A 72,089-nucleotide genomic window follows, 5' to 3' on the forward strand; every position below is an offset into this window, starting at 1 on the left:
CTAAGCAGATTTAAACTTACAGTGCGGTCCCCCGACGATACTGAACAGCAGTTTGGGCACCGGCTTGGGGAGCATGCCTCTCTGCCCTGCGGATCAGGCTGCCCCATGCTCCTCTGTTGGCGGCTTATCTTCCAGAGAACAAAAAGGCCAGCCCTTGAAATTCCAATGTGCTGGATCCTTCTCTTCCCCGACATCTTCTGTCTTGGAAGAGTTGGAGGCCACCATACTCATTAGACACCAAAGTTTGAAGTTCCTAATACACATTACGCTAAAGTCATACGAAGCCCTCAAGTTTATTCTAATCTGTATGAGAGTCTTCAGAGTTTCTTACAATTACAACTTGGATTACAATAAGATCACATTTTATTAGCAATCAGTGTAATGCATATACTTTTTCCTGCTACTCTACTTTACAGATGGTTCCCAAGGATCTCCAATGTTACATTGGAAAATGCAAACAGGGCACTAAAAGTTCAACCATTTTGGCTTAAAGTGCGACAAACTATTTTTAATATGAATAAATAAAATGTAACAGCTCAGCTGCAGAATGAAATGTGATTCCCCCTGGAACTGACATCCTCAGAGATTATTTTCAATAACTTTTATTACATCTGCGTACAAGATATCTGTCTAGTTATATAAATATTACCATATCATATTTGAAGTATTGAAGTATAGATCATATCTTCATGTTAGCATTTTTTCTATCATAGGATATTCTAAATGCATGAAACATCCCAAAGGTGAAGTAAAGCATAAATAAAATAATTATTTCTATTACTCTATAAATGGCAACTTCCTCTCCACCTTAATCACATTTCCTGGGTGATATTCATAGATCAGGTAGTGTCAAGCATTGTGATTGTTAACCCTTACCTACTGACTGTGATGGCCACAACAGTTTTAGGACTTTTTTATTCTGTTTGCATTCCAAGTAAATAAAGTTTGCCCTGGTTTTCTTCAGGGCAAACAGCTTGCTTATTTGATGACATATTTTGACATATACTGTATATATTTATATTGCGGTGATACCAAATTTGCAATTTTGCAGTTTATTTTAGCAGTAAAAAGTACAATTAACTTGATTTGTATAGCCTTTTTTCAACCCTGAAACTTTTATTATTCTATTAACCCCTTCATGACCTTGGGATTCTCCATGTTCGTTTTTTGCTCCCCTTCTTCCCAGAGCCATACATTTTTTATTTTTCCGTCAATATGGCCATGTGAGGGCTTATTTTTTGCGAAACAAGTTGTACTTTTGAACGACATCATTGGTACATGTTGTGTAGTAGAAAACGGGAAAAAAAATCCTAGTGCGGTGAAATTGCAAAAAAAGTGCAATCCCACACTTGTTTTTTGATTGGCTTTTTTACTAGTTTCACTAAATGCTAAAACTGACCTGATATTATAATTCTCCAGGTCATTACAAGTTCATAGACACCAAACATGTCTAGGTTCTCTTTTATCTAAGTGGTGAAAACAAATTCCAAACTTTGCTAAAAAAAAAAAAAAAAAAGGCCCCATTTTCCAATATCCGTAGCTTCTCCATTTTTCATGATCTCGGGTCAGTTGAGGGCTTATTTTTTGTGTGCCAAGCTGATGTTTTCAATGATAGCATTTTGGTGCAGATACGTTCTTTTGATCGCTCGTTATTGCATTTTAATGCAATGTCACGGCGACCAAAAAAAACGTTATTCTGGCGTTTTGAATTTTTTTCTCGCTACACCGTTTAGCAATCAGGTTAATCCTTTCTTTTTATTGATAGATCGGGCGATTCTGAACTCAGCGATACCAAATATGTGGAGGTTTGATTTTTTTTATTATTGATTTATTTTTAATGGGGCGAAAGAGGGGTGATTTCAACTTTTATATTTTTTTTATTTTTTTAACTTTTTTTTTAACTTTTGCCATGCTTCAATAGCCTCCATCGGAGGCTAGAAGCTGGCACCACTCGATCGGCTCTGCTACATAGCAGCGATCATCAGATTGCTGCTATGCAATAGAAATGCAGGTGTGCTATGAGCGCCGACCACAGGGGGGCGCTCACAGCAGGCCGGCATCAGTAACCATCGAGGTCTCAAGGACCTCTATGGTTACCATTCTGATGCATCGCTGACCCCCAATCATGTGACGGGGTCGGCGATGCGCTCATTTCCGGAAGCGCCGGTAAAATGCCGCTGTCAACTAGTTAATAGCGGCGGGTGAATAACGATTTCACCCGCTGCTATTGCAGGCACATGTCAGCTGTTCAAAACAGCTGACATGTCCCGGCTTTGATTCGGGCTCACCGCTGGAGCCCTGCATCAAAGCTGGGTATCTGACCTTGGACGTACTGTCCCGTCCGAGGTCAGAAAGAGGAGCTGTCTGAGGGCTCTTTTTCTTAATAACAAGCTGGCACATTTTATTGATACAGTTTTGGTATGTAAATGATATATTGATACAGTTTTGGTATATATGATGTTTTTATAGCTATTTATTGCATTTTTCGGGGGACATACGGCGATTGAAAAATGACAATTCTTACTTATGTTTTTTTTTTGCTTCACGGAGTTTACCATACACAATTAATAATTTTAGATGTCGAAAGGAGGAAAAGGTGGTTATTTGAATTTTTTATTTATTTTTTGAACACTTTTTCAATTTTCACTCTTCTTTTAGACCTATTAAAAAATAGATTATGAAGAGAATCTGTCAGTAGGATCAACCTTCCTAAGCTATGTATATGAGCGCACAGGGCATATAAAGTTGAATAAAATGATACCTTGATATCTGCTATCCGAGGTTTTATTCCAACCTTCCACTCAGTAAGTTGAGGGTTCTCACAGCCCCACTCAGCATAAGGGTCTGCACAGTCTCCCACTCAGTCTGATGCCCCTACGGCCCCCCAGTCAGTATGACGCCTAAATAGCCCCCATTCAGTATGATGGTGCAAAATTCTCACCCTCAGGATGAGAGTCACCACAGTCTTCCACTCAATATGATGGTGCCACAGTCCCCAATCATGATGAGGGTTCACACAGTCCCCCACTCACTATGTTAGTCTCCACAGCCCATAATCAGGATGAAGGTCCCACAGATCCCCACTCATATGATGCCCGAACAGCCCCCACTTATGATGGTGCTCACAGCCCCAATTCAGAATGAGGGTTAATGTAGCCCCCCACTCAGTATAATACCCCCACAACTCCACATTCAGTATGATGACTTCCCAATCTCCCACTAAGTATGAGGATCCCCATAGTCCCTCACTTACTATGATGCCCCCACAGCTCCCACTCAATATGAGACACCCCATAGACCCTCAACTACTATGATGACCTACAGCCCCCCACACAATGAGAGGCCTACAGTTTCCATTCCCCACAGCTACTAACATTATAAAAAAATAAATAAACATTACCTAACCACGCATTCTCACATGCTGCTCTTGTCTCTACAATGTTAGTACTGACACTCCACTCTATAAACATGATGCATTGACGTCATTGCGCCTGCAGTGAGGATGTGGTTACCGTTGTGGATGTGTGAACCTGAGGTTGTGGATATCGCTGATATTGTGATGACACATGGTGTGCTGCTAAGAGAAGAACACCCCTGGTGTATGGGGGCCTCTAGATGGTTATGAGAAGCTACAACTATCAATATATACATATCCACTGATCGTTCACCCAAGTAGCTGCAGATGCCGCCGGAATCGCAGAAGGCGACTTCCAAAGATAGCCAACCAGAGTGTAAAGTGTAGTGGGAAAAAACCTTTTCATAAAAACATGAGTACTAGTGCTTATAGTATAAATATATCTAAGTGTTTAAGTATATATACAGTGGGGAAAATAAGTATTTGATACACTGCTATTTTTGCAAGTTTTCCCACAAAGAATGGAGAGGTCTGTAATTTTTATCGTAGGTACACTTCACCTGGGAGAGACAGAATCTTAAAAAAAATCCATAAAATCACATTGTGAGATTTTTACATAATTAGTTTGCATTTTATTGCTTGAAATATATATAAATAGTATTTGATACAATAGAAAAACAGAACTTAATATTTTGTACAGAAACACTAGCAATTACAGAGGTCAGACATTTCCTGTAGCTCTTGACCAAGTTTGCACACACTGCAGCAGGGGTTTTGACCCACTCCTCCACAGATTTTCTCCAGATCTTTCAGGTTTTGGTGCTGTTGCTGGGCAACATTGAGTTTCAGCTCCCTCTAAAGATTTTCTAATGAGTCCAGGTCAGGAGACTGGCTAGGCCACTCCAAGACCTTGAAATGCTTCTTACAGAGCCACTCCTTAGTGGTGTATGGACCATGTGGGGATGCATTATGCTGTATGGACCATGTGGGGATTAATTATGCTGTATAGACCATGTAGAGATGCATTATGCTGTATGGACCATGTGTGTTAGGTGTCGAGTTCCCGCCACTGCACAGGGGGAATCTCAAACCATGTCCACTGTGGTCTCCCATTCTCTTCCAGCCGCAGTGGAGCCTGCTCAGCAGAGACGTCGATCCCAGCGTCTGGCTCAAGCTGATACTGCGCAGTTAGTTACTGCTGCCTTTCCATGCTCTGCCTTTGTAGTCAGCACTGATCAGCAGCGAGCAGGCGTTTTTGGGACTAAGTCCTGCTTTCCCCATACTGAGCATGCCCACGGAACGACCTCCCATTGGAGGTCGGGGGTCACATGCTCAGGTCCTGTTGCGACTCCTATTGGACCACCTGGAAGGTCCCAGAGCACTACTACTATAAAATGTTTTCATGGCCGCTCGGCCACGTGCTAGTGTAAACCAGTTACTGTGTGTGTGGATGTATGCCTGTTCTGGTGAAAGCTCTGAATTATTCCCATCCCTGGAGTTGTTGAATGCTCGCGAATGTTGGAGTCTCCTAGCGCCAGTTAGTGCCATCCAGCACAAGGCACAATCTCACAGCATCCATTAGCAGCGTTAGCCAGTGCGGCACAGTGCGCAACCAGTGCACTTTCCAGTCCCTAGTTATGGAGGTTAGTGGTGTCCGCCAGAGCGGCGCTGCTCGCACCCAATGCGCTAAATCTATTTAGTTTAGTTTTTTCCCTGACACCACTGTAGCGGTGTCGAGAGCAAGAGGTCTAGAGGGACTCTTACCGAGTCTTGGGGCAGAGTTCTGTGACTCCTTGCTTGCGCTCTCTGTGCAGTATCGCGGCCCTGTGACGCAACAGGGTTCGCTTCCTTCATACCGGGTGAAGCTAACCCATGTGTGTCTTCTCTTAATACCGCCATATAGTCCGTCATTACGGAGCAGCAGGTGTCTTTTCTGCACGGTGGACCCAGGACTGCGAGCGCATCTTATATCACCTCTAATTAATATTTGGTGCGTTACGCCAGTCTTAACTTTACACTAGCGCCAGGGTCTGGCTTGTAATGTCGGACGAACAGTGTTTACACCGGTACATCCAGCAGCTGGAGGGTAGGTTGGCGGCTTTTGAGCATACAACCTCGACTGTGGAGGTTACCGCAGTCACTGTTCAGGCTGCTAGCGTAGCTGCAGCCAGTTTGTCCACTGCTACCCCTGCTCCGACCTTATCCCGTCTCCTGCTACCTGATAAGTTTACTGGTGACAGTAAGTTGTGTCGGGGAGTCGTGAGTCAGTGTGCCATACACATTGAGCTCCTGGCTGCAAATTTTCCTACGGAGCAGGCGAAGGTGGAATTTATAGTATCCCTGTTGTCGGGCAGGGCGTTGAAGTGGGCAACACCGCTGTGGGAGCGTGACGATCATGTGGTGCAGAGTGCTCCAAGGTTCCTGGACTCTCTGAAACAGGTCTTTCTGGGACCTCGTGTCACTCATGATTCTGCGCTCCAACTGCTGGCATTAACACAGGGTTTGCCCATGGTCAGTCATTTGCCATCCACTTCCGGACCTTGGCATCTGAGCTGGAGTGGCCGGATAAAGTCCTTATTCCGGTGTTCTGGAGAGGACTGGCTGACCATGTGAAGGATGCCTTGGCCACAAGGGAGATTCCCGCCACACTGGAGGAGCTAATAGCTATATCCACTCGCATTGACCTCCGTTTTCATGAGCGAGGATTGGAGCAAGCCCAGTGTAGGCAGAGGTTTTGGTTGGCATCTACTTTTGCCAGGCCTCTGGAGTCTCCCGTTCAGGCGTCCGAGCCCTATGAGGCCATGGAGGTTTCTCGAGCGGGTCCTAAGTCTCAGGCTGCTCGAATATCCATGGTCTGTAATGTATGCCAGCAGTCAGGACATTATACCAAGAAATGTCCACAGTGGCAGGGAAATCACCCCATCTAGTGACTGTTGGAGGAGGTTCACTAGACACAGCGGCATTTTCCTCCAAATTGTCCTTCAAAGGGACAATTACTTTTGGCCCTTCCACTTTTATGGTCGAACTTTGTGTGGATTCAGGGGCGGAGGGAAATTTCATGTCCTCTGCCTTCGCCCAATGGCACGCCATACCCCTGGTTATGTTAGCCAAACCAGTGACCGTAAGAGTGGTGAATGGGTCGACGCTGCCCTCACAGATTACTCAACAGACTATCCCGTTTACGTTATCTGGGTCTCTATCCCATCAAATCATCTCCCTTCTTGTCATTCCTGAGGGAATAGACGAGATTCTGCTAGGGATACTTTGGTTGCCTTACCACTCCCCACATATAGAGTGGTTCTCTGGGAGAATTCTGGGATGGAGTAAATCTTGTGAGGGCAGATGTCTGAGGAAGTGCGTTCAGGTTGCCACTACGGAGGTACCCGCAGATCTTACCTCTCTCCCCAAATACTATTGGTCTTATGCTGATGTATTCTCCAAGAGAGCTTCGGAGACTCTTCTGCCTCACCGCCCCTATGACTGTTCTATTGATCTCTTGCCAGGGGCAGAGCCTCCCTGGGGGTGCGTCTATCCCCTGTCTCTCCCGGAGATGGAGGCAATGTCACAATACATCCAGGAGAATCTGGCAAGAGGATTCATTAGTAAGTCAGTGTCACCTGCGGGGGCGGGGTTCTTCTTTGTACAAAAGAAGAAAGGAGAATTGCGTCCATGCATTGACTTCAGGGGTCTTAACGCCATCACCGTTAAGAATAAGTTCCCTCTGCTCTTGATATCTGAGCTTTTTGATAGACTACGAGGGGCTGGGTTATTTACTAAGCTAGATCTGTGGGATGCTTACAACCTGATTTGCATCCGTGAGAGGGACGAATGGAAGACGGCTTTAAATACCAGGGATGGGCACTATGAATATCTGGTGATGCCCTTTGGGCTTTGTAATGCCCCAGCCGTCTTCCAAGACTTTGTAAATGATATCTTCCGGGATATGCTCTCCACCTCAGTGGTAGTCTATCTGGATGATATTCTCATCTACTCTCCAGATATAGATTCTCACTGGAGAGATGTTTGCAGAGTCTTCGACCTCCTATGGGCAAACTTCCTCTATGCCAAGTTGGAGAAGTGTGTGTTTGAGCATGAGCCTTGCCTTTCCTGGGCTATATCATCTCAGCCCGAGGATTAGCTATGGATCCTGTCAAGCTACAAGCAGTGATGGACTGGCAGGAACCTCATTCTCTCAAAGCGGTGCAGCGCTTTATGGGTTCATTAATTATTATCACCAGTTCATTCCCCACTTCTCAGCCTTGGTAGCTCCCTTGGTAGCCCTCACCAAGAAGGGTGCAAATCCCAAATTGTGGTCGGAGGAGGTCTCCAAGGCCTCCGTTAAGTCACATTTTGCTAGCGCTCCCATTTTGCATCATCCCGATGTAGATAAGCCCTTCATTATAGAGGTAGATGCCTCATCCGTCGGTGCTGGAGCGGTCCGCTTTCAAAAGGACGCTCAGGGTCAGAAGCATCCTTGCTTCTTTTTCTCCAAGACCTTCACTCCGGCGGAGAGGAATTATTCCTTCGGGGACAGGGAGTTGCTAGCAATGAAGTTGGCCTTTTCAGAGTGGAGACACCTCCTGGAGGGGGCTCGCTTTCCCTTCCAAGTTGACACTGACCACAAGAATTTGGTGTATTTGCAAACAGCCCATCTGCTAAATTCTCACCAGGCTAGATGGTCCCTGTTCTTTTCCCAGTTCCACTTCTCCCTTCATTTCCTATTCAGGGAGAAGAACATTTGTGCCAACGCTCTCTCCCGCTCTGTGGTGTCGTCAGAGGAGGAGGAGCCTCGGCTAATTGTCCCCTCTGAGAGTCTGAGAACTGTGGCTCCAGTGTTGCTAGTGTCTGTGCCCCCGGGCAAGGCTTTCATGCCAACTAATTTGTGACCAGAGGTTCTTTCTTGGGCCCACTCGTCCAGGGTGGGTGGACATTTCGGGATCAAAAGGACATCAGAACTTCTGGTGAGGACGTACTGGTGGCCGCATATGGCCCGTGACGTCGGAGACTATATTTGGGCGTGGGTTTCTTGTGCCAAGAATAGGTCTCCTCGACAATGGCCTGCTGGGTTACTTTACCCCCTACCGGTGGCAGATAGGCTCTGGGAGATGGTCGGGATGGATTTTGTGGTAGGCTTACCCAAGTCCCGTGGCTGCACTGTTATTTGGGTAGTTACCGATTATTTCTCCAAGATGGTGCATTTGGTGCCTCTCCCACAATTACCTTCTGCATGGGTCTTGGCGGTGTTGTTTGTTAAACATGTATTCCGCTTAAACGGTATGCCTGACAAGATGGCCAGTTACCGGGGTCCCCAGTTTGCGTCTCGGTTCTGGAGAGAGCTTTGTTTCCTACTTAGCATTGAGCTGAATCTCTCTTCAGCATGCCATCCTGAGACGAATGGGTTGGTAGAGAGGGCCAACCAGATCCTGGTCACATACCTATGACATTTTGTATCGGCCAGGTAGGATTACGGGGCATCCTTGCTACCGTGGGCGGAGTTTGCCTTGAACAACGCTGTAGCCGACTCCACTGGGCAGACCCCATTCCTTCTTAATTACGGCCAGCATCTGTGAGTTCCTGTGCCCATGCCCGTGTCTTCTGCCAACTCTAGGGTGGCAGACTGAGCAGTGGAAGCATGGGACATCTGAGACCGCACACAGGATGCCATCCAGGCCTCCAAGGAGAGAATGAGGATCTCTGCCGATGCACATCGGCGCCCCGCTCTGCTCCGACCTTTGCTCCTGGAGACTTAGTGTGGCTCTCCGCCCGCAATATCAGGCTGCGAGTTGAGTCCACTAAGTTTGCACCTCACTACTTAGGTCCCATCAAGGTTCTGGAACAGGTTAATCCTGTGGTCTACCGTCTGCCTCTTCCTCCACGCCTGGGTATCACTGACACCTTTCATGTGTCCCTCTTAAAGGCCGTTTACGTGTCCTGGTTTTCCGAGTCATCTGCCAGGACATCGGGTTCGAGGTGAATTCTATCTTGGAAGGGTCACTGCCCAGAGGACAGAACCTGGGAACCTGTGGAGTACATTCGTGCTCCACTGCTCATTGCAGCCTTTGAACGTAGCAATGCCAAAGGAGGGGGGCCCTAGGAGGGGGTAATGTTAGGTGTCGAGTTCCCGCCGCTGCATAGGGGGAATCTCGAACCATGTCCTGTTGTGAATTCCGTTCTCGGACTCCCTCCTGTGGTCATGAATGGTACTTTGGTTAGTTCTGCTCTTGGACTCCCTCTGGTGGCTTTGAGCGGAACTGCTGGTCACTGAGGTTGGCTTTGTCAGCTGCTCTCGTTTATTGATATGCTGGCTTCCCTATTTAACTCCACTCAGATCGTTACTGCATGCCAGCTGTCAATGTTCAGTATTGGTTCAGATCTCTCTTGGACTTCTCTGAGGACCTGTCTACTCCAGCAGAAGCTAAGTCTTTGCTAGTTCATTTTTTGTTACTGCTTCCTGAATATATTTCTTAGTACTGCTATTTCTAGTCCAGCTTGCTATCATGATATTCCCTTGCTAGCTGGAAGCTCTGGGGTGCAGAGTGGCACCTCCACACCGTGAGTCGGTGTGGGGAGTCTTTTTGCTTACTCTGCGTGGTTTTTTGTAGTCATTTGTGCTGACCGCATAGTTCACTTATCTATCCTCTGATTAAATTAGTGAAGTCTGGCCTCCTTTGCTAAAACCTGTTTCATTCCTGTGTTTGTGACTTTCCTCTTAACTCACAGTCAATATATGTGGGGGGCTGCCTTTACCTTTGGGGAATTTCTCTGAGGCAAGGTTAGGCTTCTATTTCTATCTTTAGGGGTAGTTAGCTCTTAGGCTGTGAAGAGGCGTCTAGGGAGAGTTAGGTACGCTCCACGGCTATTTCTAGTGTGTGTGATAGGAGTAGTGTTTGCGGTCAGCAGAGTTCCCACTTTCCCAGAGCTTGTGCCGATTTCTAGTTTACTCATCAGGTCATTCCGGGTGCTCCTAACCACCAGGTCCATAACAATGTCTGCTGCGGTCTCCCATTCTCCTCCAGCCACAGTGGAGCTTGCTCAGTAAAGACGTCGATCCCAGCGTCTGGCTCAAGCTGATACTGTGCGCTTAGTTACTGCTGCCTTTCCAGGCTCTGCCTTTGTAGCCAGCACTGATCAGCCGCGAGCAGGCGTTTTTGGGACTAAGTCCTGCTTTCCCCATACTGAGCATGCCCATGGAACGACCTCCCATTAGAGGTCGGGGGTCACATGCTCAGGTCCTGTTGCGACTCCTATTGGACTATCTGGAAGGTCCCGGAGCACTACTACTATAAAAGGTTTGCATGGCCGCTCGGCCATACGCTAGTGTAAACCAGTTATTGTGTGTGTGTGGATGTATGCCTGTTCTGGTGAAAACTCCGAACCATTCCCATCCCTAGAGTTGTTGAATGCTAGTGAATGTTGGTGTCGCCTAGCGCCAGTTAGTGCCATCCAGCTCAAGGCACAATCTCACAGCATCCATTAGCAGCCTTAGCCAGTGAGGCACAGTGCGCAACCAGTGCACTTTCCAGTCCCTAGGTAGGGCGGTTAGTGGTATCCGCCAGAGCGGCGCTGCGCGCACCCAGTGAGCTAAATCTGTTTAGTTTTTTTCCCTGACACCACTGTAGCGGTGTCGAGAGCAAGAGGTCTAGAGGGACTCTTACCCTGAGTCTTGGGGCAGAGTTCTGTGACTCCTTGCTTGCGCTCTCTGTGCGGTATCGCGGCCCTGTGACGCAACAGGGTTCACTTCCTTCATACCGGGTGAAGCTAACCCGTGTGTGTCTTCTCTTAATACCGCCATATAGTCCATCATTACTGAGCAGCAGGTGTCTTTTCTGCACGGTGGACCCCGGACTGCGAACGCATCTTATATCGCCTCTAATTAATATTTGGTGCGTTCCGCCAGTCCTAACATTGCAGGGATGCATTATGCATTATGCTGTATGGACTATGAGGTGATGCATAATGCTGTGAGGACCAGGGGGGATGCATTATGCTGCATGGACCATGCGGGGATTCATTATGCTGTATGGACCATGTAGGGATGCATTATGCTGTATGGACCATGGGGGGATGCATTATGCTGTGAGGACCAGGGGGATGCATTATGCTGTATGGACCATGGGGGGATGCATTATGCTGTGAGGACCAGGAGGGATACATTTATTGTATGGACCATGTGGGGATGTATTATGCTGTATGGAACATGTGGGGATGCATTATAGTGTATGGACCATGCGGGGATGCATTATGCTGTGAGGACTAGGGGGGATACTTTATATTATATGGACCATGGGGGGATGCATTATACTGTATGGACCATGGGGGGATGCATTATACTATATGGGCCATGGGGGATGCATTGTACTATATGGGACATGCGGTGCATTAGAGGATATAGAGGACTATGTAGTGCTATTAAAATATTTGGAGGCTTATGTGGGAGACATTAAACTGTATGCAAGCTATTATAAAGTGTGAAAATTTGTGCAGGGTTCATCATACTGTGTGGGGGCAGTATACAGTGTGGAGAGCTGTGGGGCCATTATACTACATGGAGGGCTATGTGTGGGTCACAGTTGGGGAATCATACCGTGTTGAGGTCACCATACTTTTCCAGGACAGTTGCGGGGGGGGGGGGGGGGGTTACAGTAGGGTCATCATACTGTGCGTGTAGAAGGTTCTGTGGAGGAATTCACTATGGGGGTATCTTAGTGTTTGTGGGGCACTTTTGTTGACATCATACTTTACAAGTGCAATGAAAGGGAAATCTAGGGCTTCAGTAGGATGAAAATTATAAGGCACATAGTACCACACAGTAGGTGCAGTAACAAGGACACATACGGCAGCAGCACCTGCTCAGTATTGGGGTATCAGCAGATCAAGGAGGTTGTGGATAGATGAAGACAGTGCAGGAAATGTGAGAAGTCAGATGTGTCTTTGTTGTTATCTCTGCAGACGAGTCCTGGCTGAAGAATTCATCATGTCAATCTGGGCCAGAGGGAAAAAACGGGAAAAGTGAACGACTAGATCAGAAAGATCGTCAGCTGTAAGTCACCATCTATAACTGTGCTGTAGTCTTATATGTACTGCAGGGCTGGCATCTACCATTGTCACCATATGGCAGTAATATCGATGTTTGTCTTTGAATGGAGATTTTTTTCAGTAACAGCCCAGTGATCTGCTTAGGTTCCCTTTCATCCACTATTAGGGTGTGCCACCATAGTTGTAAGCAGGGTTACGTGGCTAGGGGCCAACTCAGAAGTTTTGCCCTCCTGAAACGAACCCCTAGCTATGCCTCTGTGTTTTCCCCATGATGCCTCACGGTCGGGAGGGTGTTCTTGTTGTTGTACTCATCATTCTTCTTCCTCCAAACATGGTGAGTGGAGTTGATACCAAAAAGTTTTATTTTAGTCTCATCTGACCACAAGATCTTTTCCTATGCCTCCTCAGGATCATCCAGATGGTCATTGATGAACTTCAAATGGGCCAGGACATGTGCTGGCATCAGCAGCGGGACCTTGCGTGACCTGCTGGATTTTAATCAATGATGGTGTAGTGTGTTACTAACCATAATGTTTGAGACTGAGGTCCCAGCTCTCCTCAGAGACTGCCCATGTAGTTCTGGGCTGATTCCTGACCTTTCTCAGAATCATCCTTACCCCACGAGGCGAGATTTTCCATGGAGCCCCAGACTGAGGAAGATTGACAGTTAGCATGTGTTTCTTCCATTTTGTAATAATTGTGCCAACAGTTGTTCCCTTCTCACCAAGCTGCTTGCCTACTGTTCTGTAACCCATCCAGCCTTCTGTAGGTCTACAATTTTGTCCCTGGTGTCCTTAGACAGCTCTTTGGTCTTGACTATGATGGACAGGTTGGAGTGTAATTGATTTAGTGAGTGAACAGGTGTCTTTTATACAGGTAATGAGTTCAAACAGGTGAACTTAATACAAGTAATGAGTGCAGAGTAGGAGGGCTTCTTAAAGAAAAAGTAACAGGTTTGTGAGAGTCAGAATTCTTGCTGATTGGTTGGTGATTAAATACTTACAGTTGCGTGAAAAGAGTTTGTCACCTTCCTGATTTCCTTTTCTTTTGCATGTTTGCCACTCTTAAATGCTTCAGATCACCAAACAAATTTAAATATTATTAGAAGAAGATAGCACAAGTAAACACAAAATTAAGTTTTTAAATTAAGGTCTTTATTATTATGGGAAAAATAACTCCAAACCTTCAGGGCCCTGTGTGAAAACGTGATTACCCCCTAAAGTGAATAACTGGTTGGGCCACCCTTAGCAGCAATAACTGCAATTAAGCATTTGAGATAACTGGCAACGAGCCTTTTACAATGCTCTGGAGGAATTTTGGCCCAGTTATCTTTGCAGAATTGTTGTAATTCAGCCACATTGGTGGCTTTCCGAACATGATCCACCTTTTTAAGGTCATGCCACCGCATCTCAACCAGATTAAGGTCAGGACTTTGGCTAGGTCATTCCAAAGTCTTAATTTTGTTTTTCTTAAGCCATTCAGTGGTGTTCTTGCTAGTGTGTTTTGGATCATTGTCTTGCTGCATAACCAAATTGCTCTTCAGCTTAAGGTCATGAACAGATGGCCAGACATTCCCCTTCAGGAATTTTTGGTAGACAGCAGAATTCATGGTTACATTTACCACAGCAAGTTTTCAAGGTTCTGAAGCAGAAAAACAGCCCCAGACCATCACTCTACTAGTATTATTTTACTGTTGGTATGATGTTCCTTTTTCTGAAATGCTGTGTTACTTCTACGCCTGATGTAATGGGACATACACCTTCCAAAAAGTTCAACTTTTGTCTCGTCACTCCACAGTGTATTATGAAGATGTTTTATGTCAAAACTGAGATGAGCCTTTATGTTCTTACTGCTCAGCAGTGGTTTTCATCCATTTTTGCCCAGTCTCTTTCTTATGGTGGAGTCATGAACACTGACCTTCGCTGAGGCAAGTAAGGCCTGCAGTTCTTTGAATGTCTTTTGTGACCTATTGGATGAGTTGTCGCTGCACTCTTGAGGTAACTTTGGTCAGCAGGCCATTTTTGGGAAGGCTCACCACTGTTCCATGCTTTTGCCATTTGTGGAAATGGCAATCACTGTGATTTGGTGGAGTTTGAAAGCTTTAGAAATGGCTTTATAACTAGTGATGATCGAATAGTGAAATATTCAGATTCGGGAAAATCGTCACAAATAATTCCTAATATCCATGTATTCATACCGAATAACAAATCCAATGCAAGTTAATGGGAAAGCCGAATATTTTTCTGCTTGACCCAACAAACAGGTCTGGGAGCATGAGAAAAAGGCTGAAATGGATGGGAAAGAGCTGAAACTAAATGGGAACAGCATGGAGAAGAAGCCTGCATGCCTTTCTGACTCTCATATGGTATCTGGGAATAATGTTGTCAGACTATTGTGCCAGTTTTATGGATTATTAAGACCTACCAAGCCAAACCAAAAGTTTTTTTTAAAGGGAAAAATGCTAAGAAACATTATTTCTGTCATAGCTAAATGTATATAATGTAAAAAAAATATATATACTTCCCCTTTAGCATATGTTCACAGTTAGCGTTTTGGCTTTATTTTTTACTGTAACAATTGTGAGGGCTCTCACTCCTACATTTGGGGGGACCCTCCCTTGTGCCAAATAGATAGCCAGATAGTGGAATACATATTCCCCATCACTTTGCAATGCCAGCTAAAACATGCTCATTTGGGCTTTGTCCGCCACCTCCACCATGTTCACCGCCATGTCATTATGCGGCCCTCGCTAACAATTAGCAGAGTGCCAGCAGGTGCCGTGAAACTTGAGTTTGGTAAGGGCCCTCAGGTGGCCCTGTATCATACATTTGTGAGGACTCTCACTCCTATATTCGGGAGGTCCCTTGCTCATGCCAAATAGTTAGCAAGAGAGTGGAATACTTAGTCCCCATCCTTTCACAATGCCATTTCAATCATGCCCGCCTGCCACCAACACAATGTCCACAGCTATGTCATTATGTGGCCCTCACTGACAATTAGCAGAGGGCCATCAGGTGCTGTGAAACCTGCATTTTGTAAGCTCCGCAATTAATTTTTTCCACCGGATCTCAATGGAGCAACTATCATAGCGCGTGAAGCCGCTGTAAGGTGAATATAATACAGGAGTTAGGGGAGCTGTATGACCAATGTCAGTAAATTGGATTCTACTAGACAACAAAAGCATTAGAATTAAATTCTGAATACAGTGTATGCAAGCGAGGTCCTGTATTGTGGTAAGTCTGTCAGACCAGAAACCCATGTCATGAACATGTACAAGCCTCATTTTACTTGGAAGCAGCCCCCTCAAGGGAGACAGGAGTGCCACTGACCAATCTGCACAAGCCTATGCATTTTCTATTGGTTTAAAAAACAGCTTATCTTTATCTAGCAGTTGTGCGACTGACGCAATGCCTGCAGAAATAAGCAAACGTTACGTGACTACTTATTTCTAATTTTCGTAAGTCTGCTGTTGCCATGTCTATTAAAGCTGATATCTTTAAAAAATTGCCATACATTGGTAGATATATTGAATTTGTACATGACACCTCTGTGACGGTACTTGTCAAAAATAAAGCCTAGAAATTTTTTTTCACAAGCATAAAGCATTCAATATGAGAAAGGGTGATGTTAAGGGACATGGATGTGGTGGTGCCTGCCAAGGCCGTGTTACAGATCTTCTTGTCAAAATGTGGTGAGTGCGGTACACCACTGATGAACCCAGACAATTGCCAGGATGTTGTAGGTTGGATGGCAGACAAAGACTCCAGTGTGTTGATGAGCAGCACAACGAAGTCTTCCACACTGTCCAGTCTCAGTAGCCAAGAGTCTGAGCCTCTGAATACTCAATCTTGTCCTCCTTCCTCCCACCAAGAGTCCCAGGAGACATATGACCCTAACGCTGGTCTCTCTAAGGAACAGTTTAATTTCCCTTGTAATTTGTCAGGCCTCTCAATGTGCACCATTAAAGAGGGTCATGAGGAGGTGGAGTGCAGTGATGCCCAAACATTTCAGCACCCACGGCAAGGAGAAAGCCATGTTGGGGAAGGTCAATTCATGAAGTGGTGGAGGATAATCAGCCTAAAATTGCAACTCAGAAGGAGGATCAGATTGAGGAATTGGAAGATGACATGGTCAATGATGAGGCCACTGATCCAACCTGGCATGGTGGCACACCTAGCAAGCACAGCAGTGCAGACAGGGATTGGTCCATAGCACAAAAATGGGCAAGAAGAGGTAGTGGTTTGACCAGAGGCAGAACTCAGTCAACTGTTGTTATTATTATTATCTATTTATATAGCATCATTGATTCCATGGTGCTGTACATGAGAACAGGTTACATGCAAATTACAGATATCACTTACAGTAAACAAACTAACAATGATTGACTGATACAGAGGGGAGAGGACCCTGCCTGTTGTGAATTCCGTTCTCGGGCTCCCTCCTGTGGTCATGAGTGGTATTGTGTGAGTTCTGTTCTTGGGCTCCCTCTGGTGGCCTTTAGTGCTTACTGCGGGTCTGTAGCTGGAATCCAGCTGCCTCGTTTTCTGCTAGTCTGGCCTCTATTTAACTCCACCTGGACCTTCACTTTTTGCCTGCTGTCGTTGTATTCAGTACTGGTTCTGATCTCTCTGGACTTTCCTTGTGACCTGTCTCCTCCTGAGAAGCTAAGTCTTGCTAGTTTGTTTGCTCATTATTTCCTTGAAAATGTTTCTCTGTATATGATGAGTTCTGTCCAGCTTGCTTATATGTAATATTCTCGCTTGCTGGAAGTTCTGGGGTGCAGAGTTGCGCCCCCCACATCGTGAGTCGGTGTGGGGGTTCTTGTAATCTCTGCGTGGATTATTTTTGATAGCATTTTATACTGACCGCACAGATCCCTTGCTGTCTTCTGAGTATTTAGTGTTAGCGGGCCTCATTTGCTAAAAACCTGTTTTCATTTCTACATTTGTGTTTTCCCCTTAACTCACCGTTATTATTTGTGGGGGGCTGTCTAAAACTTTGGGGTGATTTCTCTGAGGCAAGTGAGGCTTTGCTTTCTCTCTAGGGATAGCTAGTTTCTCAGGCTGTGACGAGGCATCTAGGATTTTAGGTAACGCTCCACGGCTGCCTATAGTGTGTATTGATAGAATCAGGGTTGCGGTCAGTATAGCTCCCACATCCCCAGAGCTTGTCCTAAGGATTTCTGTTACTTAGCAGGTCAGTTTGCGATCCTTGCCACCAGGATCATAACAGTAAAAGCACAACCCATTCTGACGTCTGTGATTCTGCCGTTCAATTCTGGTCAGAATCCTGTCACATTGCATAGACTCAGGCTTCTGCTCAGAAAATACCGCCAGATGGTGCACAAGTTTGCGCTCCCGCAAACGCCGATCAATCTGAATGGCCAACGACATAGACTCATTCAGACCCGCAGGCGTGGGGAACCCCACCATAACATCCTTAACGGCTTCAGAAAGACCTTTTCTGAAAATTGCTGCCAGGGCACACTCATTCCACTGAGTGAGCACAGACCATTTCCTAAACTTCTGACAGTAAACCTCTGCTTCATCCAGACCCTGAGAGAGAGCCAGCAAAACCTTTTCTGCCTGGTCTATTAGATTAGGTTCCTCATAAAGCAATCCAAGCGCCAGAAAAAACGCATCCACATTTAGTAATGCAGGATCTCCTGGTGGCAGAGAGAATGCCCAATCTTGAGGGTCACCACGTAACAAAGAAATAATAATTGTAACTTGCTGAACAGGGTCACCAGAGGAACGAGGTCTCAGAGAAAGGAATAATTTGCAATTATTTTTGAAATTCAAAAACCTAGATCTATCTCCAGAGAATAACTCAGGAATTGGTATTTTAGGCTCTGACATAGGACTGTGAACTACATAATCCTGGATACCTTGTACCCTTGCAGTGAGATGATCCAGACTAGAGGACAGACTCTGAATGTCCATGTCTGCAGCTGAATTCTGAACCACCCAGAGATTAAGGGGAGGAGAGAGGCTAGACACACTGCAGAGGAAAAAAAAAATGAACTCAGGATCTCTCTTATCCCTCTTTTGCGATGCATTAACTCTTTTAAGGCCTGCTGTACTGTTATGATCCTGGTGGCAAGGATCGCAAACTGACCTGCTAAGTAACAGAAATCCTTAGGACAAGCTCTGGGGATGTGGGAGCTATACTGACCGCAACCCTGATTCTATCAATACACACTATAGGCAGCCGTGGAGCGTTACCTAAAATCCTAGACGCCTCGTCACAGCCTGAGAAACTAGCTACCCCTAGAGAGAAAGCAAAGCCTCACTTGCCTCAGAGAAATCACCCCAAAGTTTTAGACAGCCCCCCACAAATAATAACGGTGAGTTAAGGGGAAAACACAAACGTAGAAATGAAAACAGGTTTTTAGCAAATGAGGCCCGCTAACACTAAATACTCAGAAGACAGCAAGGGATCTGTGCGGTCAGTATAAAATGCTATCAAAAATAATCCACGCAGAGATTACAAGAACCCCCACACCGACTCACGATGTGAGGGGCGCAACTCTGCACTCCAGAACTTCCAGCAAGCAAGAATATTACATATAAGCAAGCTGGACAGAACTCATCATATACAGAGAAACATTTTCAAGGAAATAATGAGCAAACATGAACTAGCAAGACTTAGCTTCTCAGGAGGAGACAGGTCACAAGGAAAGTCCAGAGAGATCAGAACCAGTACGGAATACAACGACAGCAGGCAAAAAGTGAAGGTCCAGGTGGAGTTAAATAGAGGCCAGACTAGCAGAAAACGAGGCAGCTGGATTCCAGCTACAGACCCGCAGTAAGCACTAAAAGCCACCAGAGGGAGCCCAAGAACAGAACTCACACAATACCACTCATGACCACAGGAGGGAGCCCGAGAACGGAATTCACAACACCTGCCCTTGTGGTCTTACATTCCACAGAGCTCTCAGCACTCAGCTAGATAACAGGTCAAGGGTGCGTTGTTCCCCTGTATGGCAGTTTTTTTCTGAAATTCCTTCAGACAAAACAACTGTAATTTGCATCATCTGCCAAACCAAGCTAAGAAGAGGTAAGAACACTGCCAACCTGAACATGACTAGCATGCGAAAGCACATGGCAGCCAAGCACCCCAGCAGGTGGGCAGAATGCCTAAGTACAAAATCTGTGTCTGGTGGTGAAACCACTGCCCCTTCCCCTGTGTTACGGCCTTCCCAATCTGCTGTCCATGAAGCAGGAGCTGATACGTCCTGCCCACAACCTGCAGTTGCACAGACACAACAGTCAGCAACCACATCCAGTTCATTGTTCCAGGAAAGCATTCACTTGTCCCTGCTCCAGACGTTTAACAGAAAGCAGAAATATTGACCCACCCACCCCCAGGCCAAAACGCGAAACACCCACATAGCCAGATTGGTAGCCCTGGAAATGTTTCAGTTTCGACTTCCCGCGGCCTCTTGGTAGTGGCAGCCCCACGGAACTCAATTACCATCTGACACTATTTTTCCTGGTGTGCCATCAATGTGGTACATAAGAGCGAGTTATATAATATAAACCATGCTCTGGCCAACGCAGTCACAGGGAAGGTCTACTTTACCACAGACATGTGGACAAGTTCTTGTGGACAGGGATGCTACATTTCCCTTTTGGCACACTAGCTGAACCTGGTGGAGTCTGTGACAGAGTCAGAGGCTGGGACATCACACATCTTACCCACATGAATAACAGCGGTCCCAACTGCCATTAGGGTTTCAGTCTCCTTGTATTACAGCTCTTATTTCACCTCCTCCTCACTGAAAGTAGTCTCTCCATAACACCACAGCTGGGAGGTCTGCAGCACTGCCTTGGCAAAGCGGTAGCATGCTCTGTTGAAGCTCATCTGTTTAGGTGATAAAACTCACCACGCAGCTGAGCTGTTAATGGTGATAAAAGAACAGACCGATCAGTGGCTCTACCCGCTGAACCTCCAACCAGGTGTAGTTGTGTGCGATAATGGGTGTAACTTGGTGGCGGCTTTAAAGCTTGGCAAGCTGGTAAAGACGTTCCAAGCATCGCCCATGTGCTGAACTTGTTTTTTTAAAAACATACCCTGACTTGCCGGACCTACTTGCCAAGGTACTGCGTGTCAGCACACATTTCTGAAAGTCATCTCAGGCTTTTGGTGGACTAGCTTTGCTGCAGCAGTGTTTTAATTTGCCTCATCTCCAACTGATCTGTGACCTGCCCACATGCTATAATTCGATTTTTATTATTATTAATAATAATAATAATAATAATAAATAATTTTATTTCTATAGTGCCAACATATTCTGCAGCACTTTACATTTTAGAGGTGACTTGAACAGACAATAAAAGACATTACAGAATAACAATAATCACATAAACAGATACCAAGAGGAATGAGGGCCCTCCTTGCAAGCTTACAATCTATGAGGAAATAAGGGAGACACGAAAGGTGGATGGTAACAATTTTCATTGTTCTTTCCAGCCATAATGTAAGAAAATGGGTGTTCATGTAAAGCTGCATCAACTGGTTACCAACCAGTATGTGTAAAAGTACAGACACAGAGAGCTATTAAATGCATAAAGCGTGTGAGAACAAGATACAAGGAGCAGCAGAGAGCAGTGTCTGAAATCCAGCTTCTCATTGCCCGTCAGAGTAACACTCAGCACCCACACATAACAACTGCTGAGTGGGTGTGGATCAATGACATTTCTGAGATTCTCCAAAACGTTGAGGTTTGCACCATGATGGTGAGCGATGATGACACTATTGTCAGCGTAACCATCCTGCTGCTCTGTTTATTGAAACGTTTGCTGCAGAATCTCCAAGACGAAGCTTTGAATGCCAAGCAGGTGGCTACAGACCAAGATTTTACAGTGGATGATTTCACACAGCCCAGACTCACACAATATTCTCAAGCCACATTGGGTGATGATGAGGAACAGGAGGAGGAGGAGGTGGAACACGATTTTTTGGTCTACGCTAAAGAGGTGACTCCCAATCCCAGCTTCATGCCTGTCCAGCATGGATGGCCTGAAGAAGAGATGGACGAGGAGGCTATTTGATATACCACAGTTAATTTATATTTTAAGGTTGGTTGGGGTTTGTCACTTTTTCACACAGGGCCATGTGGGTTTGGATTTCTCTGTGTTACTTGTGTTTGTCTAATATTTAAATTTGTTTGGTGATCTGAAACATTTAAGTGTGACAAACATGCAAAAGAAAAGGAAATCGGGAAGGGGAAAACACTTTTTCATACAACTATTTTATGCAATAAAATGCAACTTATTTAAAAATCATACAATGTGATTTTCTAATTTTTATTTTTAGATTCTGTCTCTCACAGTTGAAGTGTACCTACGATAAAAATTACAGTCCTCTCTATTCTTTGTAGGTGGGAAAACTTTCAAAATTGTCAGTGTATGAATTACTTATTTTCCCCACTGTATAAGTATAAATGTATTAATTGTCTAAAAATAATGTGTTCTGAGGGATGATCCCTCTTCTTCAAATAAAAAGACTAAATGTGACCATAGCAGAGGCTTAAAGAATTCATGTTGAAAAAAAAGGAGCGTCAAATTAGTATGAAGGGCATGACTAACCACAGGTCAATACAGACAAACCATGAAATAAATGGTTTTTACAATAGTTATAATTAGACCACTGAAAATTACAAGATATAGTGATTAAAACAATATGTGTCAAGAATTGTTAGAAAAATGAATATATGTAAATAAGTAATAGCAGGTCCATACGTGGTGGTGACTAGATAACACTAGACGCCGATATGTAATTAAAAAGCCTCTGGCTGTTTCTGGCTTGATAGCTAGTGGATACATCCAGCCACAAATCAGAGAATGATATCTGGGGAATGGCATACAAATGATACCAGCGTCGGACTGGAGCACCTTGGGCCCACCAGAGAAAATCATTCTTGGGGCCCACTATGTAGCTACATAGAAATAGATACAAGACCACCATTTATGCGGAAAAAAGCGCTAATATCAGGGTATAATATATTAGTTGTTTTGTTAAGGTTCAAGGAATTGTGATGAATAAATAAATGCTCACACGACAATTGAATAAACTAATATGAATTTACTTAATAATAATAATAATAAGAAGAAAATACGCAGTCACTAAAAACAGTAAAATAACATTATTCATACATTACATTATGGTACAGGTCCTCAGGCTGTCTCTCTCTCATCTCTCTTCCATGTGAGTGTTCCTCACTCCCTGTTGCAGGTCTGTCTTTTATATCTTATACTGTCCAATGTATTTCAGTAAAAAACTTTGATGGTCATTGGAATGCCAGGAAGAAACCTCCTTAAACCAGTCAGTTACTGACAACAAATAGCTAGTCAGTTACTAACAACAAATACTGGTCAGTTACTAACAACAAATATGCAGCGCCCCAGAGTCTGGTCGTTGCAGTAACGTCGCTCTTCCACCAGGGGGAGTGATGGGACGTCTGATTGTACTAAAAGAGTTCACCTTGCCAGGTATCACAGTCACACATTACACTTCACACTCCGGCCACCAGGGGGAGCAAAAGGTCCTATCTACTAGGCCACTCCTCACACATGGGTTAAACTGGGGGTTGATAGGAAGTTAGGGAGAAAGCAGCCTGGGAAAGTTCCAGGGAGGACCTGTCAGGTGTGGGATCCTGACAGCGGCCTAACACAGACAGAGCGTTACGGAGCCGTGCTTGCACCTCATTGCGGCGGCATCCTAAGAAAGGACACGAAGCGAAGTATATTGTGGAGAAGTGAGAAACGACATCACAGCACAAAGGCGATAGAACCAGAAGGAGTCCTGCCATAAGATAGGTAACATCCTTCTGAGGTGTGTAGCCGGTGGCCGGAGCACCGAGAAAGTAATAGGCTCTACGCATTACTTTGAACTACGGCAGGGCAGTTAACTCTAGGTTGGCTGTCTCACCTATACACCTAACGAAGACAACGGAGGCAATTGTGGGAGAGGGGCGTCTCTAGGGTCCCTATAAAATAACTCCAGGCCTACCCCGTCATACGGGTGCGTTCTATCCAAACCATCTGGGGGATGGAGAGAAAGAACAGAAACATACTCGACAGTTGTGAGGACTATCCCGTGGTGCTCAGCAGTGAAGTACTACAACACACAGGCGCTAGTAGGAAGGCTACTGATTTCCACCTGCAAAGGGAACTCTGGATGTGCCTTCGGACCGGCTGGTCTCAGCCAGCCCTGTTAGCAGTGCTCTGGATTGCGGATGCCGAAGCCTTCAGTAAAAAGATAAAGAGACTGCAACCCTGTGTCCTTGTCATTTACTGCGATCTGCACCATCACAAACATCTTTAATTGGGCGCCCCTTAGCAGGGCCACGGACTGGGTCGGGCCACCGTGACATCCCCAGAACCGAGACAGAGGGACCCGGAACCGAGAACCCCGCCGCCCTGCGTTTGGGGGCCGCTCCAACTTGGCGTTACAAACAGGATCTACTTAAGCCTGAGAATCAGGTCATGTGTGCCTTGGAACTGTGACTGAATTGTGCTTGAATCGTGATTTATTGCAAAGACTGTGTATTGCTATTTACCGCCAAAATCCGCCATTGCCGCGCCGTGAGGAGCGCGTGGGGAGGAGCCGTAGCTTTGTGGAGCCAGCCGAAAGGAGCGCGAAGCAAGAGGGCGGGTGTCGATCACGGAAAGGAACCCCGACTTCCACCAGGTTAGCGGAGGGGGAGAGCGGCCATGTCCGATCCCGGAGGGGAGGTGGAGGCGGTCGCAGCCGCAGACTCAGAAACACCCCCAGGCCCCGCAGTAGGCGCAGCCACGGGCATTGTACCACTGCCGGGTCCCGCAGAGCTTGCCGCCCCCATCAGCCAGCCGAATACTGCCGCGGCTACAGCGGCCATAATGTCCTTCTCCATGCCATACCTACCTGTCCCGTGATACTCTGGAGAATCACATACATTAACTGAATTTAAAGAAGAGATCTGCAGCCTGCTTGAGTTTTATCCCCTGACAGAGCCTCAGAAAGTTCATATGGTAACAGGCCAACTCTTTGGAGCGGCTCTCAGAGAAGTGAAGTCCTGGCCCGCCGCGGATAAGAGAACTGTGCAGCAGGTCTTTGCAAAGCTTAAAACCACCTTTGACACCCGCACCGCCACAGAAATTAAATTGACGTTCTATGGGTACAAGCAGAGGCCGCAGGATAGCTTACGGGACTATGCCCTTAATCTCCAGGTGGCATTGCGGGCCATCAAGCAGAATGACCCAAACAGCATGCAAGATGAGGATAAACTCCTAAAGGAGCGGTTCATCGAGGGGCTCCTGTGCAGTCACCAAAGGGCCCAACTGCACTTCCTGGCCATGCAGAATCCAGACCTGACTTTCGCGCAATTTAAAGATAAAGCCATCCAGGTGCTACAGGAGCGACAGTCCAGCCGTGCAGTACTTCCCAGGCGTCAAGCTCTCACGTACCACCAGGAGGTGGCGCCAGATGCTCCAGTTTCTGCCGAGGCCGATGCCCAGATCTTAGAAGACGATTCCCCTGCAGGACTACGCCTCCAGATGCAGGAGCTGACCAAGAGCGTTGCTGCCCTAGCCCGGACCGTACAGTCCCTACCGGAGGCCCCCAAGGAGAAGATCCAGCTGGCTTCCAGACCGGAGGATGTCCCCTGGCGGCGACAGAGGAGGATTCCGCTGACCAGAGGCAGAGACGACGATCGCTTTCATTGGGACGGACGACCTATCTGCCGCTGCTGCCACCAGGTGGGCCACCTTGCAAGGTACTGTCATTTAAATGAGCAACCCCTGGGGCAGAGGGCCAACCCCCAGGAGTAGGATGATCAGGCCTGCAAAACTGGAGAACCAAATACATTGGAGGACGACCAGTTCTTCCCATCGTGATCGACGGTATCCCCATGAACGCTTTGCTGGACACCGGTTCTCAGGTGACGACTATGCCTTACATCCTTTATAAACGTTATTGGGAGGACACCGACATCACTCGTGGCCCCGATGATGATTTCACCATAATAGCCAATAATGGTCACTTGGTCAGCCATTGCCACAAGTGGGGTACAAAGAGGTCACCATTAAAGTGGGGCGGGTAGAATTGGAGGCCCAAGGGATTGTAATTGTTGATATTGACAGACGTGAATGTAACCCCATGATGACCATTGGTACTAATGTCATAGAAAATTGTCTTGCAGAGGTTATTGTCTTGTTACAGCAGGTAGCAGAAACAGCTGGTTACAGTGAACAACGTGCCCTGCAGAAAGAAATCAGAGCTCTGATGCAGAGACAGCAGGTAGAGCTGACTGGTGGTGAAATTGGCCGTGTCACAGTGAGTGATTCAAACCCCATTGCGATACCCCCCAGGAGTGAAATGTTAATATGGTGTCGGGCAGCAATAGGCCTCAGGGGTAAAGACTACCAGGCTCTGGTAGAACCTGTATATTCAGATAATAGGCCTACCCTCCTGACAGCCTGAGGGGTGGTTGAAGTCCGCAAGGGGAGGGTGCCAGTACGTGTTCTTAACTGTGGAGAGGAAGAAGTCCACCTAACCAAATATGCCACCCTTGCCAAACTGTTTACTGTTGATAATAGTGTGCTACAGGCACCAGGGCCCTTGGTCCCGTCTAACCCGGCGGAGAACAACGGCTCTGCAGGGCAGCCGAAAGATTGGTGTCAGGAATTGCATGTGGGCACTGACTCTACCCCATCACACCAGAAACAGGGGGCCTACAGAGTGGTTCATGAGTATGAGCGGGTATTCAGCAAGCACCCCCTAGATTTTGGGCAGGTAAAAGGGATTCAACATCATATCCCCACAGGAGATCATCCACCCATAAAAGAGAGATACCGTCCTGTACCCCCAGCTCATTATCAGTGTGCCAAAGACATGTTGCGAAAGATGAAGGAGGCTGGGGTAGTGAGAGACAGTTGTAGCCCCTGGGCAGCTCCATTAGTCCTCGTCAGGAAGAAGGATGGCACAATGAGGATGTGTGTTGATTATAGGCAGCTAAATCGCATTACACATAAGGATGCATACCCACTGCCCAGGATAGAGGAGTCCTTGGCTGCTTTAAAATCTGCTAACTACTTCTCTACCTTGGATCTCACCAGTGGGTACTGGCAGGTTCCTGTGGCAGAGGCGGACAAGGAAAAGACGGCCTTCACGACACCGATGGGCCTCTGCGAATTCAACTACATGCCCTTCGGATTGTGCAATGCCCCAGGAACGTTCCAGAGGATGATGGAGTGCTGTCTGGGACACAAGAACTTTGAAACCATGTTGCTATATCTGGATGACGTCATTGTCTTCTCCAAGACTTATGAGGACCATCTGAAGCACCTGGCCGAGATGTTCGAAGCCCTGTCCAACTTTGGCCTAAAGGTAAAGCCATCAGCTAAAACCCAAGGTGCAGTACCTGGGCCATGTAGTGAGTGCTGAAGGGGTGGCCCCAGACCCTGACAAGGTCACTGTGATCAAAGACTGGCCGAAGCCCGGCAACCTCCATGAAGTCCGGCAGTTCCTCGGGTTGGTAGGCTACTACAGGAGGTTTATCAAGGACTTCACCAAGAAGGCCGCGCCATTGCAAGACCTGTTGGTGAGCCAATCCAAGAAAACCAAGGGTAAGAATACCCCATATGATTGGAACGATGGACTGGAGGGATCCTTCACTTGTTTAAAGTTGGCGCTGATGGGAGAAGAGGTACTGGCCTACCCTGAATATGACCAACCGTTTGTGCTGTATATGGATGCCAGCAACGTGGGACTGGGAGCCGTGTTGTCCCAGGTCCAGAAAGGCAAGGAGAGGGTAATCGCTTATGCCAGCAGGAAACTTCATCCCACTGAAAGGAACCCTGACAACTACAGTTCCTTTAAGCAGGAATTCCTCGCCATCGTTTGGGCAGTGACGGAGAGGTTCAAGCACTAATGTTGTGAATTCCGTTCTTGAACTCCCTCCTGTGGTCATGAATGATACTTCGGTGAGTTCTGTCCATGGACTCCCTCTGGTGGCTGTGAGTGGAACTGCTGGTTCTGAAGTTGCTTCCTCAGCTGCCCTCGTTTGCGGCTGGGTTGGCTTCTCTATTTAACTCCACTCAGATCGTTACTCCATGCCAGCTGTCAATGTATTAGCACTGGTTCAGATCTCTTTCGGATCTTTCTGATGACCTGTCTACTCCAGCAGAAGCTAAGTCCCTGCTAGTTCATTTGTTGTTCATTGTGTACTGAATATATTTCTTTGTACTTGCTATGTTCTAGTCCAGCTTGCTAACATGATATTGCCTTGCTAGCTGGAAGCTCTGGCTTGCAGAGTGGCACCTCCGCACCGTGAGTCGATGCGGGGGTCTTTTTGCACACTCTGCGTGGCTTTTTGTAGTTTTTTGTGCTGACCGCATAGATCCCTTTCCTATCCTCAGTCTATCTAGTAAGTCTGGCCTCCTTTGCTGAAACCTGTTTCATCCCTGTGTTTGTGACTTTCCTCTTAACTCACAGTTAATATATGTGGGGGGCTGCCTTTACCTTTGGGGAATTTTCTCTGAGGCAAGGTAAGGCTTATTTTCCCATCTTTAGGGGTAGTTAGCTCTTAGGCTGTGAAGAGTCGTCTAGGGAGAGTTAGGTACGCTCCACAGCTATTTCTAGTGTGTGTGTTATAGGATTAGGATTTGCGGTCAGCAGAGTTCCCACTTCCCAGAGCTTGTCCTGTCTTCTAGTTTAACCATCAGGTCATTCCAGGTGCACCTAACCACCAGGTCCATAACACACTACCTGGCCTCAGCAAAATTCACCGTCTTCACGGATAATAATCCACTAACACATTTGGACACAGCAAAACTCGGTGCCTTGGAACAGCGGTGGATGGCCCGGTTGTCCAATTACGACTTCACCATCAAGTACCGGGCAGGGCACAAGAATGCGAATGCCGATGCATTGTCCCGGATGCCCAACTTGTCGGAAACGGGAGAAGACCCAGAAGCACTTGAAGAGGTAGAGCTGCCCGCTTTCCATTGCCTCAAGGTCACCCAGTGTTCCCATCATGTGGAGAACAGGTGCAAGAACAAGCAGGATGCCACGCTGAATCCCCTGCCCCACCACGGATGGGCAGAGACCCAGGATGGTGACCCCGCGGTCCGTCGGGTGAAAGAGCTCCTGACGCAGGCAGGTTCACATCCCGGCCCGGATGATCCACAAGAGACACAACAGCTGTGGAAGGGGAGAGGCAAACTGTTTATTCACGATGGTAAGCTGTGCCGAAGAAGCATTGACCCACGCACTCATGAATTGGTATGGCAGATAGTAGTCCCAAGGCAAGATGCGCCAATGGTTCTGGGAGCGTACCACGACGGGGCAGGACACTTCGGATGGAGGAAGTTGGAGAGTCTACACCGTGGGAGGTTCTACTGGATTGGCATGAAGAAAGCCATCGAAAAGTAGTGTCGAGTAGGGTTGAGCGACTTTCATTTTTTTAAGATCGAGTAGGGTTTTGGGAAACCCGATTTTGTCCAGAGTCGAGTCGAGTGCAGTCGGCCGATTATCGCTAAAAGTCGGGGATCGACCGAAACACGAAACCCAATGCAAGTCAATGGGGAAGCATAGTCGGCAGTGAGTGGAGGCCAGGAAAACACCTACAGTGCCCATTTTAATGCCAAAAACATCCATTCTTGTTTCTGAAGCTTGCCAATCTTAATTAACTGTATAATAATAGTTGGGCATAGGGAATTGGGGGAAAGTTGTGGGGGGAGTAGGGCTGGCTCAAGTTTTTCGTGGGCCCAGGAAATGCGGACTACGTCACGGCGGTGTTGCAGGGAAAGGTAAGTATTTAAAAGTTGCAAGTGCTGTGATCCTGAGCAAGCAGGGGGGGCCCACTCGTTCGCATTGCCACTGGCACAGGGCCCCTCAAAGTACGGCGGTGTGTTTGCATGGCGGGGGCGCCTCCCACCAGCAGCGACACTTTTGCGTACTCTGAGGGGCCCTGTGCCAGTGACGTCGCCAACGAGTATGCCCCCCCACCTGATGAAGGAACCTGCACTTTCATCTGCACCTTCCTCTTTGTCCCTGTGTAAGGTGGTATAACATGCGGGAAGGGGAACCTTACTTTCAGCAGGGACAGATTCTGGCTGTGTAGAGTACAAGGGGAATGTAGTGGTCTAGGTCAATGTACCAGCAGACTCATTTAGCAGTGGCTGGGCAATGGGCAGGATGAGGAGGAAACAGATATAGGGCCAAAGAATAAAGTAGGCTACATGCAGTTCAAAATTGGTAACAGGACTAAACAGGCGGCATTGCTTTGTTCAGTGGAGTAGCAAACCCAAGAGCAGCAGACACTGTTTCAAGGGCCTAACCACACTAGTAGGCCAAATGCAGTTTAATATCTGATAGTATAGGGCGAAAGCCAGAATGTGGAAGCTCAGCTTTGTTCAGTTGAGGACAACACCAGGGAGGGGCAGACACCTTTAGTAGGCCGGAAAAGCCTATTGCATTTTTTAAAATGGTAATTTGGAGCAGAAGGTTGAAGCTCAGCTTTATTTAGTTGAGGGCAACACCAGGGAGGGGCAGAAGCCGTTAGTAGGCCCTAACCACCATTTTTTTTTTTTTTAAAACCACTTAATGAGAGCCGGAAGGTTGAAGCTCAGCTTTATTTAGTTGAGGACAACACCAGGGAGGGGCAGAAGCCGTTAGTAGGCCCTAACCACCATTTTTTTTTTAAAACCACTTAATGAGAGCCGGAAGGTTGAAGCTCAGCTTTATTTAGTTGAGGACAACACCAGGGAGGGGCAGAAGCCGTTAGTAGGCCCTAACCACCATTTTTTTTTTAAAACCACTTAATGAGAGCCGGAAGGTTGAAGCTCAGCTTTATTTAGTTGAGGACAACACCAGGGAGGGGCAGAAGCCGTTAGTAGGCCCTAACCACCATTTTTTTTTTTTTTAAAACCACATAATGAGAGCCGGAAGGTTGAAGCTCAGCTTTATTTAGTTGAGGACAACACCAGGGAGGGGCAGAAGCCGTTAGTAGGCCCTAACCACCATTTTTTTTTTTAAAACCACATAATGAGAGCCGGAAGGTTGAAGCTCAGCTTTATTTAGTTGAGGACAACACCAGGGAGGGGCAGAAGCCGTTAGTAGGCCCTAACCACCATTTTTTTTTTTAAAACCACATAATGAGAGCCGGAAGGTTGAAGCTCAGCTTTATTTAGTTGAGGGCAACACCAGGGAGGGGCAGAAGCCGTTAGTAGGCCCTAACCACCATTTTTTTTTTTAAAACCACATAATGAGAGCCGGAAGGTTGAAGCTCAGCTTTATTTAGTTGAGGGCAACACCAGGGAGGGGCAGAAGCCGTTAGTAGGCCCTAACCACCATTTTTTTTTTTAAAACCACATAATGAGAGCCGGAAGGTTGAAGCTCAGCTTTATTTAGTTGAGGACAACACCAGGGAGGGGCAGAAGCCGTTAGTAGGCCCTAACCACCATTTTTTTTTTTAAAACCACATAATGAGAGCCGGAAGGTTGAAGCTCAGCTTTATTTAGTTGAGGGCAACACCAGGGAGGGGCAGAAGCCGTTAGTAGGCCCTAACCAAAGTTGAAGGCCAAATGCAGTTTAATTTCTGATACTATAGGCCGAAAGCCAGAAGGTGGAAGTTCCGATTTAGACAGTGGAGGACAATTTGAATTAGGGACTGCAGACAGACTTAGTAGGCTGTCCCCTGTGGACCATGCATCCACCACATTAACCCATTGCGCCGTAATGGACACGTAATCTTCCGTGGCCATGCCTACAGGTCCATGCGTCTGTTGTCAGGTGCACCTTTGTACTCACAGATTGCCAGAGTGCATGGACAATGCGGTCTTCTACATGCTGGTGGAGGGTTGGGATGGCTTTTCTCGCAAAAGAAGTGTCGACTGGTTAGCTTGTAGCGTGGTACAGCGTAGTCCATCATGGCCTTATTAATAGTAAATAAAATATATAACTAGGCTCTATGAACTTTTAAATAGGTTCCAGGGGTACACGGGCAGCATTGGTGTGGTCAGTGGAGGAGTATTGCAAGTAGGGGCTGCAGACAGGCTATCAAAGGCCTAAAATAACAAACAGTAGGCAGTCATGGCAGTTTTACATCGGTTACATGGATACACAGGCAGGCACTCCAGGCAGCATTGTGCTCAGTGGAGGAGTATTGCAAGTAGGGGCCGCAGACAGGCTATCAAAGGCCTAAAATAACAAACAGTAGGCAGTCATGGCAGTTTTACATCGGTTACATGGATACACAGGCAGGCACTCCAGGCAGCATTGTGGTCAGTGGAGGAGTATTGCAAGTAGGGGCCGCAGACAGGCTATCAAAGGCCTAAAATAACAAACAGTAGGCAGTCATGGCAGTTTTACATCGGTTACATGGATACACAGGCAGCTAGGTGGTGAGTGGAGGAGTATTTAAAGTAAGGACCGCAGACAGGCTATCAAAGGCCTAACATAACAAACAATAGGCTCATGGCAGTTTTACAGCGGTTACATGGATACACGGGCAGGCAGCTTGGTGGTGAGTGGAGGAGTATTTAAAGTATGGACCGCAGACAGGCTTCGAAGGCCTAACACAATAAAATGGGCTGGCTGTAGGCACTTTAAAATTGGTTCCAGGGGTACACGGGCAGCAGTGGTCTGGTCAGTGGAGGCCTAGTGGAAGTATGGACCGCAGACAGGCTTCGAAGGCCTAACACAATAAAATGGGCTGGCTGTAGGCACTTTAAAATTGGTTCCAGGGGTACACGGGCAGCAGTGGTCTGGTCAGTGGAGGCCTAGTGGAAGTATGGACCGCAGACAGGCTTCGAAGGCCTAACACAATAAAATGGGCTGGCTGTAGGCACTTTAAAATTGGTTCCAGGGGTACACGGGCAGCAGTGGTCTGGTCAGTGGAGGACTAGTGGAAGTATGGACCGCAGACAGGCTTCGAAGGCCTAACACAATAAAATGGGCTGGCTGTAGGCACTTTAAAATTGGTTCCAGGGGTACACGGGCAGCAGTGGTCTGGTCAGTGGAGGACTAGTGGAAGTATGGACCGCAGACAGGCTTCGAAGGCCTAACACAATAAAATGGGCTGGCTGTAGGCACTTTAAAATTGGTTCCAGGGGTACACGGGCAGCAGTGGTCTGGTCAGTGGAGGCCTAGTGGAAGGAGGGACCGCAGACAGGCTTCGAAGGCCTAACACAATAAAATGGGCTGGCTGTAGGCACTTTAAAATTGGTTCCAGGGGTACACGGGCAGCAGTGGTCTGGTCAGTGGAGGACTAGTGGAAGGAGGGAGCGCAGAAAGGCTTCAAAGGCCTAAAATAACAAACAATAGGCTCATGGCAGTTTTACAGCGGTTACATGGATACACGGGCAGGCAGCTTGGTGGTCAGTGGAGGAGTAGGGACCGCAGACAGGCTATCAAAGGCCTAAAATAACAAACAATAGGCTCATGGCAGTTTTACAGCGGTTACATGGATACACGGGCAGGCAGCTTGGTGCTGAGTGGAGGAGTAGTGCAAGGAGTGTCTGTCCCAGTACTCCCAAAATATAAATAGATGTTAATGTCTCGCAAAACAACCAAAACAAAAAAAAAGATGGCATACTTAGGTACAGGGGTGGGCTCATCTGCTGTGTTTCTGACATAGTAATTTGGCAGTAACTATTTAATGGTGCCAATATAGGACACAGACACAGACTACTTTAAGTTGCATCATAGATGTCTACAAATTTGTATTGTCAGTGCCAGACATTGAATGATGTCAGCGAATAGACTAAAGATTGGTGGAGCTGTGCGACATAATTTTGCACGTAGTAGAGCCCAGTTTGAGCTGGGGTAGGGGGGAACTCTCTTGAGGCCGGCGGGACCGCCCCAGGGCCACTCATGTTACAACGGTGTGTCTGACGTTGGGTGCGCACCACCACCGCCAGAGACACTACATTGTACTATGAGGGACCCAGTAGCAATGCCGTCAACCAAAAGCGAGCACACCCACCTCTTCAGACAAACAGCAGTCTCACGGGTGCTTGCGCCAAGTCGCGATACCACGGCCCCGTGTGGGGAGTTTGGCCATTTAGGGAGGTGTAAACATGTCGTATGCTGTACAATCTGCAGCAGCAAATTAGACATTAGAAAAGTAATTCACAGGCAAGAGCTTTTCATAGGAAAGCTAGGTGTCGGCCGGGCAAGGTGGGGCAAAAGATTTTGAAATCCAGTTGTGGTTCATTTTAATGAATGTTAGATCGTCAACATTTTGGGTAGCCAGACGAGTCCTTTTTTCGGTTAATATTGACCCTGCAGCACTGAATACTCTTTCTGATAGGACACTTGCTGCCGGGCAAGCAAGCTCCTGCAATGCATATTCTGCCAATTCTGGCCAGGTGTCTAATTTGGAGGCCCAGTAATCAAATGGGAATGACGGTTGAGGGAGAACATCGATAAGGGATGAAAAATAGTTAGTAACCATACTGGACAAATGTTGTCTCCTGTCACTTTCAATTGATGCAGCAGTACCTGTCCTGTCTGCGGTCATAGCAAAATCACTCCACAACCTGGTCAGAAAACCCCTCTGTCCAACGCCACTTCTGATGTGTGCACCCCTAACACTCCTAGTCTGCTGCCCCCTGGAGCTCGTGTGAGAACGATCACGTGCGCTGTGTGCTGGGAATGCCTGAAGCAAACGGTCAACAAGAGTTGATTGTTTGGTTGCTAATATTAGTTCCAAGTTCTCATGTGGCATAATATTTTGCAATTTGCCTTTATAGCGTGGATCAAGGAGGCAGGCCAACCAGTAATCGTCATCGTTCATCATTTTCGTAATGCGTGTGTCCCTTTGTAGGATACGTAAGGCATAATCCGCCATGTGGGCCAAAGTTCCACTTGTCAAATCTCCGGTTGTGATTGGTTGAGGGGCAGTTGCAGGCAAATCTACGTCACTTGTGTCCCTCAAAAAACCAGAACCCGGCCGTGACACGCAACCAATTTCCTGTGCCCCCGTGAAAGTTTCCGCATTAAAAATATACTCATCCCCATCATCCTCCTCGTCCTCCACCTCCTCTTCGCCCGCTACCTCGTCCTGTACACTGCCCTGACCAGACAATGGCTGACTGTCATCAAGGCTTCCCTCTTCCTCTGGTGCAGACGCCTGCTCCTTTATGTGCGTCAAACTTTGCATCAGCAGACGCATTAGGGGGATGCTCATGCTTATTACGGCGTTGTCTGCACTAACCAGCCGTGTGCATTCCTCAAAACACTGAAGGACTTGACACATGTCTTGTATCTTCGACCACTGCACACCTGACAACTCCATGTCTGCCATCCTACTGCCTGCCCGTGTATCCTCCCACAAATAAATAACAGCACGCCTCTGTTCGCACAGTCTCTGAAGCATGTGCAGTGTTGAGTTCCACCTTGTTGCAACGTCTATGATTAGGCGATGCTGGGGAAGGTTCAAAGACCGCTGATAGGTCTGCATACGGCTGGCGTGTACAGGCGAACGTCGGATATGTGAGCAAAGTGCACGCACTTTGAGGAGCAGGTCGGAGAACCCAGGATAAGTTTTCAATAAGCACTGCACCACCAGGTTTAAGGTGTGAGCCAGGCAAGGAATGTGTTTCAGTTGGGAAAGGGAGATGGCAGCCATGAAATTCCTTCCGTTATCACTCACTACCTTGCCTGCCTCAAGATCTACTGTGCCCAGCCACGACTGCGTTTCTTGTTGCAAGAACTCGGACAGAACTTCCGCGGTGTGTCTGTTGTCGCCCAAACACTTCATAGCCAATACAGCCTGCTGACGCTTGGCAGTAGCTGGCCCATAATGGGACAACTGGTGTGCAACAGTGTCATCTGCCGATGGAGTGGTTGGCCGACTGCGTTCTGTGGAAGAGCTGTAGCTTCTGCAGGAGGACGAGGAGGAGGAGGAGGGGGTGCGAACGCCTACAGCCAACTGTTTCCTAGACCGTGGGCTAGGCACAACTGTCCCTAAATTGATGTCGCCTGTGGACCCTGCATCCACCACATTCACCCAGTGTGCCGTGATGGACACATAACGTCCCTGGCCATGCCTACTGGTCCATGCATCTGTAGTCAGGTGCACCTTTGTACTCACAGATTGCCTGAGTGCATGGACGATGCGCTGTTTAACATGCTGGTGCAGGGCTGGGATGGCTTTTCTGGAAAAAAAGTGTCGACTGGGTAGCTCGTATCGTGGTTCAGCGTACTCCATCAGGGCTTTGAAAGCTTCGCTTTCAACTAACCGGTAGGGCATCATCTCTAACGAGATTAGTCTAGCTATGTGGGCGTTAAAACCCTGTGTACGCGGATGCGAGGATAAGTACTTCCTTTTTCTAACCAGAGTCTCATGTAGGGTGAGCTGGACTGGAGAGCTGTAGATCGTGGAACTTTCGGGTGTGCCGGTGGACATGGCAGACTGAGAGACGGTTGGAGACGGTATTGTTTCCGCCGGTGCCCTACATGCAATATTTCCTCCTACAAAACTGGTGATTCCCTGACCCTGACTGCTTTTGGCTGGCAAAGAAACCTGCACAGATACTGCCGGTGGTGCGGAAAATGGTGGCCTTACAGTGACGGAAGGGATGTTGCGTTGCTGACTAGCTTCATTGGCCGAGGGTGCTACAACCTTGAGGGACGTTTGGTAGTTAGTCCAGGCTTGAGAATGCATGGTGGTTAAGTGTCTATGCATGCAACTAGTATTTAGACTTTTCAGATTCTGACCTCTGCTTAAGCTAGTTGAACATTTTTGACAGATGACTTTGCGCTGATCAGTTGGATGTTGTTTAAAAAAATGCCAGACTGCACTCTTCCTAGACTCTGATCCCTTTTCAGGGATTGCAGACTGAGCTTTAACCGGATGGCAACGCTGTGCTCCAACAGGTTTTGGCTTTGACACGCGTTTTGGTCCAGATACGGGCCCGGCAGATGGAACCTGTTGCGATGTTGATGCCTGCTGCGGCCCCTCCTCCACCTCCGCTTCTGAACTACTGCCGCCTGCACCCTGTTCCCCCAATGGCTGCCAATCGGGGTCAATAACTGGGTCATCTATTACCTCCTCTTCGAGCTCGTGTGCAACTTCGTCTGTGTCACTGTGTCGGTCGGTGGTATAGCGTTCGTGGCGGGGCAACATAGTCTCATCAGGGTCTGATTGTGGATCTGTACCCTGAGAGGGCAATGTGGTGGTCTGAGTCAAAGGAGCAGCATAGTACTCTGGCTGTGGCTGTGCATCAGTGCACTCCATGTCAGAATATACTTGTAATGGGCATGGCCTGTTAAATGTTTCACTTTCTAAGCCAGGGACGGTATGTGTAAAGAGCTCCATGGAGTGACCCGTTGTGTCGCCTGCTGCATCCTTCTCTCTTGTTGTAGTTTTTGCTGAGGAGGACAAGGAAGCGACTTGTCCCTGACCGTGAACATCCACAAGCGACGCGCTGCTTTTACATTTACCAGTTTCGGAAGAGGAGGCAAAAGAGCTAGAGGCTGAGTCTGCAATGTAAGCCAAAACTTGCTGTTGCTGCTCCGCCTTTAAAAGCGGTTTTCCTACTCCCAGAAAAGAGAGCGTTCGAGGCCTTGTGTAGCCTGACGACGAAACTGGCTCCACAGCTCCAGACTTAGGTGGAATATTTTTATCCCCACGACCACCTGATGCTCCACTACCACTACCATCATTACCAGCTGACAATGAACGCCCACGACGACCTCTTGCACCAGACTTCCTCATTGTTTTAAAATCTTAACCAAAGTAACTTTATTTGTTGCTATCAAACAACTTACACGGTGAGCTATAACTTCAGTATGATTTCAATATCCCTTAACAGGTTGGTGAGACCACAAGGAAAATCAGGCACAATGTTACACACTCTGTTTTCTGTGGCACAAAATCACAGAGATGACACACACGCAGGACTGTCACTCAAGCACTAATGTCAATATTAATCTCCCACCTAATTTATTTATTTTTTTTTCTCAGGGAGACTTTAGAAACCAAATAATATTAAAAAAAAAAAAAAAAAAGGCTTTCTATGGCCCACAATTAGAGAGAGAGAGGTGGCACAACCAGGAGTCAAGACTGGCGCACAAGCTGAAAGGGCAATATTACTCTCCCACTGTTTTTTATGTTTTTTTTGTTTTTTTCAGGGAGACTTTAGAAACCAAATAATATTAAAAAAACCAAAAAAAAAAAAGGCTTTCTATGGCCCACTGAATGAGAGGGAGAGAGGTGGCACACCCAGGAGTCAAGACTGGCACACAAGCTGAAAGGGCAATATTACTCTCCCACTGTTTTTTTAGGTTTTTTTTGTTTTTTCAGGGAGACTTTAGAAACCCAATAATATTTAAAAAAAAAAATAAATAGGCTTTCTATGGCCCACTGAATGAGAGGGAGAGAGGTGACACACCCAGGAGTCAAGACTGGCACACAAGCTGAAAGGGCAATATTACTCTCCCACTGTTTTTTTAGGTTTTTTTTTTTTTTTCAGGGAGAATTAGAAACCAAATAATATTAAAAAAAAAAAAAAAATAGGCTTTCTATGGCCCACTGAATGAAAGGGAGAGAGGTGGCACACCCAGGAGTCAAGACTGGCACACAAGCTGAAAGGGCAATATTACTCTCCCACTGTTTTTTTATGTATTTTTTGTTTTTTCAGGGAGACTTTAGAAACCCAATAATATTTAAAAAAAAAAATAAATAGGCTTTCTATGGCCCACTGAATGAGAGGGAGAGAGGTGGCACACCCAGGAGTCAAGACTGGCACACAAGCTGAAAGGGCAATATTACTCTCCCACTGTTTTTTTAGGTTTTTTTTTTTTTTTCAGGGAGACTTTAGAAACCCAATAATATTTAAAAAAAAAAATAAATAGGCTTTCTATGGCCCACTGAATGAGAGGGAGAGAGGTGGCACACCCAGGAGTCAAGACTGGCACACAAGCTGAAAGGGCAATATTACTCTCCCACTGTTTTTTTAGGTTTTTTTTGTTTTTTCAGGGAGACTTTAGAAACCCAATAATATTTAAAAAAAAAAATAAATAGGCTTTCTATGGCCCACTGAATGAAAGGGAGAGAGGTGGCACACCCAGGAGTCAAGACTGGCACACAAGCTGAAAGGGCAATATTACTCTCCCACTGTTTTTTTATGTATTTTTTGTTTTTTTCAGGGAGACTTTAGAAACCCAATAATATTTAAAAAAAAAAATAAATAGGCTTTCTATGGCCCACTGAATGAGAGGGAGAGAGGTGGCACACCCAGGAGTCAAGACTGGCACACAAGCTGAAAGGGCAATATTACTCTCCCACTGTTTTTTTAGGTTTTTTTTTTTTTTCAGGGAGACTTTTGAAACCAAATAATATTAAAAAAACCAAAAAAAAAAAAGGCTTTCTATGGCCCACTGAATGAGAGGGAGAGAGGTGGCACACCCAGGAGTCAAGACTGGCACACAAGCTGAAAGGGCAATATTACTCTCCCACTGTTTTTTTATGTATTTTTTGTTTTTTTCAGGGAGACTTTAGAAACCCAATAATATTTAAAAAAAAAAATAAATAGGCTTTCTATGGCCCACTGAATGAGAGGGAGAGAGGTGGCACACCCAGGAGTCAAGACTGGCACACAAGCTGAAAGGGCAATATTACTCTCCCACTGTTTTTTTAGGTTTTTTTTGTTTTTTCAGGGAGACTTTAGAAACCCAATAATATTTAAAAAAAAAAATAAATAGGCTTTCTATGGCCCACTGAATGAAAGGGAGAGAGGTGGCACACCCAGGAGTCAAGACTGGCACACAAGCTGAAAGGGCAATATTACTCTCCCACTGTTTTTTTATGTATTTTTTGTTTTTTTCAGGGAGACTTTAGAAACCCAATAATATTTAAAAAAAAAAATAAATAGGCTTTCTATGGCCCACTGAATGAGAGGGAGAGAGGTGGCACACCCAGGAGTCAAGACTGGCACACAAGCTGAAAGGGCAATATTACTCTCCCACTGTTTTTTTAGGTTTTTTTTTTTTTTCAGGGAGACTTTTGAAACCAAATAATATTAAAAAAAAAAAAAAAAAAAAAATATAGGCTTGCTATAGCCCACTGAATGAGAGATAGCGCACACACAGCAGTGGCACACAAGCCCTGACTGAGGCCAATATTTTTCTCCCACTGATTGATGTAGTGTTTCTGTGTTGAGGTAGATTTTAGAACACAAATCACGGAAAAAATAAATAGGCTTTCTATGGCCCACTCAGTGAGAGATGGCACACACAGGGATGGCACTGTAGCAGAAATGCCAATCTTAATCTCCCACAAAAAAAAAACAAAAAAAAAAAAAAAACTGTCCTACAATTACTATCTCCCTGCAGTAATGTAAGCCAGGTATGGCAGGCAGCAATAGGAGTGGACTGATGCACAAATTAAATAAAAAGTGTGGACAAACAAAAAAGATAGCTGTGCAGAAAGGAAGGAACAAGAGGATATGTGCTTTGAAAAAAGCAGTTGGTTTCCACAGTGGCGTACACACAGCAATACAGCTATCACGGAGCCTTCTAGGGCAGCCCAATGAGCTACAGCGCTGAGGGGAAAAAAAAAAAAAAATAGCTTCCACTGTTCCTGCACACCGAAGGTGGTGTTGGACAGTGGAAATCGCTGCAGCACAAGCGGTTTGGTGGTTAGTGGACCCTGCCTAACGCTCTCCCTGCTTCTGATGAAGCGGCAGCAACCTGTCCCTAAGCTCAGATCAGCAGCAGTAAGATGGCGGTCGGCGGGAACGCCCCTTTATAGCCCCTGTGACGCCGCAGACAGCAAGCCAATCACTGCAATGCCCTTCTCTAAGATGGTGGGGACCAGGATCTATGTCATCACGCTGCCCACACTCTGCGTTCACCTTCATTGGCTGAGAAATGGCGCTTTTCGCGTCATTGAAACGCGACTTTGGCGCGAAAGTCGCGTACCGCATGGCCGACAAGCACAGGGGTCGGATCGGGTTTCATGAGACGCCGACTTAGCCAAAAGTCGGCGACTTTTGAAAATGATCGACCCGTTTCGCTCAACCCTAGTGTCGAGAATGTGGCCCATGTAGCCTACGCAGGAAGGACCGTGACAGCCAAAGGGCTCCCTTGCAGCCTATCATCACTAAACGGCCGCTCAAACTGGTCGCGCTAGATCATGTGAAGTTAACACCTAGCTGGTCAGGCTATGTCTATTGTTGTGAATTCCGTTCTCGAACTCCCTCCTGTGGTCATGAATGGTACTTCGGCGAGTTCTGTCCGTGGACTCCCTCTGGTGGCTGTGAGTGGAACTGCTGGTTCTGAGGTTCCTTCCTCAGCTGCCTTCGTTTGTGGCTAGGCTGGTTTCTCTATTTAACTCCACTCAGATCGTTACTCCATGCCAGCTGTCAATGTATTAGCACTGGTTCAGATCTCTCTCGGATCTTTCTGATGACCTGTCTACTCCAGCAGAAGCTAAGTCCCTGCTAGTTCATTTGTTGTTCATTGTGTACTGAATATATATTTCTTAGTACTTGCTAAGTTCTAGTCCAGCTTGCTAACATGATATTGTCTTGCTAGCTGGAAGCTCTGGGTTGCAGAGTGGCACTTCCGCACTGTGAGTCGGTGCGGGGGTCTTTTTGCACACTCTGCATGGCTTTTTGTAGATTTTTGTGCTGACCGCATAGATCCCTTTCCTATCCTCAGTCTATTTAGTAAGTCTGGCCTCCTTTGCTGAAACCTGTTTCATCCCTGTGTTTGTGACTTTCCTCTTAACTCACAGTTAGTGTTGAGCATTCCGATACTGCAAGTATCGGGTATCGGCCGATACTTGCTGTATCGGAATTTCCGATACCAAGATCCGATACTTTTGTGGTATCGGGTATCGGGTATCGCAACAACATTAATGTAATAATGTGTAAAAAAGAGAATTAAAATAAAAAATATCGCTATACTCACCTGTCCGACGCAGCCGGGACCTCAGCGAGGGAACCGGCAGCGTTGTTTGTTTAAATTTCGCGCTTTTACTTGGTTACGTGAAGTCCCGGCTTGTGATTGGTCAGGGCGGCCATGTTGCCGGGACGCGGACCAATCACAGCAAGCCGTGACGAAATTACGTCACGGCTTGCTGTGATTGGTCCGCGTCCCGGCAACATGGTCGCCATTAACCAATCACAAGCCGTGACGTCACGGGAGGCTGGACATGCGCGTATTTTGAAAAGCGCGCGTGTCCAGCCTCCAGTGACGTCCCGGCAACATGGCCGCCATTAACCAATCACAAGCCGGGACGTCACGGGAGGCTAGACATGCGCGTATTTTGAAAAGCGCGCGTGTCCAGCCTCCAGTGACGTCCCGGCAACATGGCCGCCATTAACCAATCACAAGCCGTGACGTCACGGGAGGCTGGACATGCGCGTATTTTGAAAAGCGCGCGTGTCCAGCCTCCAGTGACATCCCGGCAACATGGCCGCCATTAACCAATCACAAGCCGGGACGTCACGGGAGGCTGGACATGCGCGTATTTTGAAAAGCGCGCGTGTCCAGCCTCCAGTGACGTCCCGGCAACATGGCCGCCATTAACCAATCACAAGCCGTGACGTCACGGGAGGCTGGACATGCGCGTATTTTGAAAAGCGCGCGTGTCCAGCCTCCAGTGACGTCCCGGCAACATGGCCGCCATTAACCAATCACAAGCCGGGACGTCACGGGAGGCTGGACATGCGCGTATTTTGAAAAGCGCGCGTGTCCAGCCTCCAGTGACGTCCCGGCAACATGGCCGCCATTAACCAATCACAAGCCGTGACGTCACGGGAGGCTGGACATGCGCGTATTTTGAAAAGCGCGCGTGTCCAGCCTCCAGTGACGTCCCGGCAACATGGCCGCCATTAACCAATCACAAGCCGGGACGTCACGGGAGGCTGGACATGCGCGTATTTTGAAAAGCGCGCGTGTCCAGCCTCCAGTGACGTCCCGGCAACATGGCCGCCATTAACTAATCACAAGCCGGGACGTCACGGGAGGCTGGACATGCGCGTATTTTGAAAAGCGCGCGTGTCCAGCCTCCCGTGACGTCACGGCTTGTGATTGGTTAATGGCGGCCATGTTGCCGGGACGCGGACCAATCACAGCAAGCCGTGACGTAATTTCGTCACGGCTTGCTGTGATTGGTCCGCGTCCCGGCAACATGGCGCCGTGACCAATCATAAGCCGGGACGTCACTGGAGGCTGGACACGCGCGCTTTTCAAAATACGCGCATGTCCAGCCTCCCGTGACGTCACGGCTTGTGATTGGTTAATGGCGGCCATGTTGCCGGGACGCGGACCAATCACAGCAAGCCGTGACGTAATTTCGTCACGGCTTGCTGTGATTGGTCCGCGTCCCGGCAACATGGCCGCCCTGACCAATCACAAGCCGGGACCTCACGTAACCAAGTAAAAGCGCAAATTTTAAACAAACAACGCTGCCGGTTCCCTCGCTGAGGTCCCGGCTGCGTCGGACAGGTGAGTATAGCAATATTTTTTATTTTAATTCTTTCTTTTACACATTAATATGGTTCCCAGGGCCTGAAGGAGCGTTTCCTCTCCTTCAGACCCTGGGAACCATCAGGAATACCGTCCGATACCTGAGTCCCATTGACTTGTATTGGTATCGGGTATCGGTATCGGATTGGATCCGATACTTTGCCGGTATCGGCCGATACTTTCCGATACCGATACTTTCAAGTATCGGACGGTATCGCTCAACACTACTCACAGTTAATATATGTGGGGGGCTTCCTTTACCTTTGGGGAATTTTCTCTGAGGCAAGGAAAGGCTTATTTCCCTATCTTTAGGGGTAGTTAGCTCTGTGAAGAGACGTCTAGGGAGAGTTAGGTACGCTCCACAGCTATTTCTAGTGTGTGTGTTATAGGATTAGGATTGCGGTCAGCAGAGTTCCCACTTCCCAGAGCTTGTCCTGTTTTTTAGTTTACCCATCAGGTCATTCCAGGTGCACCTAACCACCAGGTCCATAACAGTCTACGCTCTTACCATCGTGGACCACTACTCTAGATTCCTGGTAGTTGTGCCTGTCAAAGATCTGATGGCCAGGACGGCCGCCAAAACCTTCCAGCAGTACTTCTGTAGACCACATGGGTACCCGGAGAAGGTACTGACCGGTCAAGGGCCAGCATTTGAAGCGGAGGTGTTCCAGGAATTCTGCAATCTGTACGGGTGTAAGAAGATCAGAACAACACCGTACCATCCACAAACCAACGGGATGTGCGAGAAGATGAACCAAGTGGTAATCGACTTACTGAAGACCTTGCCTGTGGAGGAACGGAACTTGTGGCCAACAAAGTTGCCTGACTTGGTAGACATGTACAACCACATCCCAGTGAATTCCACCAACTGCACTCCAGCATACCTGATGCGAGGAAGATCTAGCAAGTTACCCGTTGATCTAGACATGGGGATCCTAACCCCCGAAGATACCTCACCAGATGCAGATTGGGATACAGAAAGGCAGCAAAGGTACCGCAAAATACAGGAATGCGTGGAAAGAAGTCTAGCCCAAGCCAGACAAAAACAAGAAAGGGACTACAACCAGCATGCTCCTGCAATTCCCTTGTCACCCGGTGAGCAAGTACTCAAACGGAAAAGGAGATTACACAAGCTTGACGACCAAAGGGAAGCGGAACCATATACTATCCTGCCATCCGATTTTGACAATACAAAGGTCTGTCTCATCAGCAAAGATGGAGGAGAAACCTCAACAGCAATATCCCGAGACCACCTTAAAATATGCCCCGATAAGTTGAGAAAGAGGGAAACAGATCCAGGAACCTCTCCACCTGTAGAAGAGGAGAAGATGATACACACTGTTCTTGGCGATTTCCCCCAGTCTTGGACTCAAATAAACCAGGCCATCGTGGTACCTGTTTTAACGTTTCGCCAGCTGAAACCGCCAAAGCCAAATGTGATGCCAGATAATCCGGAACCGCAATCACAGCAGACCCCACCAGAGGATGCCATGCCAAACAGTTGGACCGGCAAGTCCTCCCTCTGCTATCGGTGAATTTGCCATACCCACAATTAGTAGCAGCAGCCCTGAGAGCTCCAGCATACCAGTGCTATCCAGACTCACTAGAAGTGTAGCTAGAAGACAGTGCACTACACCAGCGATAGCAAGCGCAGCGGGCCCTGTTAGGTCAATAGCAACCCCTGCACTGCGGAGGTCTACACGTAGCACCAAGAATCAAACCCCAATTCGCTATAAAACTTTGAAATATTAACGGGAGCTGTTATTTGGTTAAAAAAAAAATGTTTGTGTATATATCTTTGTTACAGATTTAAAATGGACAATGGAGTAATGGACAGTGAATTGCTCCAAAGCTTTCAAAAGGGATCCCTTTGTTTACCCGGGATCCCTGCTGTTTCAAGTTTGCACCCACTGAACTGGGAGTCATGAACTGTGCATGACCAAGACTTTCGCAACGTTCAAGTGTCCTCACCTCCCATAAAGGGAAGCACTGTTATGTTTACTTGTTCATAGCATTTCAAAAATTTTTTATGTCTTTTGCTAACATGTATTGTTGTTCTTCTTTTCCCAGTCCTGGAGTACTGGATTTAACGGGGGGAGGGGAGTGCAGCGCCTCAGAGTCTGGTCGTTGCAGTAACATCGCTCTTCCACCAGGGGGAGTGATGGGATGTCTGTTTGTACTAAAAGAGTTCACCTTGCCAGGTATCACAATCACACATTACACTTCACACTCCGGCCAACAGGGGGAGCAAAAGGTCCTATCTACTAGGCCACTCCTCACACATGGGTAAAACTGGGGGTTGGATAGGAAGTTAGGGTGAAAGCAGCCTGGGAAAGTTCCAGGGAGGACCTGTCAGGTGTGGGATCCTGACAGCGGCCTAGTACAGACAGAGCGTTACGGAGCTGTGCCTGCACCTCATTGCGGCATCATCCTAAGAAAGGACACGAAGCGAAGTATATTGTGGAGAAGTGAGAAACGAGATCACAGCACAAAGGCGATAGAACCAGAAGGAGTCCTGCCATAAGATCGGTAACATCCTTCTGAGGCGCGTAGCCAGTGGCCGGAGCACCGAGGAATAGGCTCTACGCATTACTTTGAACTATGGCAGGGCAGTTAACTCTAGGTTGGCTGTCTCACCTATACGCCTAACGAAGACAACGGAGGCAATTGTGGGAGAGGGACGTCTCTAGGGTCCCTATAAAATAACTCCAGGCCTACCCCGTCATACGGGTGCCTCCTATCCAAACCACCTGGGGGACGGAGAGAAAGAACAGAAACATACACGACAGTTGTGAGGACTATCCCGTGGTGCTCAGCAGGGAAGTACTACAACACACAGGCGCTAGTAGGAAGGCTACTGATTTCCACCTGCAAAGGGAACTCTGGATGTGCCTTCGGACCGGCCGGTCTCAGCCAGCCCTGTTAGCAGTGCTCTGGATTGCGGATGCCGAAGCCTTCAGTAAAAAGGTAAAGAGACTGCAACCCTGTGTCCTCGTCATTTACTGCGATCTGCACCATCACAAACATCTTTAATTGGGCGCCCCTTAGCAGGGCCACGGACCGGGTCAGGCCACCGTGACATCCCCAGAACCGAGACCAAGGGACCCGGTACCGAGTACCCCGCCGCCCTGCGTTTGGGGGCCGCTCTAACTACAATTACTAATAACAACTAAGTGGTGTCAGCAAGTGGGAATTGTGTCTTGAATAAAAAATGTTTGCAAAATAGAATAAGTTTGTTAAGAATAGGAAAGCAATTGAGAGTGTTAGATCCTTGCCAGAATGGGTGTTGTCAGGACCGTGTACCCCAATAGCACAGGAATGTAACAAGTAAGTGGAGGGACAGCGTTTAGCAAATCCCCAGGATGTGGCTGCAAAGTTTGATCTCTCAAGTTATGATGCAAAGGAGCAAAAAACAGCAGCTGCCGTTGGATGGGTATGTGTCCAGGCACTGCAAAGTTTGCAGGAGGAGATTGCTAATTTGCGTTTAGAGCTGCATACAGCTATAGAGCAAAGGATCGGCTTGCAATCAGCCTTGAGAGAGCAAGTGAAACAGAATGACAATATGCAAAAGAGTTTTGAAGAATATGTAATAAAAAATATGAATAAGAATAAGCGCAGGAGGAGACAGCAGCCAATGTCAGATATTTGTAGTGCACATGTTAGAACCTTGATTGCACATGAGAAATGGTCAGATTTGTTAGAGTGGGAAGAATCTGATATTGAGACAGATGAAGAAAGGCATGCTAGACCAATTGTAACTACAAAAACTAGGAGAGAAGTTACACAGCGTAGTGGAGATGGGATGCATACAGGAAATGCAGCTACTGGAGCAGAAGCCCCTATGGCAGAGGAAACAAGGGGGTACACAGCAGGAGAACTCACAGAACTGGGTACTAGGTACAGGCAGCAACCAGGTGAATGTTTGTTAACATGGATTCTCAGGTTATGGGATCACGGCTCAGACACGATAATACTATCAAGCCGGGAGGCAATAGGAATTGGGAGTATTTGTATTGATCCCATGGTGCGTTTAAAAATGAGACGTGCAAGGGAGACTGCAGAGAATTTTTCCCTATTGCATTTGGTGAGGGATTCTGTGGCACAAGTGTATGATTCTCCTATTGAATTAATACCACAAACACGATGGGAGTCTCTTGCAGATGGAGTTCAGAGACTGAGAGAAATCGCATGTATAGGTGGTATAACTCGCAATCCTTTGCCAGATATGAATGATCACTTTGCTGTTGTCGAGGATTGGAAGGGGCCAGATGCTGCCGTGATGACAGTAATGATGAAAAATAAATTCATAGAAGGTGCCCCAGCTGCTTACAAATCCCCATTATTCACCATGTTTAGTGCGCTCATGGGAAATTCCACTAATGTATATACAGCATGCAGTTTGATCTCTCAGTTATCTGCTGTAGAAAAAACAAACGTGTCAGTAGACAGAGTAGATCAAGAAAGTGGGAAAGGGGATAATAGCCGAGTTAGAAAGAGCAGGAAGGAGCTGTTTTGTGACCTGATAGCTAGTGGGGTTCCATTCCAGGACATAGATGGCATCCCTACTTGTGACCTGTTCAGAAGATGGCACGATCTGAGGGGAAAAGGTACATTGAAATTCACCAGGCCCAGGAGGGTGGCGACAAATGAGATAGGAGGTTGAAAGGATAGAGGTGGGACACCTGATAACAAAGTCTCTACTGCACCCGCCCCTTTGACTCCTCCAATACCATGCCTGTATTTCGTCATGGACTAATGTAACACAAATGTTTAGATTAAAGTTGTGGAACATTCCATGAGAATTGTGATTGAACAGTTTTGCCATTTGTTAATGTCTAATGATTTGTTTTTGTCTTAATAGTTGATGCGAAGAGGAAATATCCTGTGAGCATTTATTTATTCATCACAATTCCTTGAACCGTAACAAAACAGTAGTTCACGTCTTAATTACTGTATGTAGCAAGGGTTGGGGTAGCCCCCTCATAGAATATAATGTAGCCCCCTCATAAAATATAATGCAGTCCCCTCTCATAGAATATAATGCAGCACCCCACAAAATATAATGCAACCCCCTCAGGTATAACGCAATCCCCACCATAGAATATAATGTAGCACCCTCATAGGGTATAATGCAGCCCACCACAGAATATAATGTAGTCCCCTGAGAGAATGCAGCCCCATCACAGAATATAATGCAGCCCCCCCATAGAATATACTGTAGTCCCTTCATACGGTATGATGTAGCCCCCATAATATAATGTAGTGCAGTCCCCTGAGAATATTATGTAGCCCCCTCATAAAGTATAATGCAGCCCCTCTCCACCCCATCATTGTCCTCATCACCACCTCCATCATTGCCTTCTCCCCCTCCACCCCTATCATTCTCCCCACCACCTCCATCACTGCCCATTCCACCACCTGCATCATTGCCTCCTCCCCCACCATCATTGTCCATTTCATCACCTCCATCATTGCCTCCCCCACCACAATCATTGCCCATCACCTCCATCATTGCCTCCCCACCATCATTGCCTATCACCTCCATTGCCTATCACCTCCATCATTGCCCATCACCTCCATCATTGCCTCCCCCAGCACAATCATTGCCCATCATCTCCATCATCGCCCCCCCACCATCATTGCCTATCACCTCCATCATTGCCCATCACCTCTATCATTGTCTCCCCCACCACCATCATTGCCCATCACCTCCATCATTGTCTCCCCCCACCACCATCATTCCCCATCACCTCCATCACTGTCTCCCCCCACCAGCATCATTGTTCATCACCTCCATCATTGTCTCCCCTACCACCATCATTGCCCATCACCTCCATCGCCTCCCCCCACCAATATCATTGTCCTTCACCACCACACACACACCTCACCGCAGGTTATCTCACACACACGCAGGCACACACACACACACACACACATGCAGGCACAGACACACACACAGGCACACTCTCACACACACATGCAGGCACACAGACACACTCTCACACACGCAGGCACTGACACACTCTCACATGCATACACATGCAGGCACACACACACATGCAGGCACACTCTCACACATGCAGGCACACACACACACATGCAGCCACACTCTCACACACGCAGGCACAGACACACATATACACACACGCAGGCACACAGCACAGCTCACCTCCCCGCAGCAGCAGCTCATCCCAGCAGCCTCTTCCTCGCTGGAAGCTTTCTGTCTGAGACAGCACACTGGATGATGATGTCATCCAGCTGGGCTGTCTCAGACAGGAAGCAGGACGCAGGAAGGTGAGCTGCTGTGTGAGTCTGTGTGCTACATGTGTGTATGTGTGTGGTGCTGTGTGTGTGTATGCGGTGCTTTGTGCATGTGTGGTGGTGCGGCTTTACATGCGGGCAGTGTTAGCTACAGCCTGCGGCTAACGCTGCCCACTGTTAAAGAGAAATGGTATTCATGCCTCTCCACGCCCATAGGGGCGTGGGGAAGCATGAATATTCATTTTGCTTTAGCAGTGGGGACAGGATCCTGTCTCCAGCTGCTGATTTGCTGGCACAGGGTGGGCCCCCTTGACTCAGGGGCCCCATAGCCACTGGCTGGGGGCCCCTGGAGCAGTCTGGCCCTAGGCAGCTGCTGGCCAGTATGCCAGCAGGTGTCAGTGCCTGGGCCCACCGGAGAATCCTCTGGTTCTCCGGTGGGCTAGTCCGAGCCTGAATGATACTCTTTATTGCAAGAAAGTGATTGCACTGGCGTGAACCACCCAAAAAACGGTTGCCAGCAGCAAAGCAGACAGCAGCTTCGTAAGAAGAGCTCTGAAGAGCTGCGTTATGAATGAGTGCAAGTACACTCAGCGGAGAGTGCACATGCGCTGGTGTAAATTGCCAAGAAAATATTGGTCACCTGTAGAGTAGACAACAACTTTGACACAAGCGCTCTGAACAGTAGCGTTATGTCACCCGTGAGGCTGATAAAAAATGTCTGTATAATTCAAATCCTGGAGGGCATTTCCCAAAAAATGGTGTGCACTTGTGGAGATATAAATGCAATATGAAAGGCAAAGAAAATTTAATAAAAGTGCAAAAATACATATTTTTTCAAGTTCAAGACCCTAAATTTAGATTTTGTATTAGATATAATGTTTAATATTTCAAATTACTCTCTCCTTAAGGGCATGCTTAAAGGAGAAATAATAATTTAGTGAGCGTCTTTTTAAAACCACATTAGTTTATGACCATGTTCTTTTTGAATTTACAGTCTACCAGCTGTTGGCTGTACAGATATTTTATTACAATTTTTTAATGCCCGCAAAGCAGAAATTAAAAAAAGTGAGAACTAAAGTACTTTTTAAAATGTATACTCATGGAACGTTATTTGGTAGTACACTGCCATCTACTGTTCATAAATGAGCTGGTCTTGCTAACTCTAGATGCACTAAATTTTTGGTATTTTGAGAGCTTTATAAGGTTTTATGCAAATTCCAGTATGTTATTCCTGGTTGCTAAAGTGTACATCCTCAAGTCGTTCTGAGGAGATGGCTAAGCATGTGAAGTTTTTCAAACCTTTCTTATGTAATGCATTGTCTCTCCATGGACATGGCAAATACAGGTGCTTCTCACAAAATTAGAATATCATCAAAAAGTTAATATATTTCAGTTCTTCAATACAAAAAGTGAAACTCATATATTATATAGAGTCATTACAAACAGAGTGATCTATTTCAAGTGTTTATTTCTGTTAATGTTGATGATTATGGTTTACGGCCAATGAAAACCCAAAAGTAATTATCTCGGTAACAAAATACACCTGCAAAGGGTTCCTAAGCTTTTAAAAAAGTCCCTTAGTTTGTTTCAGTAGGCTCCACAATCATGGGGAAGACTGCTGACCTAACAGATGTTCAGAAGGCAGTCATTGACACAATCCACAAGGAGTGTAAGCCACAAAAGGTCATTGCTAAAGAAGCTGGCAGTTCACAGAGTGCTGTATCCAAGCATATTAATGGAAAGTTTAGTGGAAGGAAAAAGTGGTATAAAAGGGTGCACAAGCAACCGAGATAACTGCAGCCCTGATAGGATTGTTAAGAAAAGGCCATTCAAAAATTTTGGGGGAGATTCACAATTAGTGGACTGCTGCTGGAGTCACTGCTTAAAGAGCCATCACATACAGATGTATCCAGGACATGGGCTACAAGTGTAGCTTTCCTTGTGTCAAGCCACTTATGACCAATATACAACGCCTGAAGCGTCTTACCTGGGCCAAGGAGAAAAAAACTGGACTGTTGCTCAATGGCCCAAGGTGTTGTTTTCAGATTAAAGTAAATTTTGCATTTCATTTGGGTAAGGTTTCTCCTTGTGGAGCGTGACATACAAGCTCTGGCTTGTCAAGGTAAGGAGGCTTATTCGCCATGCAATGCTCCTCTGGGAAAGTTAATATGCAAATTGCCTCGTCAGAGAAAAAGAGGACTTGAACTCTATAGCACCACCTATTGAAAGTAGCGATCCTACAAGTCACAATCAACCCTTTAAAGAGTCTTGCAATATGACTTAGGATAAAAGCCAAATCAGTATCTCAATTCGCAGACACGGTGTTTCGGACCGTTGGCCCTCGTCAGTGCGAAGCATGAGAACTGATTTGGCTAGGTGAGAGGCTCTTGACTGAGGTCTAAGGGGTAAGGTTTCTCCTTGTGAAGAGTGACATACCAGCTCTGGCTTGTCAGCTGGTACGTGACTCTCCACAAGGAGAAACCTTACCCCTTAGACCTCAGTCCAGAGCCTCTCACCTAGCCAAACCAGTTCTCATGCTTTACACTGACGAGGGCCAACAGCCTGAAACACTGTCTGCAAATTGAGATACTGATTGAGTGCATTTACTGAACATACATTTCAGTAGGCCAATATTTTGGATTTTAAAATCATTTTTCGAGCTGCTGTTATAAAGTATTCTAATTTACTCAGATAATAACTTTTGGATTTTCATTGGCTGTAAGCCATAATCATCAGCATTAACAGAAATAAACACTTGAAATGGATCACTCTGTTTGTAGTGACTCTATGTAAAATATGAGTTTCACTTTTTATATTGAAGAACTGAAATAAATTAACTTTTTGATGATATTCTAAAATTGTGAGAAGCACCTGTATATGCATAGAAGAGCATTATATTTCTCTTCTCAGCTGACATCTATATAAGTATAATTAAATTCTAATACAAATAATTAATGGTCATGTGTCCCAAAAAATACTTATTAACCTATAAATGAGATACATGACCTTGAAATTCAAAAGACAATGTTTAGTGATGAGCGAGCACTAAAATGCTCGGGTGCTCGTTGCTCGGGTCGAGCAGATTGGTATGCTCGGGTACTCGGTCAGAACAACGAGCCCAATGTAAGTCTATGGGAGACTCGAGTATTTTTACCGCGATCCCCCCCGGGGGTCCTTTTAAGGTCTAAAAACATCTGAAAATGATGGAAACACTGCTCAAATGACACAGGGACATCATGGGGATCGCCCCTGGAAGCATTCCTGACTCCTAGTTCACAGCTTTAATCCAATCTTTCTGAGATTCATGCCATTTGTCCCCTTGCCACAAAAAACACATTAAAATGAAACCAAAACGGTTTTGCTTGGAAATATGTCAAGGTACATCCTTTGCAGATTAATTACTTGCCTGTAAGGCCAAATATTTAACCCCAGATCGAAAATTTCCTTCTACACTTAGGCTTAGTGCAGATGCAGGGTTTTTGAAGTGTTTTTCAACTTTAACATTGCTTTCAACCACTACAAATGCATTCACTGGGAAATGTCATTGTAACATTTAACAACCCTAGCTGGACATGTGGTGTGTGACACATAAGCAGACCCATCTTGTTTCATTTACGACGGAGGGACTCTTAAAGTCACAGAGCCTATTTTTACTGGTGCATCAGGCGGCATTAATCTTCTTAAAGGGCCATTATGAAACAGTGGGTCTCCTAAGCTGTTGTAGCCTATGCTGTGAGTGGATGGGCTGCCAAGAATTACTACGTACCACAATACCCCTGTCATAAGATGTCCAGGGGGACTCCTAAAAAAAGTGTTGCATTGAATTCAAGGCCTGCCCTGCTACCAATTCACATGCATCCCAATAAGCCTTTGAACCCACATACTGGATGGGCCCATGCAAATCCACTTCACAATATACATTTTGTACTCCCGTACTCCTTTGTTTTACACATTGGCAGCAAGGCCAGCCCTGCTGCATAGACAGTCATATGCACCCCATTAGGCCTTGGAACCCACATACTGGATGGGTGTTATGGACCTGGTGGTTAGGTGCACCTGGAATGACCTGATGGTTAAACTAAAAAACAGGACAAGCTCTGGGAAGTGGGAACTCTGCTGACCGCAATCCTAATCCTATAACACACACACTAGAAATAGCTGTGGAGCGTACCTAACTCTCCCTAGACGTCTCTTCACAGAGCTAACTACCCCTAAAGATAGGGAAATAAGCGTTTCCTTGCCTCAGAGAAAATTCCCCAAAGGTAAAGGAAGCCCCCCACATATATTAACTGTGAGTTAAGAGGAAAGTCACAAACACAGGGATGAAACAGGTTTCAGCAAAGGAGGCCAGACTTACTAAATAGACTGAGGATAGGAAAGGGATCTATGCGGTCAGCACAAAAATCTACAAAAAGCCACGCAGAGTGTGCAAAAAGACCCCCGCACCGACTCACGGTGCAGAGGTGCCACTCTGCAACCCAGAGCTTCCAGCTAGCAAGGCAATATCATGTTAGCAAGCTGGACTAGAACTTAGCAAGTACTAAGAAATATATATTCAGTACACAATGAACAACAAATGAACTAGCAGGGACTTAGCTTCTGCTGGAGTAGACAGGTCATCAGAAAGATCAGAGAGAGATCTGAACCAGTGCAGATACATTGACAGCTGGCGTGGAGTAACGATCTGAGTGGAGTTAAATAGAGAAACCAGCCTAGCCGCAAATGAAGGCAGCTGAGGAAGGAACCTCAGAACCAGCAGTTCCACTCACAGCCACCAGAGGGAGTCCACGGACAGAACTCGCCGAAGTACCATTCATGACCACAGGAGGGAGTTCAAGAACGGAATTCACAACAGATGGGCCCGTGAAAATCCACTTCACAATATGCATTTTGTACTCCCGTACGCCTTTGCTTTACACATTGGCAGCAAGGCCAGCCCTGCTGCATAGTCAGTCATATGCACCCCATTAGGCCTTGGAACCCACATACTGGATGGGCCCGTGAAAATCCACTTCACAATATGCATTTTGTAGTCCCGTACTCCTTTGTTTTACACATTGGCAGCAAGGCCAGCCCAGCTGCATAGTCAGTCATATGTACCCCATTATGCCTTTGAATCCACATACTGGATGGGCCCATGAAAATCCACTTCACAATATGCATTTTTTACTCCGTACTCCTTTCTTTTACACATTGGCAGCAAGGCCAGCCCAGCTGCATAGTCAATCATATGCACCCCATTACACCTTTGAACCCACATACTGGATGGGCCCATGAAAATCCACTTGTATTTTTTAATGGTATGATGGTTCCCTCTTTGCACAATTATTTACAGGAGAATTTGGCAATTTTATTTGCCATGTTTTTAACACAAAGGTTCAGAAACGGCTTTAAAAAAGGCTAATACCTGTAATACAACGCAATTTTATTGCAAACTACAAAATTCAAGGAATAGTATGATTGAATAGTGTGAGTGCGTACACATTTGTATAGGTTAACATACACAGGTTAATAAGTACATATAAGGATTAAATAAATATAGTGATTACGTATACATGAAGATTAACTACACACAGTATACTTAGATCATCACCAAGAGGCTTTTAAACATCATCCGTCTGTAATATCAGAGAAACAACACCAAGACAGAGAACCCCTGGGAGATTACCTACACTGCATGGGCATCCCCAATTATGCAGGTATCAGCACACTGTACATGTACAGGTACCCCAGTTTTGGCATCTGTCTTAGTCATGTTTCTCTGGTCTTATATAGTGATTTACACTATGTAGTAACTCTAGTTTCACCCAGACCTTCAAGTGGCCACTTTTCAAGGTTGGATGAAATTGAGATATCATGGACTCATCTGACGGGGGCCATAAACCCCTAGAAAATAAAAGCCACAAGGATTTAGATCAAACCTCCACCAGCATAGTTTCAGTAAACCTTAATGTTTTACAATGACAAACAACAAACATATAGAGGCTTAAGGTACCGTCACACTAAGCGACTTTGCAGCGAGAACGACGACGATCCGTGACGTTGCAGCGTCCTGGATAGCGATCTCGTTGTGTTTGACACGCAGCAGCGATCTGGATCCCGCTGTGATATCGCTGGTCGGAGCTAGAAGTCCAGAACTTCATTTCGTCGCTGATCACCCGCTGTCATCGCTGGATCGGTGTGTGTGACACCGATCCAGCGATGTGTTCACTTGTAACCAGGGTAAATATCGGGTTACTAAGCGCAGGGCCGCGCTTAGTAACCTGATATTTACCCTGGTTACCATTGTAAAAGTTAAAAAAAAACACTACATACTCACCTTCTGATGTCTGTCATGTTCCCCGCCGGCGGCTTCCCTGCACTGAATGTGTCAGCGCCGGCCGGCCGCAAAGCAGAGCACAGCGGTGACATCACCGCTGCTGCCGGCGCTGACACATTCAGTCAGTGCAGGAAGCTTTCGGCAGCAGCGCGTAACCCTGTGGACGCCGGGGGACGTGACAGACATCAGAAGGTGAGTATGTAGTGTTTTTTTTTCACTTTTACAATGGTAACCAGGGTAAATATCGGGTTACTAAGCGCGGCCCTGCGCTTAGTAACCCGATGTTTACCCTGGTTACCCGGGTGCTGCAGGGGGACTTCGATATCGTTGAAGACAGTTTCAACGATGCCGAAGTCGTTCCCCTGATTGTTGGTCGCTGGAGAGAGCTGTCTGTGTGACAGCTCCCCAGCGACCACACAGCGACTTACCAACGATCGCATCGCTGGTAGTGATCGTTGGTAAGTCGTTTAGTGTAACGGTACCCTTAGAACTGTTTGTGAAGTGAATAAACAAACATTTATCAAGATTGCGTCACTATGAGCATTGTCTTTCACATCTGTAAATGTTTTACAAGAAATGCAGCTCTGTGATTGTCTGAATGCATTGGGTATACAGTATTTCAATCTTGGTTACAAATCGCCATTTGTATATTCGCCATTTGTACATTTGAGGCAGCCACAGTTATGGCTCTCAAGGAGAAATTAATATAGTCGACAAAGAAATATTTGTAATGAACTACTGAGCCAAACTAACAGCATTGCTTTATCAAATTTATATGAAGTGTATTGTGTCCAATGTGAGCAACCAGGCAACACAAATAGGAGCTTTTTAAGGGAGCTTTTTAAGGCACACAAATGTTATCAAGTCTTTGACAACAAGGATGTGGTTTCACCAATGTGGGGTACCATTTTTAAAAATATACTAGTGCCATTGCAGGCCCCCTGCCCAAAATTCACCGGCGTATATCAGTACAAAGCATGTTCACCCTGGTGATCTGGTGGCAGTTAAACAAGAGGCATTGCAGGAGACAGAGTAAGGGTACTGTCTCACAGTGGCACTTTTGTCGCTATGACGGTACCATCCGTGACGTTCCAGCGATATCCATACGATATCGCTGTGTCTGACACGCAGCAGCGATCAGGGACCCTGCTGAGAATCGTACGTCGTAGCAGATCGTTTGGAACTTTCTTTCGTCGCTGGATCTCCCGCTGTCATCGTTGGATCGGTGTGTGTGACACCGATCCAACGATGCGTTCGCTTGTAACCAGGGTAAACATCGGGTTACTAAGCACAGGGCCGCGCTTAGTAACCCGATGTTTACCCTGGTTACCATCGTAAAAGTAAAAAAAAAACAAACAGTACATACTCACATTCCAGTTTCCGTCAGGTCCCTTGCAGTCTGCTTCCCGCACTGACTGACTGCCGGCCGGAAAGTAAAAGCAGAGCACAGCGGTGACGTCACCGCTGTGATCTGCTTTCACTTTACGGCGGCCCTGCGCTTAGTAACCCGATGTTTACCCTGGTTACCCAGGGCCTTCGGCATCGTTGGTCGCTGGAGAGCGGTCTGTGTGACAGCTCCCCAGCGACCACACAATGACTTTCCAACGATCACGGCCAGGTCGTATCGCTGGTCGTGATCGTTGGAAAGTTGCAGAGTGTGACAGTACCCTTAAGAAGTATGCAAAATGTAGTGGTGTCACTTAGACTTGTAATGCAGTGCATGAGCTGCCAAAAAAATTCCCCAATGGAGGTACCTTTTTTAAAAATAGACTAGTGCCATCGCAGTCCACTTGCCCAAAATGCACCGTACAAAGCACGTTCACCCTGGTGATCTAGTGGCAGGTGAAGGACACACTGCAGGAGACAGACTTAAGAAGTAGGCCCAATGTAATGTAATGCCCAATTCCCCAATGTGTGGTCCTTTCTTTACAAAATGAAATAGTCCCATCACAGCTCCCTTGCCCAAAATGCACCGTACATAGCACGTTCACCTTGTTGATCTAGTGGTAGGTGAAGGACACACTGCAGGAGACAGAGTTAAGAAGTAGGCCCAATATAATGTCATGCCCAATTCCCCAATGGGCGTACCTTTTTTAAAAATAGACTAGTGCCATCACAGCCCCCTTGCTCAAAATGCACCGTACAGAGCACATTCACCCTGGTGATCTAGTGGCCGGTGAAAGACACACTGCAGGGGACAGAGTTAAGAAGTAGGCCCAATGTAATGTAATACCCAATTCCCCAATGGGCGTACCTTTTTTAAAAATAGACTAGTGCCATCACAGCCCCCTTGCCCGAAATGCACTGTACAGAGCACGTTCACCCTGGTGATCTAGTGGCCGGTGAAGGACACACTGCAGGAGACAGAGTTAAGAAGTAGGCCCAATGTAATGTCATGCCCAATTCCCCAATGTGGGGTCCTTTTTTAAAAAAATAAAAGAGTGCCATCACAGCCTCCTTGCCCAAAATGCACTGTACAGAGCACTAGTGTTGAGCGATACCTTCCGATATCGGAAAGTATCGGTATCGGAAAGTATCGGCCGATACCGTCAAAGTATCGGATCTAATCCGATACCGATACCCGATCACAATGCAAGTCAATATTACGAAAATATCGGAATTAAAATAAACCCTTTCTTAACTTGTAGGTTCATTCTACATGAAGGAAAACAACTAAGAATAATGTAGGATGTATTGAGGGAGGTGGCGGAGACATTAAAGGCACAGAGGTTTAGCCCAATCAAATAGAATAGCAGGATTTTTATTTTTTTTTATGACGTTCGGCGTTAGAAAGATTTTGACTGTTATTTTTTTATTTTTTATTTTGTGAGATATTGATGTTTCACTACTTCCACGCCCTTCACCTTCTTTTTTACTTCTCCCACACTTTCTTCTTCATTATCCTCATCATCAGCTTCTTTGACATCAACTTCTTCACCTTATTCATCTTCTTCTTCATCTTCTACCTATTATTTTTTTTGTTACATTGTTCATATTCTTTTTATTTTACTATTATCTTCTTCATATTCAACTTCTTCATCATATTCTTATTTGTGACAGGCATTCCCGTAGTTGTTATCTATAAAAGTTTGAAGATTACACCTTCCGTTCTGCCTGTCACAAAACAGTTACATTTGTCCGTGTTCAGTTTGGCCTGCAGCATCAGGCTTTATCCAGGGGCACCACGAGGAGGAACGGACTCACCCCCATACACTGCTTAGTCTTCTTCTGCTTATAATTTAGATAATATCTTTTGCTCTGATATTTAGTCTTATGCTTAATGTTCTTCTGCTCTTTGTTCTGCAGCCTCTTGTTCTTCTGCTTCTCAGTCTTCCAGGTCGTCGTCGTCGTCTCCAGGGTCGTCGTCTCCGGGGTCGTCATCATCGGGGTAGTCTTCAGGGTCATCGTCTCCAGGGTCGTCGTCATCACGGTGGTTGTCGTCTCTGGTGTCGTCGTCATCTTAGGGGTGGTCTTCCGGGTCATCGTGTTTAGTCTCTTGAACTTGGAAATGTAGCAGAAGGTACAAGAAGGCTGAGAAAATGCCGAGAAACAGCTGATGGAACTGGAACTCGGATGGCTACCCGAAGGTCCAAGAGCCAATGGAACTACCGAGGACCAGCTGACGTTACTGGAACCCGGTTACTAAGCAGGAGGTACCCGTGCCTGAAAGCACTACCAAGGACCACCTGACGTTGGTGGAACTCGGATACCCAGAGGGAGGCACCTAAGCCAAAGGCTCTGCCCGGAACCAGCTGACGGTACTGGAACCAGGATGGGGAGCAGAAGGTACAAGAGCAAAAGACACTGCCGAGAACCAGCTGACGGTCCTTGAACCCGGATGGGTAGCCGAAGGTCCAAGAGCCAATGGAACTACCGAGGACCAGCTGACGTTACTGGAACCCGGTTACTAAGCAGGAGGTACCCGTGCCTGAAAGCACTACCAAGGACCACCTGACGTTGGTGGAACTCGGATACCCAGAGGGAGGCACCTAAGCCAAAGGCTCTGCCCGGAACCAGCTGACGGTGCTGGAACCAGGATGGGGACCTATTCAAGCTTGTCTTCCTAGAGCCCCAACTAGCAGTGTTGGAGCAAAGGGTCAGCAGGAGGAGGAGAGGGAGCAGAGTGTAGGCCGAAGCCTGCACTGGCGGCAGCTTTGGGTCTGTTGTGTCTGCGTGGCAGTTGCAGGACACGTTGCCGGCTGCACAGCAGGGGAACAGCTGGCGGTGCTGAACCCCACTGACACATTGGCTGGTGTTTTTCTCTGTGCAGCTAGCAGTACCGGGCCCCAACTGGCGGTGTTAGAGCCCAGGCTCTGCAGGGGGAGCAGAGTGTAGGCCGAAGCCTAATTGAACCAATTTCAAAGGTAACCTTTAACCCCCCTCAGGTGTTACAAAGTAGAAGAGCCACAGCTTATGCAGCAGTAGTGCTGCACAAGTCAAAGGTTGCTCTTTTAATTTTTCTCCTTGCACACGCTGAATGAAACACGTATAACATTTAGCCCTTTATACAGTCAAACTGTGTTGGAGGCGCGAGTTCCCTTCGTAATGAGACGCAGCACAGATGTCAAGAATCCCACCTTGGTGCTGGGTGCAGCCTCCTGAGCGTTGTTATTTGCTGTACAGGAGTCTGCGCTGTCGTGTTATCCCTTGGCCTAGCGCTGTTAGCGCTGCCCATCTTCTGACATCATTTAATGTCGGCCGGTGCGGTTCGCGATGACCATGAATCCCAGCCCCGCAGTGTCTTAACATTGTTAAAACACTGCGGGGCTGGGATTCATGGCCTGGCGCAGCACATATGTTCGCCTCTCACACTCGGGTCCTTACACCCGCTTCAGACTGTGCGGCGTCAGCTGATCCCTTATCGCATGCCACGGCCATGAAGCCGCACAGTCTGAAGTAGGCGGAAGGAGATGAGGGACAGGCGAACTGATGCACTGCTCATGCCCATCAATCACACCCTCGCAGTCCCAATAAATAAGACACCGAGGGGCGTTGTGTGGGTCAGGGCGGCCGCAGAGGCGCAGGCAGCCAAACAATGATGCCAGAAGACGGGCAGCGCTACCAAGGGAGTTGCAGCGTGTCATTACAAAGGAAAGTCACACCTCCGGGACGGTTAAATGGTCACACAGAGGACACATTTTAGACGTGTTTTCAGTTCCACATGTGCGAGGAGAATACGTTTATGAGCCACCTTGCACACATGCAGCATTACTGCTGTACAAGGTGGCTGTAAAACATACAAACGCCTGGGGGAGGGGGGACAGGTTCCCTTCAATTTCAGTTCTTGTGTCTGCGTGGCATTTGCAGGACACGTTGCCGGCTACACAGCAGGGGAACAGCTGGCGGTGCTGAACCCCACTGACACATTGGCTGGTGTTTTTCTCTGTGCAGCTAGCAGTACCGGGCCCCAACTGGCGGTGTTAGAGCCCAGGGTCAGCAGGAGGAGAGGGAGCAGAGTGTAGGCCGAAGCCTGCACTGGTGGCAGCTTTGGGTCTGTTGTGTCTGCGTGGCAGTTGCAGGACACGTTGCCGGCTGCACAGCAGGGGAACAGCTGGCGGTGTTGAACCCCACTGACACATTGGCTGGTGTTTTTCTCTGTGCAGCTAGCAGTACCGGGCCCCACCTGGCGGTGTTAGAGCCCAGGCTCTGCAGGGGGAGCAGAGTGTAGGCCGAAGCCTAATTGAACCAATTTCAAAGGTAACCTTTAACCCCCCCTCAGGTGTTACAAAGTAGAAGAGCCACAGCTTATGCAGCAGTAGTGCTGCACAAGTCAAAGGTTGCTCTTTTAATTTTTCTCCTTGCACACGCTGAATGAAACACGTATAACATTTAGCCCTTTATACAGTCAAACTGTGTTGGAGGCGCGAGTTCCCTTCGTAATGAGACGCAGCACAGATGTCAAGAATCCCACCTTGGTGCTGGGTGCAGCCTCCTGAGCGTTGTTATTTGCTGTACAGGAGTCTGCGCTGTCGTGTTATCCCTTGGCCTAGCACTGTTAGCGCTGCCCATCTTCTGACATCATTTAATGTCGGCCGGTGCGGTTCGCGATGACCATGAATCCCAGCCCCGCAGTGTCTTAACATTGTTAAAACACTGCGGGGCTGGGATTCATGGCCTGGCGCAGCACATATGTTCGCCTCTCACACTCGGGTCCTTACACCCGCTTCAGACTGTGCGGCGTCAGCTGATCCCTTATCGCATGCCACGGCCATGAAGCCGCGCAGTCTGAAGAAGGCGGAAGGAGATGAGGGACAGGCGAACTGATGCACTGCTCATGCCCATCAATCACACCCTCGCAGTCCCAATAAATAAGACACCGAGGGGCGTTGTGTGGGTCAGGGCGGCCGCAGAGGCGCAGGCAGCCAAACAATGATGCCAGAAGACGGGCAGCGCTACCAAGGAGCTTGTTGCGTGTCAATACAAAGGAAAATCACACCAGAGGGACGTTTTAATGGTCGCAGAGGACTCATTTTAGACGTGTTCAGTTCAACATGGGCAAGGAGAATAAGTTTCTGAGCCACCTTGCACACATGCAGCATTACTGCCGTACAAGGTGGGTGTAAAACATAGAAACACCTGGGGGAGGGGGGACAGGTTCCCTTCAATTTCAGTTCTTGTGTCTGCGTGGCATTTGCAGGACACGTTGCCGGCTACACAGCAGGGGAACAGCTGGCGGTGCTGAACCCCACTGACACATTGGCTGGTGTTTTTCTCGGTGCAGCTAGCAGTACCGGGCCCCAACTGGCGGTGTTAGAGCCCAGGGTCAGCAGGAGGAGGAGAGGGAGCAGAGTGTAGGCCGAAGCCTGCACTGGCGGCAGCTTTGGGTCTGTTGTGTCTGCGTGGCTGTTGCAGGACACGTTGCCGGCTACACAGCAGGGGAACAGCTGGCGGTGCTGAACCCCACTGACACATTGGCGAGGTGTTTTTCTCTGTGCAGCCAGCACTTCCGGACAGCAACTAGCGGTGTTGGAGCCCGGGCTCTGCAGGTGGAGCAGAGTGTAGGCCGCAGCCTGCACTGGAGCAAGTTGAAAGGGAACCTTTAACCCCCCCCCCAGGCGTTTGTAGCCGAAAGAGCCATCTTGTACAGCACTAATGCTGGAAAAGGTAAACTTAGCTCTTTTAATTATGGTCCTTGCACATGCTGAACCTCACACTTTTGAAATGTGTCCCCTCACACGGTTAAACCGTCCGGTCGGTGGAACTTTCCTTTGTCATGTGACGCAGCACAGCCGTCATTCTTACCCCCTTGGCGCCGTGCGCCTCCTCCTCAGCGTTGTTTGAATCTGCCCCGGAGTCTGCGCTGTTATGTTATCCCTTGGCCAGGCACACTTAGCGCTGCCCGTCTTCTGACATCATTTGGTGTCAGGATGGCTGCGCCTGTGCGGCCGCGCTGGACGAGATCCCGCCTCGCTGTGTCATCTAATGTAATCACTCTGCGGACCTGTGATCCATGGGCATGAGCAGTGCATATCCTCGCCTCTCACTCCCCTCCCTACGGCTTCTTAAGACTGTGCGGTGTCACGGCCGTGGCATGCTATTAGGGACCAGCTGACACCGCACAGTCTGAAGAAGCCGTAGGGAGATGAGTGAGAGGTGGAGGTTCAGATATGCACTGCTAATGTCCATGGATCACAGGTCCGCAGTGGGATTAAATCAGAAGACACTACGAGGTGGGATCTCGTCCAGCGCGGCCGCACAGGCGCAGCCATCCTGACACCAAATGATGTCAGAAGACGGGCAGCGCTAAGTGTGCCTGGCCAAGGGATAACATAACAGCGCAGACTCCGGGACAGATTCAAACAACGCTGAGGAGGAGGCGCACGGCGCAAAGGGGGTAAGAATGACGGCTGTGCTGCGTCACATGACAAAGGAAAGTTCCACCGACCGGACGGTTTAACCGTGTGAGGGGACACATTTCAAAAGTGTTAGGTTCAGCATGTGCAAGGAGCACCATGAAAAGAGGCACTTTTTCCCTTTGCATCATTACTGCTGCACAAGGTGTCTCCTCCAGTAACAAACGCCTGGGGGGGGACAGGTTCCCTTAAATTTAACTTGTTGTGCCTGCGTGGCGGTCGCAGGACACGTTGCTGTATACACAGCAGGGGAGCAGCAGGCATTACTGAACCCCACTAACACATTGGCGAGGTGTTTGGCTCTGTGCGGACAGCACTTCTGGACGGCAACTAGCGGTGTTGGAGCCCAGGGACAGGTGGAGGAGGAGGAGGTGGAGGAGATAGGAGGGATTGCCACACACACAGCAGGGGAACAGCTGACGTTACTGAACCCCAATAACAGAGGAGGGACTGTGCGTACAGCACTTCTGGACGGCAACTAGTGGTGTTGGAGCCCAGGGACAGGAGGAGGAGTAGGTGGAGGAGATAGGAGGGATTGCCACACACACAGCAGGGGAACAGCTGACGTTACTGAACCCCAATAACAGAGGAGGGACTGTGCGTACAGCACTTCTGGACGGCAACTAGCGGTGTTGGAGCCCAGGGACAGGAGGAGGAGTAGGTGGAGGAGATAGGAGGGATTGCCACACACAGCAGGGGAACAGCTGACGTTACTGAACCCCAATAACAGAGGAGGGACTGTTGGGACTGTGCGTACAGCACTTCTGGACGGCAACTAGCGGTGTTGGAGACCAGGGACAGGTGGAGGAGGAGGAGGTGGAGGAGATAGGAGGGATTGCCACACACACAGCAGGGGAACAGCTGACGTTACTAAACCCCAATAACAGAGGAGGGACTGTGCGTACAGCACTTCTGGATGGCAACTAGCGGTGTTGGAGCCCAGGGACAGGAGGAGGAGTAGGTGGAGGAGATAGGAGGGATTGCCACACACACAGCAGGGGAACAGCTGACGTTACTGAACCCCAATAACAGAGGAGGGACTGTTGGGACTGTGCGTACAGCACTTCTGGACGGCAAGTAGCGGTGTTGGAGCCCAGGGACAGGTGGAGGAGGAGGAGGTGGAGGAGATAGGAGGGATTGCCACACACACAGCAGGGGAGCAGCTGACGTTACTGAACCCCAATAACAGAGGAGGGACTGTTGGGACTGTGCGTACAGCACTTCTGGACGGCAACTAGCGGTGTTGGAGCCCAGGGACAGGTGGAGGAGGTGGAGGAGATAGGAGGGATTGCCACACACACAGCAGGGGAACAGCTGACGTTACTGAACCCCAATAACAGAGGAGGGACTGTGCGTACAGCACTTCTGGACGGCAACTAGCGGTGTTGGAGCCCAGGGACAGGAGGAGGAGTAGGTGGAGGAGATAGGAGGGATTGCCACACACACAGCAGGGGAACAGCTGACATTACTGAACCCCAATAACAGAGGAGGGACTGTTGGGACTGTGCGTACAGCACTTCTGGACGGCAACTAGCGGTGTTGGAGCCCAGGGACAGGTGGAGGAGGAGGAGGTGGAGGAGATAGGAGGGATTGCCACACACACAGCAGGGGAACAGCTGACGTTACTGAACCCCAATAACAGAGGAGGGACTGTTGGGACTGTGCGTACAGCACTTCTGGACGGCAACTAGCGGTGTTGGAGCCCAGGGAGAGGTGGAGGAGGAGGAGGTGGAGGAGATAGGAGGGATTGCCACACACACAGCAGGGGAACAGCTGACGTTACTGAACCCCAATAACAGAGGAGCGACTGTTGGGACTGTGCGTACAGCACTTCTGGACGGCAACTAGCGGTGTTGGAGCCCAGGGACAGCAGGAAAAGCAGAGGAACACAATGTAGGCCGAAGCCTGATTGGAGAAAGTCGAAAGGGAACCTTTAACCCCCCCCCCAAGGCGTTTGTAGCTGAAAGAGCCAGCTTGTGCAGCACAAAAGATGCAAAAGGAAAAGGTGGCTCTTTTCATTATGCTCCTTGCAAACACAGAACTAAACACTAATAAAATGTGTCCCCTGAAACCGTGAGACCATCCCGGAGGTGGGACTTTCCTTCGTAATATGACGCAGCAAAGCCGTCATTCTTACCCCCCCGGCGCCGTGCCACGGCTCCTCAGCGCTGTTTGAATCTGTCCCGGAGCCTGAGCTGTTATGTTATCCCTTGGCCAGGCACACTTAGCGCTGCCCATCTTCTGACATCATTTGGTGTCAGGCTGGCTGCTCCTGTGCGGACGCGCTGGCCGAGAGCCCGCCTCGCAGTGTTGTCTAATGTAATCCCACCACGGGCCTGGGATCCATGGCCATGCGCAGTGCATATCCTCGCCTCTCACTCCCCTCCCTACGGCTTCTTAAGACTGTGCAGTGTCACGGCCGTGGCATGCTATTAGGGACCAGCTGACACCGCACAGTCTGAAGAAGCCGTAGGGAGATGAGTGAGAGGTGGAGGTTCAGATATGCACTGCGCATGTCCATGGATCTCAGGCCCCCAGTGGGATTAAATCAGAAGACACTGCGAGGCGGGCTCTCGGCCAGCGCGGCCGCACAGGCGCAGCCATCCTGACACCAAATGATGTCAGAAGACGGGCAGCGCTAAGTGTGCCTGGCCAAGGGATAACATAACAGCGCAGGCTCCGGGACGGAATCAAACAACGCTGAGGAGCCGGGGCACGGCGCCAAGGGGGTAGGAATGACAGCTGTGCTGCGTCATATTACGAAGGAAAGTTTTACGGTATCAGTGGACACATTTTATAAGTGTTAAGTTCTGCGTGTGCAAGGAGCTAAACAAAAATAGCTACCTTTTCCTTGTGCAGCATTACTGCTGCACAGGGTGGCTCTTTCAGTAACAAACGCCTTGGGGGGGGGACAGGTTCCCTTACATTTCAGTTGTTGTGTCAGCGTGGCGGTCGCAGGACACATTGCCGGCTACACAGCTGGGGATCAGCTGACGTTACTGAAACCCAATAACACTGGGTCGTATGTTTTGACTGTGCAGACGGCACTTCTGAGCCTCAACTGGCGGTGTTGGAGCCCAGGAATTTAAGTTCAGGTGTTAGAAAGATGAACACAACAGGAGACCTGGATAACGTAGACAGTGACCTAATTATTTAATCAGGAAGAGGAGTGGCAAATTCCTGCGAGATCCAGGCCTTGTTCATTTTCAGGAAAGTAAGCCGGTCAACGTTATCGGAGGATAGTCGCATGCGACGGTCAGTTAGTACACCACCTGCAGCACTAAAGACACGTTCCGATAATACACTAGCCGCAGGGCAAGCCAGCACCTCCAATGCATACTGGCTTAGCTCTGGCCATGTATCCAGCTTTGAGACCCAAAACTTGAAAGGGGAAGAGCCGTCTGGGAGTACAGCAAGAGGGCAAGACATGTAGTCTGTCACCATCTGACGGAACCGTTGCCTCCTGCTGACTGGAGCCGTCTGTGATGGTGTAGACTTTTGTGGCGGGCACAGAAAACTGTGCCACAGTTCGGCCATACTGGTCTTGCCTTGGGCAGAGGCACTGCTTCTGCTCTCTCTTTGTGCAGAGCCTCCACCACTGCCTGGACGCACTGAGCTGCTTTGTAATGCACTAGCAGCACTTCTCTCAGTTGGAATGGAGAAGATGATGGAATTCACCAGTGTGTCTTGGTACTCCCGCATTTTTCGCTCCCGGTTCAACGGTGTGATGAGGCTTTCTACGTTGTCCCGGTAGCGAAGATCGAGGAGGGTGAACACCCAATAATCAGACATGTTGAGAATGTGGGCGATGCGGCGGTCGTTTCTCAGGCACTGCAGCATGTAATCCACCATGTGCTGCAGACTGCCAACTGCCCAAGAAACGCTGTCCCCTGCTGGAGGCGTGATCTCTGCCCGCTCGTCATCACCCCACCCTCGCTGTACACACTGAGTACTGGACAATTGTGTAACTCCCTCCTCTGGACGGATGTCTTCCTCCTCCATTGACTCCTCCTCATCCTCCTCACAAACTGTCCCCTGCCTACGCGTTTGTGAGGAACCACGTGGCGCTGACTGTCCAGAAGATGATGGAAATGGTGAATCCTCATCCTCCACCTCTTCCACAACATCATCCCTTAGCGCTTGCAGTGATTTTTCAAGCAGGCAGATAAGGGGGACAGTCATGCTGACTAGTGCATCATCTGCACTCGCCATCCGCATGGAATAATCGAAGGGACGCAAAACCTGGCAGACGTCCTTCATAGTGGCCCACTCTGTGGTTGTGAAGTCTGAACGGCGCGGAGTGCGACTTCTTTGCGCCTGATGCAGCTGGTACTCCATTACAGCTTGCTGCTGCTCACACAACCGCTCCAACATATGTAACGTGGAATTCCACCTGGTAGGTAGGTCACATATGATGCGATGTTCCGGCAGGTGGTGTCGGCGCTGCAGAGCCGCAATGCGCGCTTTTGCCGTGCTGGAACGCCGCAAGTGAGCACACTCTAGGCGGACCTTGTGCAGCAGTGCATCAAGATCCGGATAGTCCCTCAAAAAACTCTGCACGACCAAATTGAGTACATGTGCCAGACATGGGATGTGAGTGAGGTTGCCGAGGCCCAGAGCTGCCACCAGATTTCGGCCATTATCACACACTACCATGCCTGGCTGGAGATTCGCTGGCACAAACCACACATCGCTCTCCTGCTTGATGGCATTCCAGAGCTCCTGCGCTGTGTGGCTTCGATTCCCCAAAGAAATTAATTTCAAGACGGCCTGTTGACGTTTGGCCACAGCTGTGCTCATGTCGGTCGTAACAGGTAAACGTTCATCACGGGTCCATGTGGAGGTGGACTGTGACGGCTCCTGCAGCGATGATTCTGAGGAACTGGTATAAGAGGAGGAGTCAATGCGTACAGAATGGATTCCTGCAATCCTTGGAGTGGGCAGGACACTTCCTGCGCCACTCGCACGGTCTGTACCCGGCTCAACGACATTAACCCAATGGGCAGTGAGGGAAAGGTATCTGTTGTGAATTTGGATTCTGGGCTCCCCCGGTGGCCGCTTGTGGAATTGGACTTGTCATCCTCTTTCCTGTTTCACCTGATTCCATCAGTAGTGGGTGTCGCTATTTAAGCTCATTTCTCTGGTGGTTTCTTGCCGGTCAACAATGTTATCTGATGCCTCTCAGTGCTTGTTCCTGCTTCTAGACTACTACTAGATAAGTTGGACTTTTGTCCATGTTTTGTTTTGCCTATTTGTTCCAGTTCACAGCTGAAGTTTTGTTACTGTGTCTGGAAAGCTCTCGTTGATCAGGGATTGCTACTCTGGCGTTATGAGTTAATGCCAGAGTTTAAGGTAATCTCTGGATGGTGTTTTGTTAGTGTTTTTCTGCTGACCATGAAAGTATACTATCTGTCTTCTGCTATCTAGTAAGCGGACCTCAAATTTGCTAAGACTATTTTCCTGCTGCGTTTGTTGTTTCATCTGAACTCACCGTCATTATATGTGGGGGGCTACTGTCTTCTTTGGAATATTTCTCTAGAGGTGAGCCAGGTCTTATATTTCCCTCTGCTAGCTATTTAGGTCTTAGGCCAGAGCTGGGCATCTAGCTATAAATAGGAAATGCTACCTGGCTATTTCTAGTTGCGCGGCAGGCTTAGTTCATGGTCAGTATAGTTCCATCTTCCGAGAGCTTGTCCCTCTATAGGCTTGCTATGATCTCTGCCTGCAGAGATCATGACAGTTTGACCGGCCAGTAAAGTGTTAAAGACCCAGGTTGAGAAAGGAGAGTTATAAGAAGTCTGCTGAAATTTTTTTTTTTTTTTTTCCTCCAGTCTGCCTTGCTGCAGTCTTTTCTCTCTCTCTCCTCCTAATCTCTGTATGCTCTGTGTGCACCTGACAATAATGGATCTCCAGAGTGTAACTGCGGGTTTGAATAATCTCATCACGAAAGTACAAAATTTACAAGATTTTGTGGTACATGCTCCGGTATCTGAGCCGAGAATTCCTTTGCCGGAGTTCTTCACAGGGAATAGAGCTAGCTTCCAGAATTTCCGAAATAATTGTAAGCTTTATTTGTCCCTGAAGTCTCGTTCAGCTGGAGACCCTGCTCAGCAGGTTAGGATTGTGATTTCCTTGCTCAGGGGTGACCCTCAAGATTGGGCCTTCTCATTGCCAGCAGGGGATCCTGCGTTACGCGATGTGGATGCGTTTTTTCTGGCCTTGGGCTTGCTTTATGAGGAACCTCATTTGGAACTTCAGGCAGAAAAAACTTTGATGGCACTATCTCAGGGGCAAGACGAAGCTGAAGTTTTCTGCCAAAAATTCCGTAAATGGTCTGTGCTTACTCAGTGGAATGAGTGCGCCTTGGCGGCAACTTTCAGAGAAGGTCTCTCTGATGCCGTTAAGGATGTTATGGTGGGGTTCCCTTTGCCTGCAGGTCTGAATGAGTCCATGACAATGGCTATTCAGATTGATAGGCGTCTGCGGGAGCGCAAACCGGTGCACCATCTGGCGGTGTCTATGGAAAAGACGCCAGAAAGTATGCAGTGTGATAGAATTCTGTCCAGGAGCGAGCGACAGAATTTTAGACGGAAGAATGGATTGTGTTTCTATTGTGGGGATTCTACTCATGTTATATCAGCATGCTCTAGGCGTACAAAGAAGCTTGATAAGTCTGTTTCCATTAGCACCATTCAGTCTAAGTTTATTTTGTCTGTAACCCTGATTTGCTCTTTGTCATCCATTGCCACGGACGCCTATGTTGACTCTGGCGCCGCTCTGAGTCTTATGGATTGGTCCTTTGCCAATCGTTGTGGTTTTGATTTAGAGCCTTTGGAGACTCTTATTCCTCTGAAGGGGATTGACTCCACCCCATTGGCTAATAATAAACCACAATACTGGACACAAGTAACCATGCGTATCAATCCGGATCACCAGGAGATTATTCGTTTCCTGGTGCTGTATAATTTACATGACGATTTGGTACTGGGATTGCCATGGTTGCAGTCTCACAACCCAGTCTTGGACTGGAGAGCAATGTCTGTGTTGAGCTGGGGATGTAAGGGTATTCATGGGGACGTACCTTTGGTTTCTATTTCGTCGTCCATTCCCTCTGAAGTCCCTGAGTTCCTCTCTGATTATCAAGACGTCTTTGACGAACCCAAGCTTGGGTCGTTACCTCCGCACCGTGAGTGCGATTGTGCCATAGATTTGATACCGGGTTGTAAATATCCAAAGGGTCGTTTGTTTAATTTGTCTGTGCCGGAACATGCTGCTATGCGGGAATATATAAAGGAGTCTTTGGAAAAGGGACATATTCGTCCATCCTCTTCTCCCTTGGGAGCTGGGTTTTTCTTTGTCTCAAAAAAAGACGGCTCTTTGAGACCATGTATTGATTATCGGCTTCTGAATAAGATCACTGTTAAGTATCAATACCCATTGCCATTGCTTACTGATTTGTTTGCTCGTATAGAGGGTGCTAAGTGGTTCTCTAAAATTGATCTTCGTGGGGCGTATAATTTGGTGCGGATCAGGCAGGGGGATGAGTGGAAGACCGCATTTAATACGCCCGAGGGCCACTTTGAGTATTTGGTCATGCCTTTTGGTCTTTCTAATGCCCCTTCAGTTTTCCAGTCTTTTATGCATGATATTTTCCGCGATTTTCTGGATAAATTTATGATAATATATCTGGATGATATTCTGATTTTTTCTGATGACTGGGACTCTCATGTCCAGCAGGTCAGGAGAGTTTTTCAGGTTCTGCGGTCTAATTCTTTATGTGTGAAGGGGTCTAAGTGCGTTTTTGGGGTCCAGAAAATTTCCTTTTTGGGGTATATTTTTTCTCCCTCTTCCATTGAGATGGATCCCGTCAAGGTGCAAGCTATTTGTGACTGGACTCAGCCCTCCTCTCTTAAGGGTCTTCAGAGATTTTTGGGCTTTGCCAACTTTTACCGCCGATTTATTGCTGGTTTTTCGGATGTCGTTAAACCACTGACTGATTTGACCAGACAAGGCGCTGATGTTGCTAATTGGTCCCCTCATGCTGTAGAGGCCTTTCAGGAGCTTAAGCGCCGTTTTGCCTCTGCCCCTGTGTTGCGTCAGCCTGATGTGAATCTGCCTTTTCAGGTTGAGGTTGACGCTTCGGAGATCGGAGCTGGGGCAGTGTTGTCGCAGAAAGGTTCCGACTGCTCCGTCATTAGGCCTTGTGCCTTCTTTTCTCGCAAATTTTCGCCCGCAGAGCGGAATTATGATGTTGGGAATCGGGAGCTTTTGGCCATGAAGTGGGCGTTTGAGGAGTGGCGCCATTGGCTCGAGGGGGCTAGACATCAGGTGGTGGTATTGACTGACCACAAAAATTTGATTTATCTTGAGACTGCCAGACGCCTGAATCCTAGACAGGCGCGCTGGTCTTTATTTTTTTCTCGCTTTAATTTTGTGGTGTCATACCTACCGGGTTCTAAGAATGTTAAGGCAGATGCCCTTTCTAGGAGTTTTGACCCGGACTCTCCTGGTAATTCTGAACCCACAGGTATCCTTAGGGAGGGAGTAATTTTGTCGGCCGTTTCTCCTGATCTGCGGCGGTCCTTGCAAGAGTTTCAGGCGGATAGACCGGATCGTTGTCCGCCTGATAGACTGTTTGTTCCGGATGATTGGACCAGCAGAGTCATCTCTGAGGTACATTCTTCTGCATTGGCAGGTCATCCCGGAATTTTTGGTACCAGGGATTTGGTGGCAAGATCCTTCTGGTGGCCTTCTCTGTCACGAGATGTGCGAGTCTTTGTGCAGTCATGTG

Source organism: Ranitomeya variabilis, chromosome 3 (assembly GCF_051348905.1).
Source record: "Ranitomeya variabilis isolate aRanVar5 chromosome 3, aRanVar5.hap1, whole genome shotgun sequence".
NCBI classification, from domain to species: Eukaryota; Metazoa; Chordata; class Amphibia; order Anura; family Dendrobatidae; genus Ranitomeya; species Ranitomeya variabilis.